Source organism: Mercenaria mercenaria, chromosome 13 (genome assembly GCF_021730395.1).
Source record: "Mercenaria mercenaria strain notata chromosome 13, MADL_Memer_1, whole genome shotgun sequence".
NCBI lineage: Eukaryota > Metazoa > Mollusca > Bivalvia > Venerida > Veneridae > Mercenaria > Mercenaria mercenaria.
The window spans coordinates 3,438,433-3,507,941 of record NC_069373.1 but is presented as its reverse complement, the minus strand read 5'-3'; the positions used below and the strand labels follow the sequence as shown (position 1 = coordinate 3,507,941).

The 69,509-nt window shown below is 36.0% G+C and overlaps 1 protein-coding gene across 1 annotated transcript; it reads right to left on the bottom strand.

Moving 5' to 3' along the window:
• Window positions 1-32,589: 32,589 nt before the first annotated feature.
• Window positions 32,590-65,739, bottom strand: LOC123530132 (proton myo-inositol cotransporter-like). The gene is made up of 3 exons (XM_053521022.1): window positions 65,469-65,739; window positions 57,893-58,045; window positions 32,590-32,816 (listed from the first exon to the last, which is right to left on the bottom strand). The coding sequence occupies exons 1-3, from the start codon at window positions 65,695-65,697 to the stop codon at window positions 32,590-32,592; spliced, it is 609 nt and encodes a 202-aa protein (XP_053376997.1). The 5' UTR covers window positions 65,698-65,739.
• Between the last annotated feature and the right edge of the window lie 3,770 nt (window positions 65,740-69,509).

Genomic DNA, 69,509 nt, shown 5'->3' with positions numbered 1-69,509 from the left:
TAATGATTTTGAGTTCCAGAGGTCAAAGGTCAGAGTGACCCAGAACATTTAAACCTTTTTCGGACAATAACTTGAGAACGCTTGGGCCAAGGATCTTGAAACTAAATAGGGAGGTTGATCATGACCAGCAAATGACCTCTATTGATTTTGAGGTCAGTAGGTCAAAGGTCAAGTAAGTTTAGCTTTGACATTGGCTTAGTTCTGTGACAAGGCCATATTGTGGGGGTATAATTCGTCACTCCTGTGACAACTCTAGTTTATGATTTGATTTTAACCAAACTTGCATACAACTTGTATCACCACACGACCTTAGTTCCTTTCTTGAAGTGGCCAGATTCCGTCATGTGGGAACTCTGGGTTCCAAAGTTATGGCCCCTGAAAGGTCCAAAATTTGCTAATTTGGCTTTTGCAGCCATATAGAGACTTCATTTATGATTTGATTTGATACAAACTTTCAAAATATCTTCAACAACAATAAATCTTGGATTCCATGACGAATTTTGCAGATCCAATCGTAGGTTCCAGAGTTATTTTATATCTGATTACCTCCCCTGATTTTAATCAAAATGGGATTTATATCAGTAGTTACTTATAGGACTTATTTGAAATGTCATTATTGTCATTAGTTGGACTGAGACAATCAGGGTAGATAACTGGACTGATTTTATGTCAAATTACCTCCCTTTATTTCAAATTAAAATGGGTATATCTCCGTAACTAATGAAGATACTGTTCTGAAATTTCATTTATGTCAACAGATGGACTTGGACAATCAGTGAAGATACATACTGACTGAATTTATGACAAATTACCTTCCTTTATTTTTTATCTAAATGAATACACCTTTGCAGCTTCTAATGAGATTGGTTTGAAACGATATTTATGTCTTCCATGGTAAGCACCTACACTGAATATACAGGAAACTGGATGCATATCTTTTATTAATTCTGGCTTGCTACTGTACACTTGTGTTTAGGGCTCCCTCTGTATCCACAAGATCTATGCATTGTGAACCTGCCTTGTTCTCTCTTGCTAGATAAGAAAATGTCTCTGATGTGGCAGAGGAACGAGAGTCATCTTCTCTGTTGATCAGATGAGGAATGAAGCAGGAAGAACCTATGTAAAACTTTTCTGGTGAATAGAGTGTGCCGTCTAAGTTTCCACCAGCAAAGAATTCCCTTCGCACAGCAAAAATCTACACTGAAAGATGCTCTGACAGACATCTACCTGGAGGAATATTGTACGTCTGATGTCTGTCTGTTAGGTTACATACACATGCCCAGATGGAGCCAGTACAGTTGCTGGGTGATTAAGAATATTATGTTTGAGAAGAAATATTACTGTCACCTCCCAATTTAAGCAAGCATGATACAGGCCCCTTTCGGCAGTCGAATAATGCTTTCAAATTGATGATGTGTAAATGTGCTCTCCAAAGGCCAAACACTTGTTGGTTACAGCTGAGTTTTAACTTTCTTCTAAACCTAAAGATATTTCAGGGTACTGTCTGATGAGCCGAAAGTAACCTGCCACGGTCTGATTTCAGTTGCTGCTGGACGGGCACTGGAAGTTTTTACCCGATTATCCCTCAAATGCTGTTTGTGACTGAGGTAAAACATAAGTAGGTTTTGTGAAGAAATACAAGCTTTGTACACTTGTTAATCATTACTAAATAGGTGTGTATGCAAACTATTATTTAGGCATTCATTTTGTCATAGTTATGGCTCTTTTTATATTTTGGAATTTCTTGGTTCAGTTTTTAGCTCGACTTTTCGAAGAAAAAGTAGAGCTATTGTACTTGCCCTGGCGTCAGCGTCAGCATCGCCGTTGGTTAAAGTTTTTGATATAGTCAAATATCTCTGTAACTATTAAAGCTTTTGACTTGAAACTTAAAATAGTTATTTACTATCAAAGTCTACACCAGGAGACACAATTCCCATAACTCTGATTTGAATTTTGACAGAGTTATGTCCCTTTTTAACTTGGATTTTTTTACTGGCAAAGCTCTAATTTAGAGTCAAGCACTGAGAAAAGTCGAGCGCGCTGTCTTACGGACAGCTCTTGTTGTTTTAGCCCCCGGCCATAAAGTCAAGGGGATATGGTAACAATATCAGTTTGTAAGTTGGTGCATCCATCTGTCTTTAACACTGTGTGTGAATCCTCACTCCAAAACTATTAGAGATTTAATCAAAACTTCACACAGAGGCCTATAGGAGGAAGTGCATTGTTCACACTTCGGGTCAAAGGTTATGTTGGAGTTCATCCGAGACATAACTTGGAGGTGAAAAGTCAACAGGATTTCTTTCCTGTCCAGAATGTATCTTATCCATTCAGCAAGTAACTTTAATGTTACTTGGCACAAATGTTCCTGAAAATGAGATGGTATACATGCTTGTAGTGCACAACTTCTGGACCCATAACTAGGTCACAGAGATCAAAATTTACGTGTTTTTAATAGGGACTGTTTCTGGTCAATAAGTCTGCCACACATCTAGGGATTTTAATTTTACTTGACACAAATGCCTTGTTGAAAAGCATCTGCCTACCAGTCTTACGGTGATGAAATAAGTATAACAAATAAAATTTGTAGATCAATATTAGAAATAGTGCTGAAGAAGTAACCTTCAATACAGTTAACAGTATTTAACATGAAGCATTACTGGAAAAGTTATATCTTTCTCAATTGTCTCATGTTTTTCTTAAACATCACTGAACCTGTAATGAATATCAGCAATAATTTGAGTGATTACATATTCTGCATGGAGAACTTCAGCATTCTCTGTTTGGTTATATTAGCAGCTGGAGAATGCTGAAGTTATATAAAAAATTATGTAACAGATTTTCATTACGGGTCCATTACCTTGAGACAAAATTTTGAATGAATCAGAGAAGGAGGAAATTCTAACTGAATACAATAATAATGACCTGATCTGACCAATACAAAACAGAGTGACTTGTCTGAACAAGCAAATGAAACATAACTGTATCTGTATTGAAACCATATAATCTTTGAGTTGCATCCCTTCCTACAGTCAAATATTTAATATATGTTGTCTCTTTTATAATATTAATATTTTTAAAAATTGTAAGTTGCTGTAAACTGTTGCATATCAAAAGTGTTTAGAGTTTAGAGTATTGTAGTATTGCCCATTTCATCTCAATGGTCATTGTGTTAATGAGTCAGTTCAAATAGGCTGAAAGTTACTGAACAGCAAGTTTAAAAAAAAAAAATAGCAGTGGTAGTATTTAACTTTATTGTGGTATTTCTATTTCTTGCAAATCTTTGAGTGATACAGCATATCCCATCAGACAGATTCATTAGAGTAAGTTGACAACATTGTGAAATATTTCTACAGAATGAGTTTTTAATTTGAGCCTATATTATTTTCTTTTTTTGTTAAGTGTATATTCCCACTTCAGTGAGTTCAAGTTTTCTTTTCTTTTGATTGAAGACCTGAGATACCGGTATTTGTTATGTCTCCCACCCATTGGCACATTAAGGTGTGTCAACAAATAACAGGACAGATGTTTTTGCCCTTACGGCATCAACATTCTAGATACACTTTTGTCTGGAACATAACTCCAAAATTTTGAAGGAATTATGTTACAGGTTCGCAGAATGACAATGGTTGTTAGGGGGAAGAGCAGCATACAAGAACTATAACTGTACTTTTTAGCTCACATGTCACAAAGTGACAATGTGAGCTTTTGTGATCGCGCAGCGTCCGTCCGTGCATCAGTGCGTCCGTCCGTAAACTTTTGCTTGTGACCACTCTAGAGGTCACATTTTTCATGGGATCTTTATGAAAGTTGGTCAGAATGTTCATCTTAATGATATCTAGGTCAAGTTCGAAACTGGGTCACGTGTGGTCCAAAACTAGGTCAGTAGGTCTAAAAATAGAAAAACCTTGTGACCTCTCTAGAGGCCATACTTTTGAATGGGTCTTCATGAAAGTTAGTCAGAATGTTCATCTTGATGATATCTAGGTCAATTTCGAAACTGGGTCACGTGCCGTCAATAACTAGGACAGTAGGTCAAATAATAAAAAAACCTTGTGACCTCTCTAGAGGCCATATTTTTCATGAGATCTGTATGAAAGTTGGTCTGAATGTTTATCTTGATGATATCTAGGTCAAGTTCGAAACTGGGTCACGTGCGGTCTAAAACTAGGTCAGTAGGTCTAAAAATAGAAAAACCTTGTGACCTCTCTAGAGGCCATACTTTTCAATGGATCTTCATGAAAGTTAGTCAGAATGTTCACCTTGATGATATCTAGGTCAGGTTCGAAACTGGGTCATGTGCCTTCAAAAACTAGGTCAGTAGGTCAAATAATAAAAAGACCTTGTGACCTCTCTAGAGGCCATATTTTTCATCTGATCTGTATGAAAGTTGGTCTGAATGTTCATCTTGATGATATCTAGGTCAGGTTTGAAACTGGGTCAACTGCGGTCAAAAACTAGGTCAGTAGGTCTAAAAATAGAAAAACCTTCTGACCTCTCTAGAGGCCATACTTTTGAATGGATCTTCATGAAAATTGGTCTGAATGTTCACCTTGATGATATCTAGGTCAAGTTGGAAACTGGGTCACGTGCGGTCAAAAACTAGGTTAGTAGGTATAAAAATAGAAAAACGTGACCTCTCTAGAGGTCATATTTTTCATGAGATCTTCATGAAAATTGGTGTGAATGTTCACCTTGATGATATCTAGGTCAAGTTCAAAACTGGGTCACGTGCCTTCAAAAACTAGGTCATTAGGTCAAATAATAGAAAAACCTTGTGACCTCTCTAGAGGCCATATTTTTCAATGGATCTTTATGAAAATTGGTCAGAATTTTTATCTTGATGATATCTAGGTCAGGTTCAAAACTGGGTCACATGAGCTCAAAAACTAGGTCACTATGTCAAATAATAGAAAAAACGACGTCATACTCAGTTCAAAACTGGGTCATGTGGGGACAGGTGAGCGATTCAGGACCATCATGGTCCTCTTGTTTAATTATCTTCCTTCTTTAATCACTCATAACACTTGATCGTAGCATAACCCCAGAGTTTACACAATGACAGATGATACTGTACAGAAGTGCAGTGTGCAGGAACTATAACACTGCCTTGCTTACTTTTTCAATTATTTGCCTTTATTATGCTCCCCGAAGTGGGGGCAGGGGGAGCATATAGTCGCCACCTTGTCCATCCGTCACACTTCTTGTCCAGAGGATAATTCAAAAAGTATTTCACACATTGATATAGCTCATTGAGGGGAAGTGCAATGATAAGGAATCATAACTCTAGGTGGTCCTGTTTTTGAATTATCTCCCTTTTTGTAAAAAGCTTGTCCAGAGCCTAAGTCCAAAACTATGAAAGGGATTGACTTGATACTTTATGTATTGATAGAGGTCAGTAAGAGGAGTGCAGTTACAAAGAACCATAAATCTAGCAGACCCCACTTATGCGAAAAAAGTTTGTCCAGACCATAAATTACCTGCCCGCTGAGCTCAGTAGGTAGAGCGTTGGTCTACAGATCGCAGGGTCGTGAGTTCGATCCTCGGGCAGGGCCTATATTCTCTGTGACTATTTGATAAACGACATTGTGTCTGAAATCATTAGTCTTCCACCTCTGATTCATGTGGGGAAGTTGGCAGTTACTTGCGGAGAACAGGTTTGTACTGGTACAGAATCCAGGAACACTGGTTAGGTTAACTGCCCGCAGTTACATGACTGAAATACTGTTGAAAAACGGCGTTAAACCCCAAAACAAACAAACAAATAAAGACCATAAATTGAAAACTATAGGTAGGAATGACTTGATACTTCAGACAAATGTAGAAATCATTTAAAGAAAGTGCAATAACCAAGACCTATAACTCTATAGCTGAGCCTAATTTTTGAGCTATTTCCATTTGTATAAAAGGTTTGTCCTAAGTCAGTCCAAAACTACAGAAGAGATTGACTTGATACTGTACATATAAGGGCTGGGACAATTTAAAGCTTTTTAAACTGGTTAATCGTTTGTATGAAATTGAAACGAACCGGTTAATCGGCTGCCATATTAAAAATGCTGTTTTCTTACCTTACAGCTTTATCGAGGTACTCCAGCAGCTGACTTCATTAGGAGCTTACAAACTTTATCATTTGCAAGCAGTTTGATATTTTGGCATATTTTATTTTAAATATATCAGGACAGGCAAATCAGAGACTTTCAACAGCTAAAAAGTGTTGACAATAATAAATGATCTTAGATCACGCAAGTTTTTGAATGAAGGTCACCTTAAGTGTCACAGAACGTAAAGAGCAGTACGAGGGAAAGTGTTCAATTAAATCACATGCTCGTTATACAGTAATGTTGTGGAGACAAAACGTTATTTTTAAAAAATATTCAGAACATTTATTTGTCATTTTTTCTTCCAATATGTTAACAAAAATTATAAAAAAACAAGTCAATATTAGATTTATATATTATTAGTTCAAATGCTGATACATGTATAACAGATGTATATGTTACACCTTTACACCCCGCGATTCTACCTGTTTATCAATTGATTTAACAAATTCAGGCACGTTGTCAAGGATATAATGTATACATGCAGTATAAATATACATTTTATTGGGGTTACAGGATGTTTACTGTTTGAGAGCGATAGCAGTTTTTGCAAAATTGAAACTGGTTTCACCTAGTAATAGAATCGGATCCGATTAACTGGGTAATCGTCTCAGTCCTAGTTCATATAGATAGCGGTCAGTTAGAGGATGTGCAGTGTCATAGAACCATAACTCAAGCTGACCCTATTTTTAGCTCACCTGTCACAAAGTGACAAGGTGAGCTTTTGTGATCGCCCAGCATCTGTCGTCCGTGCATGCGTAAACTTTTGCTTGTGACATCTCTAGAGGTCACATTTTTCATGGGATCTTTATGAAAATGGGTCAGAATGTTCATCTTGGTAAATTCTAGGTCAAGATTGAAACTGGGTCACGTGCCTTCAAAAACTAGGTCAGTAGGTCTAAAAATAGAAAAACCTTGTGACCTCTCTAGAGGCCATAATTTTCAATGGATCTTCATGAAAATTGGTCAGAATGTTCACCTTGATGATATCTAGGTCAAGTTTGAAACTGGGTCACGTGCCTTCAAAAACTAGGTCAGTAGGTCTAAAAATAGAAAAACCTTCTGACCTCTCTAGAGGCCATGTATTTCACAAGATCTTCATGAAAATTGGTCAGAACGTTCATCTTGATGATATCTAGGTCAAGTTCGAAACTGGGTCACGTGCCCTCAAAAACTAGGTCAGTAGGTCAAATAATAGAAAAACCTTATGACCTCTCTAAAGGCCATATTTTTCATGGGATCTGTATGAAAGTTGGTCTGAATGTTCATCTTGATGATATCTAGGTCAAGTTCGAAACTGGGTCACGTGCGGTCAAAAACTAGGTCAGTAGGTCTAAAAATAGAAAAACCTTGTGACCTCTCTAGAGGCCATACTTGTGAATGGATCTCCATAAAAATTGGTCAGAGTGTTCATCTTGATGATATCTAGGTCAAGTTCAAAAGTGGGTCACGTGCCTTCAAAAAGTAGGTCAGTAGGTCAAATAATGAAAAAAAACGTTGTGACCTCTCTAGAGGCCATATTTTTTCATGGGAGCTGTATGAAAGTTGGTCTGAATGTTTATCTTGATTAGATCTAGGTCAGTTTGAAACTGGGTCAACTGCGATCAAAAACTAGGTCAGTAGGTATTGAAATAGAAAAACCTTGTGACCTCTCTAGAGGCCATACCCTTGAATGGATTTTCATGAAAATTGGTCAGAATGTTCATCTTGATGATATCTAGGTCAAATTTGAAACTGGGTCACGTGCCTTAAAAAACTAGGTCAATAGGTCAGATAATAGAAAAACCTTGTGACCTCTCTAGAGACCATATTTTTCAATGGATCTTCATGAAAATTGGTCAGAATTTTTATCTTGATAATATCTAGGTCAAGTTCAAAACTGGGTCACATGAGCTCAAAAACTAGGTCAGTATGTCAAATAATAGAAAAAACGACGTCATACTCAAAACTGGATCATGTGGGAAGAGGTGAGCGATTCAGGACCATCATGGTCCTCTTGTTTGAATTATGTCCCCTTATGTAAAAAAAGCATGATAACTTTTATAAACTAAATGAGATATTAACTTAATACTTTACGTATTGATAGTAATCATTGAGAGGGAATGCATTGTCAAAGAACAATAACTCTTACCCTGTTTTTGAATTATCTCCCTTTATGTATGAAAAATTACTTGAAAAGCATATACATGATTGATTCTTCACACATTTATACACATGTAGAGGTCAGTGTGAGGAAGTGCAGTAACTAAGAACCATAACTCTGGCTGGCCTCATTTTTTAATTACATCTCTGTGTTAAAAACTTTGCCCAGAGCATCTCACCTTAACTATAAAAGATACATTCTTCAAACTTCAAACTTTAAATTCTTGTAGAACACATTGTGGGGGAGTGCAGTAACTAAGAACGATAACTCTATATGACCCTGTTTTTGAATTGCCCCCCGTTTTGGATATTTGCTTTTGGAAGCATCCATAAGTGTTACTGATTGCCTTGTTTGATTTGCTCCTAAAACTTTATATTTGGAGCATAAAAGGGATTTTGATAAAATATCATCCAATTACAGGAGCCAATGAGAGGAAATGCATTGTACAAGAACTGTAACTCTGCTTTCCTTACTTTTTAGCTTACCTGAATTTTGTTCTGAATAAGTTGTTCATCCCTTTCTTCTGCATTCTGTGTCAACATTTTTAGCTCACCTGTCACGAAGTGACAAGGTGAGCTTTTGTGATCGCGCAGCGTCCGTCGTCTGTCGTCCGTGCGTACGTGTGTCCGTGCGTAAACTTTTCCTTGTGACATCTCTAGAGGTCACAGTTTTCATGGGATCTTTATGAAAATGAGTCAGAATGTTCATCTTGGTAAATTCTAGGTCAAGTTCGAAACTGGGTCACGTGCGGCCAAAAAGTAGGTCAGTAGGTCTAAAAATAGAAAAACCTTGTGACCTCTCTAGAGGCCATATTTTTCATGAGATCTGAAAATTGGTCAGAATGTTCACCTTGATGAAATCTAGGTCAAGTTTGAAACTGGGTCACGTGGGGTCAAAAACTAGGTCAGTAGGTCTAAAAATAGAAAAACCTTGTGACCTCTCTAGAGGCCATATTTCTCAATGGATCTTCATGAAAATTGGTCAGAATGTTCACCTTGATGATATCTAGGTCAAGTTCGAAACTGGATCACGTGCGGTCAAAAACTAGGTCAGTAGGTCTGAAAATAGAAAAACTTTGTGACCTCTCTAGAGGCCATATTTTTCATGGGATCTTTATGAAAATTAGTCAGAATGTTCACCTTGATGATATCTAGGTCAAGTTCGAAACTGGATCACGTGCGGTCAATAACTAGGTCGGTAGATCTAAAAATAGAAAAACCTTGTGACCTCTCTAGAGGCCATATTTTTCAAGAGATCTTCATGAAAATTGATCAGAATGTTCATCTTGATGATATCTAGGTCAAGTTTGAAACTGGGTCATGTGCGGTCAAAAACTAGGTCAGTAGATCTAAAATTAGAAAAACCTTGTGACGTCTCTAGAGGCCATATTTCTCAATGGATCTTCATGAAAGTTGGTGAGAGTGTTCAGCTTGATGATATCTAGGTCCAGTTTATGACTGGGTCACGTGCGGTCAAAAACTAGGTCAGTAGGTATAAAAATAGAAAAACCTTGTGACCTCTCTAGAGGCCATATTTTTCAAAGATCTTCATGAAAACTGGTGAGAATGTTCACCTTGATGATATCTAGGTCAAGTTCGAAAGTGGGTCACGTGCCTTCATAAACTAGGTCAGTAGGTCTAAAAATAGAAAAACCTTGTGACCTCTCTAGAGGCCATATTTCTCAATGGATCTTCATGAAAATTGGTGAGAGTGTTCAGCATGATGATATCTAGGTCAAGTTCGAAACTGGGTCATGTGCGGTCAAAAACTAGGTCAGTAGGTCGAAAAATAGAAAAACCTTGTGACCTCTCTAGAGGCCATATTTTTCATGAGATCTTCATGAAATTTGGTGAGAATGTTCACCTTGATGATATCTAGGTCAAGTTAAAAAGTGGGTCACATGCCTTCAAAAACTAGGTCATTAGGTCAGATAATAGAAAAACCTTGTGACCTCTCTAGAGGTCATACTTTTCAATGGATCTTCATGAAAATTGGTCAGAATTTTTTATTTTGATGATATCTAGGTCACATGTGCTCAAAAATTAGGTCACTATGTCAAATAATAGAAATAACGACATCATACTCAGTTCAACACTGGGTCATGTGGGGATAGGTGAGCGATTCAGGACCATCATGGTCCTCTTGTTACTGGAACATCTTTGAAACTATTGGTCAGTAGCATATACTGTCATGGACCTCTGCCAAAAACCTTCTTCTTTATGAATCTTCATCAATCTTGACCTATAGCATCATTACGTCTTCTCCAAAACTGATTTAAATGGGAACACTTAATTGGACTCTTTTAGAGGTCTCTAGAGCTAAAGATAAAAATACTTTCAAACAACTTGAACCACTGGAGGGATCTTCATCAAACTTCGTCTGTAGCATCATTACAAGATCCTCTCCAAAATTTATTCAAATGGAAACACTTGGTTCAAGCTGAGTTGAAGTTGTAGGACTGCTAGAGCTAATAATAGAAACGCTTTTAAAGACTTCTTCTTATGAACCGCTTGATGGATCTTCACCAAATTATGCAAGCAGCATCATTGTAAAGTCCTCTCTAAGATTTGTTCAAATGTGGGTGTTTGGCTCTTTTTAGGGTTAGCTAGATCTTCATCACACTTGGTCTGTAAGCATCAATGTAAGGTCTTCTCTGAAATTTGGGCAGTTAGTCTTTTTTAGGGGCAGATAGAGATAAAAAAATAAAATAAAATAAACCCTTAAAATGACTTCTTCCCATGAACCACTTGATGGATCTTCATCAAACTTAGTCTGTAGCATCATTGTAATTGTTTGACTTGGTCCCTTTAGGAACATACGACCTAAAGAAGAAGAAAAACAACTTCTTATAAAGTTTGTTTTAGTGCTTTTGCATTTTTGTGCCGTCACAGCAAAATAAAGAAAAGAGCGATTAGAATTACTTTTTTTTTAATGAAAGGTGTAAAAGATGCTAAACAGAATAAGTCAGAAGCAAGGTCAGATTGTAAAGGTCCTCTTTAGGTTGGTGGCTTTAGCCCATTTTTGCCTCTTATTTAATTATATTTTAATAACCTTGAAGGCACTAAAGGGATTTTGTTCAAACTGCGTACAAAGATGGGGGATATCAAGGGGAAGTGCAGTGTACAAAAATCACAGTTCTAATTATTGTTTTTCGAGCCGGCTTGCAGAAGCGAAGACATAGTTGTCCAAATGGCTGTTCGGTGTATTTGAGTGTGCCATGCATAAAGCAATTTTTTTTCATTTGGCATAATGTATGCCTCAGTGAGACAGTGTCGCATGCAACTCTCAGACCCCTACCTCAAAGGTCAAGTTCAACAGGTCGAAATTTGGTGCAGTTTTCCTTGTCCGGGCTGTAACTCAGCCATGGATTGAGGCTTGCTTAAATAACTTGGCACAATTATTTGCCTCAGCGAGACAGTCTGTTAGGCATAAGTAGTTGAAAAATCAAGGTCACACTTAGGGGTCAAAGGTCATAAGTTGATGCAGTTTCTCTTGTCTGGGCTGTAACTTAGCCATGGATGGAGATGTTCTTAAATAACTTTACAGATTACATGTATACTCTTTTTGAGCAGAACTCCAAAACTATGAAATGAATTCTATTTAACATGACACAACAGAGGCCATGCATTGTACAAGAATCTTTACTTTGCTTATTTTTTTTAATTGTTTCCTTTTATTAACTTTACATGACCAAGTCATAACTCAGTTGCTGATGGGTTATTGAAACTGCATAAAAAAGTTTTGAGGACATTGTCAGAAAGTACAACGTACAAGAACTACTGTGTTTTCTTTTTGAATTATCTTCCTTTATTTTGGTAATAAACCTTTGTCAAAACCATTGATTGGCTTTGCTGAACTTTTCATAATGACAGGACATTGAGAGGAGATTCAGTGTACAAGAACCATGACTCTAATTTTCTTACTTTTATAGTTATCTCCAGTTAGTAAGTAAATACTTGAAACTTTTGAAAGTCCACAACCCTGGTTACTAGGTTCCAGATCAAGGGGACAGTTGAAAGTTCAAAGGTTATGATAACAACTTGACTCTCTGTATCAAAGCAGCTTCTGGTGCACTTCTACCTATCAGTCTCCTTTAGGGATAGCTCTATTTCACTTTAATTTTGGAAACTATCATTACTGAATATGTATGTGAACATACCCTATGTTTCCCTTTTATTATACAGTGAACACTGTGTATAAATAGGAATGTGTGTGTGTGTGTGTTCAGGTTTAACGTCTTTTTCAACAATTTTTCAGTCATATAAACGATGGTGTCTACTTGTAGCAGTCAGCACAATGCCCAACTTTATAGTGCTGCCTCACTGGAATATCACGCTGTAGACACGTGACATGATACCCCAGCCGGTCACATTATACTGACACCAGGCTGACCAGTCCTAGCACTACCCTCTTAATGCGGAGCTCCAAACGAGGAAGCTACCCTCTTAATGCGGAGCTCCAAACGAGGAAGCTACTAGTGCCATTTTTTACGTCTTTGGTATGACGTGGCCGGGGATCGAACCCACGACCTCCAGCACTTGAAGTGGGCGCTCTACCACTAGGCTACCGAGGAACGTATTACGCCTGAAAATGCATGGACTGCTTTACTATGAATGGGTATTTTGTTATTCAACATACTTTAACCCTTACCATGCTGGACATGATTTATTCTGCCTTTGCAACCAGTGTAGATCATGATCAGCGTGCACATCCATGCAGTCTGATCATGATCTGCACTGTTCACCATTCAGTCAGTATCTTTTTGGTAAGCACCTCTTTTAACAGTTAATGGTACTGTCCAAGTTGAAAGATGGACAAGTTCATTATATTATATAAGAATATTTTAGTGCCAGCTATAAATGAATCACTTGAAGGAGTGTTCCCTGACATTGCCCAAATGTTGCTGCTCTTTGCACAATAGCTAAGTACAGATAAACAGTTTTCATAATCTTAAATTTGAAACAAAAATTATCCACAACACATACCATTTATGTATCTATTTTTTGTGGAAAAAGGAAGATATAAAGTTCCTTAAGACAAGCTACAGATAAGGAACTCTGATGGTGACAGCTTCAAATATAAACAAACAAAGATTTAATCTCACAACAAGTTTATTTCCAAAAATATCACAACAACATGTCACTATTGGACATAATATATATCTCTTATTAACAATATACATTTAACAATACAAACTTTATTCTAACATATACATAGTAAAATACTATATCAATATGCACAAAGGACATCAGCTTTGGTTCCGGAATGTTGTCCATTATTTGTTAGTTAGCCGATTAGAAAAAAAAGAGGGCCATGAAGGCCCTGTATCGCTCACCTGACCTATTGACCTAAAGATCATCAAGATAGTTTCATTAAGATATGGTCAAAAATGTGGCCTCTAAAGTGTTTACTTTTTCTTTGATTTGACCCAGTGACCTAGTTTTTGACCCCACATAACCCAGATTCGAACTTGACCTAAATATCATCAAGATTAACATTCTGACCAAGTTTCATGAAGATACAGTCATAAATGTGGCCTCCAGTGTTAACAAGCTTTTCCTTTGATTTGACCTGGTGACCTAGTTTTTGACTCCACCTGACCCAGATTTGAACTTGACCTATAGATCATCAAGATTAACATTCCGACCAAGTTTCATTATGATATGGTTATAAATGTGGCCTCTAGAGTGTTAAATAGCTTTTCCTTTGATTTGACCTGGTGACCTAGTTTTTGACCCCACATGACCCAGATTGAACTTAACCTAAAGATCATCAAGATTAACATTCTGACTAAGTTTCATGAAGATACAGTTATAAATGTGGCCTCTAGAGTGTTAACAAGCTTTTCCTTTGATTTGACCTGGTGACCTAGTTTTTGACCCCACATGACCCAGATTTGAACTTGACCTATAGATTATCAAGATCAACATTCCAACCAAGTTTCATTAAGATGTGGTCATAAATGTGGCCTCTACAGTGTTAACAAGCTTTTCCTTTGATTTGACCTGGTGACCTAGTTTTTGACCCCAGATGACCCAATATCAAACTCATTTAAGATTTTATTAAGGGTAACATTCTGACCAAGTTTCATTAAGATTGGGTCAAAATTGTGACCTCTAAGTGTTAACAAGGTTTTCCTTTGATTTGACTTGGTGACCTAGTTTTTGACCCCAGATGACCCAATATCTAATTCATCCAAGATTTTATTGAGGGCAACATTCTGGCCAAGTTTCTTTAAGATTGGGCCAAAATTGTGACCTCTAGAATGTTAACAAGCTTTTCCTTTAATTTGACCTGGTGACCTACTTTTTGACCCCAGATGACCCAATATCGAATTTGTCCAAGATTTTATTAAGGGTAACATTCTGACCAAGTTTCATTAAGATTGGGTCAAAATTGCGACCTCTAGAGTGTTAACAGTCAAACTGTTGACGACGGACGGACGACTGAAGACGGACACAGGGCGACCACAAAAGCTCACCTTGAGCACTTTGTGCTCAGGGGAGCTAAAAACAAAAGCGGTCAGTGGAGACAGCCCATCAGACTATTTCACCACGGGATAGTAAAATAGAGCAAATCAGAGGAAACTAAAGATATCACTATGAATGATTAATGTGTCACGAGTAATGATGTGAAATGATGTTAAATAAGAACGTAGGTAGAAAGAAAGTGCATCAAAACTTTATTATAAAAGGGGCATAATTCATGGAATGGCCCTTGTGTCATGTGACTTAAAATGGAACAACTGTCTTAAGTTTGAAGCAAATCTAAATACAGACTTTACCAGGAATCTGGATACATGTATTTAGTTATGTCAAGCTTAAAGTGAAAATAAAAACGAGATAGGCAAAATTCCATGTATATCCATAGTGATTGGAATAACTGATAATGAAGACATACACAGAAACAATGCAGCAAAATGCAGTTATAAGGAACTTGTTAGGGGTCACAGAAAAAGTGTTGGCTATATCTGAGATACAGTTTGCTGTAAATATACTGTATAATTAACACCTGTATAGGGAACAGGACTGACAAAACTTGAACTGAGCCAGACAAATGAGTTCCATTCTGAGATTTCATTATAACCAAGTTCACTATGACACCAGTTCTCAGAATAGACACACAGTTTCATTATAATAATGTCGCCCATAGATATCCTATAGGTATGCTGCATTTATATGTCGCATTTTGTCCTGAGCTGTATAATTTATTGTGTAATAGTAAAATCATAAGCAAGTGTAGCACACATGTTTACAAAAAATAATTTTATATGCCTGAAAGAGGCTAATATCAAGAGAAAATGCCTGTCGCAACCAATAGTGCCCTCAAATAAACATAGTTCATGCAGTAGTATAGTTTTTGCCAGATAAGTTCTTTTCACATGTGATATAACACTAATGGAACTTTTATGCAACATAAATTTGATCCACCAAATACTCATTGAATTTGTTTCTGACAGGCTGAATTCATGTCGCATAATATGTAGTAATCTACGTTACAAAGTTTTACTCATAAGGTAATGCTTATATAGTTCGTAAGCAAGGCTATGTTTTATGCACCTTTAAACCAAAATGTATAACTCTATATTGTTTAAAAGTAATTTTCACATTTCTGTCTAAGATTTTCTGACATTCAACGCCCTGTTGTGCTAAGCAAGTGGTTATAGTTAAGAATGTAATCTACGTGATTGCATTAGAAATCTTACTTATGTTATTATGAAAGTTGTGGCAAGTAATAATGAAAGGTTACCTTAAGATGTTCCATTATTAAAGTCGTTGATTATCTTACTTGAAATACGACGGAGAGAACAACATTAATCTTTTCTTCTGTAATAAACGTTACCAGTAATCAACGTTACGAATCACTGAAATAGTGCCGTACAGTATTATAATACGGGATATTCTATCGCCGATGCGTTATTCCCCCTTTTTACTGATCCGCCATTTGTTTTCGTCAGCCATTTTGATCTCGTCTGCACGTTTTGACCTCTAAATTGTTATTCTGATTTGCAACTGAACGTCAGCAAAGGTAAGAATTTTAGTTACCATCAAATTAAAATTTAAACCATATACATGCTTTGCATTAGAAAATATCCATTTATAAGTCCGTATACGTAATACAAAGTAGATATTATTCATCTAACGTCTAACAAATGACATTGTTTTTGAAAGCAAAATTTAATAAATTGTTTTAGTAGTATTGCTCCATTGTTATTTTTGTCGAAGATATAATAAAAAAATATAGTTTTGACTTAGAAATATATAAATAATACTTCAGTGAAGAATAAGTGACCGTTTCCATTGTCTACAATGTATTACAAAAGCTATATATTTATCCAAACTGCCATGATAACATGGTAACGTAGATTACCAGTATTAAAAAAATTTTTTTTACATGAGGTTAGTAAGGTATAGTCCTAAAATATTATGGTTTTATTTCGTAATTCTTTCTTCTTACAAACTCTTACATCAATAAGATTACAGAAATTAGCCAATATGAGTCCTGTATAGCAGTAAACACTGTAGTAACGTATATTACAAAGTTGGTAACGTAGATTACAACATTGTTATTGTCATATTTTAGGGCTGATATGGGGAAGACAAGAGCTGAGATCCAAAAAGCTTATCGGGAGAGGAAGAAAGAACAAGATGGGAGCAAATTTCTTGAGAATGAACGAAAACGAACAAAGAAATACTACATACCAATTGATGAAAGATCAGAATCTTCTAAGAAATCTAGAAGGCAGAAAGTAAGACAATATGTCAGTAATTATCGTGCTAGAAAACTTTTAGAACAAAGGCAATCGGACCGTGAAAGTGCAGAAGGAAGAGCAGTGCAGTGTGTTGCTGAGTCGGACGAAAATGGCGTAAGTTCATGCACAAGTGGAGACATTTTGCAAATAAAACTGCCTGCTTTTGATCCAAAGAATAGGACAAGGAAACGTATCGCACGAGCGACAGTGAGGCATAGTAAAGAAAAGTATGAGAGCGGAAAATGAAGCCCTGAAAAGACGAGTGAAAACCGTCTCTAAGAGATATGAACGTTTGAAAAAGAAATGTGGCACACCTATAAGTGACAGTGCCAAAATAAAAGAAAGTGCCAAGACAGAGCACCAAAATAGTAAAACGTCAAGAACGAGAATTTTACTTGAATCACCATTTGAACATGAAAGTGTGAATAAAAATCCAAGAAGACAAAACGTTTCTGCAACTGTGACTAATACCAATACAATTCTGAGAAACGAAGTTGAACCAGAAACAGAAGCCAGTATAGAAATTGAACCTGACACAGGAGCCAGTTTAGAAATTGAACCAGAAACAGAAGCTAGTTTAGAAATTGAATCTGAAAAAGACGCTAGTTTAGAACGAGAACATCAAGTCATGGAGGACAAATTTGAAGGTAGCGAAGTTGATGAATCACAATCTAAATCCTGCACTGAACAAGAAGATACGACGTTAACACCAAGAAAAAGAGTTGCTACTGAAATTGCTGAACTTGGTCTTACGCCAAGAAAAGTCCCGAAAAAAATCAGAGATACCATGTTGTTTGCACATGTTATCAGTGACGAGATAAAAAGTGCCAGAAAATCAAATGGTCAGAAAGGTAGAGGCGTAATTGCTAGAGTACTGTCGGGCAAACTTGTAAATAAATACAGAATGAATAGTAAAATGAATAAATTAACCGGGATTCAGAGAGGAAAGAAGGTGGATAGCAAACGGTGTGACATTGTGCCCAAGATCAAAAAGCGTGTAAAAGAGAGAGAAGATACACAGAAGACAGTACGAGAATTCCTCATGAGAGATGACAATAGCCGTGTGATGCCAGGAAAGAACGACAAAGTAAAAGAAGGAACAAAAGTGAATCAAAAAAGGGTGTTGAACGACAGTATGAAATTTTTGCATTTGAAGTTCAAGACTGAAACAGACAAACAAGTTTCCTTTGCTGTGTTTTGCCGTATGCGACCGAAGAGCATAAGTCTTACAAGATACATAACAAAAAACCAATGTCTATGTCAGAAACATCAAAACATGGCTTTAACGTTAAAAGCACTGAAATCGTCTGGTGCACGTGTACCACTGAATCCCGACGAATATATCAGAAAGATTAATGAGACAACTGAAGAAGATGTAATGAAAGATGTGTCTGAAATTATACATCACCAGCAGTGGAAAAAAGTAACAATGGAAGATGGTAGAAAGAGGACCAAAACAGTCGGCAAAGATGTTTCTAAAATTGAGTTCACAAAAATTGTTCATGACCAAACCTCTGAATTCCAGGGACATGTGTCCAGAATAAAAAGTCAGTATAAGGCAATGATGAATCTTAAAGACAACCTTGGCGAAGAGCATGCGATCATACAGATGGATTTTGCTGAAAATTTCAGTTGCTCAAGTACAGACGAAGTACAAAGTGCATACTGGAATTCAAATGCTGTAACTTTACACCCTGTTGTTGTGTATTATAGAGAAAACGGTGAAATGAATCATATAAACTATGTTTTTGTATCTGATGAGCTCAGTCACAATATAGGTACTGTCTACGCAATATTGAAACATCTTATACCTGACATAAAAGCGGAAATGAACGGAAAGCTGAATAAGGTCTATTATTGGACTGACAGCCCCAGCTCTCAGTACAGAAACAAGACATCTTTTTATATTGTGTCTGATCATACACAACTACTGAAAACAGAAGCTGAATGGAACTTTTGAGAGACTGGTCACGGTAAAGGCGCATGTGATGGAATTGGAGGTACGGCAAAACGGATGGCTGATTTGAGTGTAAGGCAAGGTAAACTGAACATACAGGATGGGACAGACTTTTACGTATGGGGTAAGGAATATCACACAAGTGCAAAGTACATCTACGTCACAGAAGACGACTGTAAGAAGTCAAGAAATGAGCTGGACGAAGCTAGTAAGAGTCTTGTTCCAGTAAAAGGGACAATGAAAATTCACCAAGTGTTTAGTAGTACAAGAGTTATGATAAAAGCACGATCCACATCCTGTTATTGTGAACAGTGTCGAAATGGTACCCATCATGACTTTGATGAACACAAGATTATACGAGAAAGTAACGTACACATCAATGACAAAGCTGACGAAAGAAACGAAGAGCAGATGGAAACACATGTTGTTGAAGTTCATGCACTAGCTGAAGAGAGAAACAATGAACAGGCTGATGATACACACGTTGACGTAAATGAAACACCGGGTGATATTGATGAGGATGAATGGGTGGCGGTGCAGTATGAGAAGAAGTGGCATGTAGGACATGTCAAAGAAGTTGACAAAACAGACAAAGATTGTTTAGTTTCATTCATGAAGCGAACAGGAGCTCGTGGAAATAAAACATTAACATTTAATTGGCCATCACCACCTGATGAACTTTGGGTTACTTTTGATTCAGTTTTAATGCTTATTCAGAAGCCAGTAGGTATTGGGAGAAGTGGGCGTTCTTTCAGAATACTTGACGAAGAAGTTGAAAAACTCGAAGCGATGATCAAAAAAGCTAGATAGACTTAAACAGTGGTTCAAAAGTGGTTCAATCACTGCACATTTGATGCGAAGCAGTCATTTTTCAGTTAGAGTTATAGAGTTGTGTTAGTATTTCCAGTTGATGTTACAATACCGTAGAAAGTAATCTACGTTACAGACGTTTTAAGGGTCAAAATACATTCAAATCTTTATTATTTTTTATAAAACTAAGGCAAAAGTATTGCATCTATAAATGGTTTTTACTGGCTATGGCAAATATTGGAACACGCATATATGTAATATACGTTACCTTTATCTGTAATCTACGTTATACGATTTAGGAGAGCAGTCTTTGAACACTAATGAAAGGATTGGTTTGAGTGTTTGAATCTTTCAATATACATACCTTTTGACTTCATATTTGTTATAATACAACTAAGATTATTCTACTCTTTTAGAAATGTTAGTAGAAAGTATACGCTTGTTTGTTGGTCCTTTTCTTTTTCAGATAATTTACTAAAAGGGGTTTTCGTGATAAATTCATATAAAACTACATTTAAGATACATTGTAGCAATTATTTGACAACCTGTTATATGTACTTAAAGAATAATAGGAAAAACTGAGATTCATCATGCAAATATCTTTTATTTGAAGCAGGTTTTTGACATACCCGAATTTGTTTGAAAAGAAACTTTTTGGTCTTAGTACCTTTATTCATGATTCTATAGTTCGAGTATTAGTAGGGACTGAGTATAGACATGCTCGTTTCTTAAAGTTTATGTGTTATAGTTATTGGAAATAAATGTTAGAAACTGTTTCAGGAACTTTGACTTTTTTGCAACTTTTAATTCCTAATTGGGTGTCTATTCTGAGAACTGGTGATAAGCAAGTTTTACAGTAGTCTGTCAAGCCAAAGAAGTATAAAATAGCTCTTTGGTCAAGCTTTCAATGAATTTTCCATTTATATAAATACTTATATCTAACAGTCAAAGACTGTTATCATTCAGGCCTTTAACAAAATTACATCTTTCATTTAGAGGTTATTATACAGGGCTGGTGTGCCTAAAGGTGATACTGGTATACTAGAAGAGGTACTGGCCCAAAGGCAAATATCGGTCAAGTATGCCAATATCGCCTTAAGGCACACCACAAGGGTTCAACCAGCCCTATTTTATAACCTCGACCAGCCCTATTTTATAACCTTATTGCGTATGTTTCAATCTACTGTTAAGTGAAGTGAAAACTAGATTAAAATGTTTTACTAGTAATGTTGCACAGTGACACTGAATGTTTATGTTATGCGCAGGAAGGTCAATGCTCATATGAACACACGGCCTCACGCTGCTCATATATGTTTAAATTCAGTGCTAATTTGTTACTATATTTAGTAACATATGCAATAATATAAATTACTGCATCTCTAGTAACATCATCAGGTGAAGTAGGTACAGAATAAATAATACAGATGGAACAGCATGTCAGCTATGGTAGTTGAAAACATTTGCACAGAGTTTGATTATGACTGCCATTATCACTCTGGATATTAAAAAAGGTGCCATAAAATGATAAAACAAACATGAGTTGTAATCATAATGAACACTCTGGCATAGACGATTTAAGTTTCCATTCCAGGTTTCCTTAAGCATTCAAACTAACTATACCTGGAACACATTGAATGATTGGTATTATCTACATTTTCATAATTATGGTCTAATTTTTTGTAACTCTAATTTCTATACATTACCTTTGTTTTAGAAAATGCAAGCAGTACAACAACTAAAGCTCTGTTTGAAATTGAAATAATAAACAAAATCAACTTTACAAAATGTGATATCACTTTTCCCTGATGTTTGTATTTCTCAGATGTATTTTGTACATCAAACTTAATAAATGAAGTTCCAATATTTTACATCCACTGCACTTGTAACTGATTTCTAATGTGGTATAAAGAAGAAAGCCTATGGGTTGATTATGTTTATCTCTGATGGCACCAGTATCAGAATATAAAAATCTACCACTGTTTGTAGATGCAAATGGATATATCCTGCTCTCGGGGTAACTCTTTTGGCAGTTAACGAGGCTCTGCAGTTCCAAAACAGTTACATAGGAGCCAAATATTCCAATTTACATCTACAACTAGTGGTAGATTATTTTTCATGGATACCATCTTTTACAAATTATAAAACAAATAAAGCAAAATGAAATTCTTTCTATTACAATAGCATAAGTTAAAACAGAAATGACGTCGTGACATCATGACATTCTGATAATGTACAACAGTAAAGTTCCAGTTTAGTTTTATCATTTATAGCCTAATGTTATATGTTTCTTTAAGTGATATAGATTATTTTGTCAATGTATTGAGAAATGTACTATAAAGAATAAAGAGCAACTATCAAGATCGATGATTTTTACCATAATTCTACATCTAATCAATCCACAAATTGTTAGACAGTTAGTTGTCATTAACAGTGCGGGAATCATCTGGCATTCCAAAATATCACCATAAGCGTGCAGTTCACTGCAAAGTAAATGTTTTTGCAGATATGAATAGCCGAGACATTGTAGTTTATGAATCCGACTGATGACAAATTGTCATCTTTGGGCATTTCTCTTAAATCAAGATGGCGTCCAAGATGGCTGCCAAATTTATCAAATCTTAATTTGTATAATGTATCTAAGTTAAAATGATTATTAATCATGTTAGAATGACTTATTTATGGATTAAATTCAAATATTTTATATAATTTATCAATTATTTGATATATGAAGCAATTTAGTCAAAGAAATTATAAAGCTTACGGTAAATAGGAGAAAAAGACTAATAAAATGACGAAAATTCGTAAATTTTAAAAATTCCTTTTCTCAAGAAATTTTGTTTACGTCATAATATGGAAAAGAAACACTTTATTTTCATGAATGTTTTTTAATTCTAACTTGTTATCTTAAAACCAAGGCAAATGTAGGTTAAAAGAATAATTAGCAGTCTCGTATATGTTAATGCAAATTGTTCGTTCATATCCGTGGACAATATTTGCGGCTAAACTCAGTTTCCAAACCTTCAAAGTTCAAATGAACTATGATATAATTTAGTTTTTTCGTTACAACACACACCTATTTAGTTTTTGCGTTACAACACACGCCTTCTCCACGACATGCACAGAACACAGTACACGAGAGACGTGAACTATTACAGCGACAACGCAAACAAGGCTCTCGCTCTTACACCTTAGTCAATCTTAGTACATCCTGTGGTGCATATTGAATTTCACTTGGTAGTAAAATTGGCACCAGTGATTTCTGTTCTTCGTCTTTGTTCCGCCAAAAATCGACTGGATCAAGTGCTGGAGGATCTGGATCAACTGCAAGTTTCCACATACACGCTTGAAAGTGAGCTCTTTTCACGTTTTCCTGAAATGACTCAGTTGACCATACTTTAATCCTTGCATTTTACATTGCGTTTGACTCTTCCACACCATAACAAGATGATATGAACTTTGTTGATTCTTCAACAACATCATCTATATTTGCCCCAGCATCACCGATGGAATTTACTGTGCATTTCATCGAGTTGAGCACTTTGATTGCTTTTCCCTTTCCAATACCTTGATAGAACGACACAGTGTCACATCCAGATAGTGCATGAACAGCTGGAAGTTCAGAAACAATATCTGTATAAGCATCTACAATTGCATTTATGTCGATGACTGTCCTTCCCTGCACTGAAGACTCCATTGTAATTTGATTTATTTATTCTCTTTTTCCTGACATGATATCATATAATGAGAGGATAAACACATCTGTGTCATCAGCTATGATTGTTATCCCCTTAGTGGATTCTCTTGCGACCTGGACCACTTGTTGAGCAATTATATTATCAGCCTTTTCATGGCTTGTGCGCATGTCTTCACATCACTCTCTGTACTTTCAATAGGTGTTTCGTCTTCTCCTGTAACGACCAACTTCCGTAGAACACCTCTGACTGAGGGAGGAAATGATACGTTCTCAGAAAGATTTTCTCAAATAAGTGCTATCAACTGCCTCTTGTTCTCTGCAACTGTGAGAGCCTCACATTGTGGAGGTATCTCCAGTCCTGGGCCAAGTTTGTGTATTCGAGTCGGCACAACTGTTGTCTTTTCAGCACGATCTTTGACTGTACTAGTTTGGCCAACTGACGGTGTTTAAGACTATTTGATGAAGTTCAGAAAGTACATCGAAAGAAAGCTGACTGATTACAATGTGTACCTCATTTTCGATAGATACCATGACTTTAGCACGAAAAGTGCTACCAGATCTGATCGTGCTGAGAAGACACCAGTTGTGCCGACTTGAATACACAAACTGGACCTGGGAATGGAGATACCGCCACAAGGTGAGGTCCTCACAGTTGCAGAGAACAAGAGGCAGTTGATAGCCCTTATTTGCGAAGATCTTTTCGAGAACGTATCATTTCCACCCTCAGTCAGAGGTGTACTATGTAAGTTGGTTGTTACAGGAGAAGACGAAACACCTATTGAAACTACAGAGAATGTCAAGATACGACGTGAAGACATGTGCACAAGCCATGAAGAGGCTGATAATATAATTGTTCAACAAGTGGTCCAGGTCGCAAGAGAATCCACTAAGGGGATAACAATCGTAGCTGATGACACAGATGTGTTTATACTCACACTATATCATGTCAGGAAACAGAGAATAAAAAATCAAATTACAATGGAGTCTCCAGTGCAGGGAAGGACAGTCATCGACATAAATGCAATTGTAGATGCTCATACAGATACTGTTTCTGAACTTCCAGCTGTTCATGCACTATCTGGATGTGACACTGTGTCGTGCTATCAAGGTATTGGAAAGGGAAAAGCAATCAAAGTGCTCAACTCGATGAAATGCACAGTAAATTCCATCAGTGACACTAGGGCAAATATGATGATAATGATGATCCTATGACAAGCATAAGGAACGGTTTGGACGGCTTTTATCCAATCCTTTATAAAACTGGCGATATAGCTCCTTAAATGATACACTTTGTCATTTCATTTGTGCAAACCATTTAAAAGTTTGTTATTGGTAATATTTAAGCATATTTGAAACATATAAAACAACTTTAAAATGGCTAACTTACAGCAAGTGTAGGGTCAAACAAGGTTTCATATTTTCTAAGAGCATGTTTACAAATGACGTAACTTAACAAAAGGAAGCTACTGTTCTGCTATTAAACATTTACAAATCTTCTTCATTGAAATAGGCATAAAGTTGAGGTTAATACTTACAGGTAAAAAACATTAACTTTTATGTATTTGTTCATTTAATGGATAAAATGTGCCAGTATGATAATTATAATCTTTAGTATTTCATGTTAAGGATAACATGGTGTAATAGCCATATTTCATATTTTGTAAATGGATGGTAATATTTAAATGAAATTTGGTATTTTTAAAAATATTCAAAATTAAAAATGTTTCACCGAGAGATTTTTCAAATTTTATCATTTTTAAGGGAGATAATCGGTATTGAAGTTAACATGGAAGCCTATGGGAAATATATAATTTCTTTGATTATTTGAATCTGCACTTGAGTTCGAGAAAATTTTGCGGTAGAAAGCTGCATTATATGATTCTGATAAAAATATCAAAAAGAAATCTAAAATTCCCCGTAAGGAAAAGGAGAAAATCAATTTTTCTAGTTTTCAGGGAGATAACTCATGAAAAAAACAAAATAATCAGGGGAGGTAATGTAAAGGAAATTTTTAAGAACTTCTGTCCCTATATAACTTGTCAATATGCACCTTATTTTTATCGTTTGACATTTTCAAAGCTTACATTATCACGTTGTATGTACGCTTTTGGTGAAATTTAGGCCTATTACGGGTAGTCATCCGTAAGGTAGAACCGTGGCCTTGTTTTCAATCATTATTATATCATAATATATGACAATTTTGAGCACTGAATAATATTAAGATTGTGTATAAGCTGTTAGGTGATATAAGAAAGATAAATGAGCTTCATTTTTAGAATTTTGCCATTATTTTGTATTCATAAGTGAGGTACCAAAATAAACGGATTTCAACTTAAAGTAGTTAAGCGGTTGTACCTTAATTTAAGGTTAAATATCTCATAAATGTCTAACAATCTTAGTATTAAAGGTTTATACATGCATTTTATAAAGTTTCTGTGAAGTCTGCTGTCCTAAATGAAAACCAAAGACATTTATCACCAACTAGTATGTCCTGTAAACTGGTAATCTGAGTCGTAGCCGCCATCTTGGACGCCATCTTGAATTCTGAGAGTTGCCCAAGGATGACATTTTGTCATCAGTCGGATTATTAACATGCATACCCATACCTATCATAAACTGCAAAAACATTTACTTTGCAGTGAAATGCAACGTCCATTTGGGGTTCCTCCAGACTAAGGTGCCAAATGAGTTTTGCTGGCATGGATAAAATTACTGGAAACACCAGTCCAGTGTGAAAGAAAATATAAAACAAACCAAACAAATGCTACAATCCTAACATAAGTGTTCCTACATGTTCCTGTGATTTTTAAGTAATTATTGTTATTGTATGAAACAAAGAACAAGAGGCCCAAGTGGGCCTAAGTCGCTCACCTGAGGCAGACTTTGATATAATGCTACATACCAAGTTTGATGAAGATCCATCAAGCGGTTCATGAGAAGAAGTCATTTCAAGGTATTTCTATTTTTAGCCCTAACAGCCCCTAAAAGGGGCCAAGTGCTCCCATTTGAACAAACTTGAGAAAGGACCTTATGCTACAGACCAAGTTTGTTGAAAATACATCAAGTGGTTCATGATAAGAAGTCATTAAATGTATTTCTATTTTTAGCTCTAGCGGCCCCCTTTTGAACAAATTTGTGAGAGGACCTTATAACGATGCTACAGACCAAATTTGATGAAGATATATTCAGCGGTTCATGAGGAGAAGTCATTTAAAAGTTTTTCTATTTTTAGCTCTAGCGGCCCCTAAAATGGGCCAAGTGCCAAACTTGATAGAGGACCATATAATGATGCTAAAGACTAAGTTTCATGAAGATCAATCCAGCAGTTCATGTTAACAAGTCGTTTAAATGTATTTCTATTTTTAGCACTACAGCCCCTAAAAGGGGCCAAGTGCTCCCATTTTAACAAATTTGGGAGAGGACTGAAGATCCATCAAGCAGTTCACGAGAAGAAGTCATGTCAAGGTTCTTCTATTTTTAGCTCTATCGGCCCCTAAAAGGGGCCAAGTGCCCCTTTTTGAACAAAATTAAAAGAGGACCTTGTAATCATGCTACAGACCAAGTCTGATGAAGATCCATCAAACAGTTCATGACAAAAAGTCATTTAAAGGTTTTTCTATTTTTAGCTCTAGCGACCCCTAAAAGGGGCCAAGTGCCCCAATTTTAACAAACTTGAAAGAGGACCTTATAATGATGCTTCAAACCAAGTCTGATGAAGATCCATCAAGTAGTTCATGAGAAGAAGTCGTTTAAAGGTTTTTCTATTTCTAGCTCTAGCGGCCCTTAAAAGGGTCCAAATGCCGCCATTTGAATAAATTTGATAGAGGACCTCACCAAGTTGCTACCGACCAAATTTGGTGTAATTCTGATCAGTAGTTTCAGAGGAGAAGTAAAAATGTGCCTGCCGGACTATTCATCCTATACATATGGGATGATTGGTCACCACTGCAATCAGGGAGAAATGTTAGATTGGAGGCCATGACAATTTAACTGAATTAAGTATGATGATAATCAGTATACAACATACCTCCAATTTACAAAAATACTTGGTTGAATAAAAAGCACACATCAGCTAAATATCTAAAACAGTTTAAATATCAACTGTGACGAATTAAATCTGATGGAAAGTATCTGTTCATTGTTTGAACAGAACGTTCACTTAAAAAAAATGGCAATAACACAGAACGGTTTTGATAAAATATTTTGGCATTTAAGGAAGGCTGCTACTATGTAACTTTATAAATAGCATACACATTTTTCTTACACACAAACAATACAATTTGTTAATAGTGCACTTATACTTTCTGCTCAATTTTCATGCAGACAAACCATTTATAACATTTTTCAAAAGCAACAGCAACAATAGCCGTCACGTCCAAACTTATTCTGCATACTTCTGTTAGGAAATCTCCAAAAAAATCCATTGGGGACATTTTCTGGTACATGTACAATGTATTTGTAATAATTACATCTCTGATAATGAATTTATGTTGACATCATAAACTTGCCTGGCTGACATTTTATGAATGTATATTTTGTGTTTTGTTTCTGCAATTTAGTGTTTTCGGCAGTCTGTTGTGTACAGAAATTGGTGTTAGGGTAGATATCTCCTCACACCTGTCACTCCATATTTTTTCCAAGATTCAAGTCTCTTATTTCAAATTATGAGTTATATTCAACTCATTTAAGTTTCTACATGAATATTAATGTTTAATTTATTAAAGCAAGTAAGTATGACCAGTATATTATGACTTTTTAAAAAAAAAATTAATGTCTTCATTTTCCTAACAGTAAAATGCAGATACGGGTAAGGGACTACAGCAACAACAACAAACTACAGTTTGACAAAGTTCCAGCTAAATATCAAGGTGTCTTGTACCACTGACATTGCACACAAAATAAGGCTAGACCTTTTAACACAACTCAAAGGAAAAAAATATTCTGTTTGGTTTTAACTTGACATGAATGTTAATACTTTGTTTGATCTGGGCACTTAAGCTTTGGTTTTTATTATAAAAATATAAGAAGTTAAACTACACTGTTATGCGTGGTTCAGTACAAAAGCATGTACCATTTTTGGGGTTTTTTTTGGCAAGCCTTAATACAAAATATAAAAAGAATGCTGTCAACATTGTACAACACATTTCACCTGAAAACACTTGATAGAATAAAGTATAAATAAAAATGAGGGCAACTGAGAAAAAACAACATGATTCAACATGAAATTCCCAGTAATAATGTCCACTTCATGCTGATAAGGGACACTAAGTTTCATTTAAATTGAATGGAAACTGTGTGAGTTAAAACGCATGGTGCAGTTTTAATATGGTTACATCCGAAAACAGGCTTAACTCTAAAGATAATAATTAGACATGCAAGTCCTGAAAATATGCACATGTCCACTTCATCTTGACCAAGTATACTAAGTTTCATTTGAATCGGATGGAAACTGTAGGGCAAGGTACAGAGGTAGTTATAATATGGCTAAGTCCTATAAAGAGGCATAACTCAAAATATAACAAGAGCTCGTCGAACACGAAATGCCCCCCTTGATGCATTTAGTAATTGCACAAGGAACAGAAATTATATGCACACTGTAAATAAGTATATGTAAACCATGTGACCCACAGGGCGGAGCCATATTTGACCCTTGGGGAATAATTTGAATAATCTTAGTAGAGGATCACTAGATGATGTCATATACAAAATATCAAAGCCCTAGGCCCTGTGGTTTTGGACAAGAGGTTTTTCAAAGTTTTTTCCTATATAAGGCTATATAAACCATGTGACCCTAGGGGTGGGGCCATATTTGATGCCAGGGAAATAATCTGAACAATCTTGGTAGAGGACCACTAGATTTTGCTACATACCAAATATCAAAGCCCTAGGCCCTATGGTTTTGGACAAGAAGATCAGATACCATTGAACTGTTCCTGGCCAATGTGACCTTGACCTTTGACCTAATGACCTCAAAATCAATAGGGGTCACCTGCTGGTCATGACCAACCTCCCTATCAACTTTCGTGATCCTAGGCCTAAGCGTTCTTGAGTTATCATCTGGAAACTGTTTTACTGTTCAGGGTCACTGTGACCTTGACCTTTAACATACTGACCTCAAAATCAATAGGGGTCATCTGCTGGTCATGGCCAACCTAACTATCAATTTTCCTGACACTAGGCCCAAGTGTTCTTGAGTTATTGCCTGGAAACCATTTTACTGTTCCTGGTCACTGTGACCTTGATCTTTGACATACTGACCTCAAAATCAATAGGGGTCACCTGCTGGTCATGACCAACCTCCCTATCAACTTTCGTGATCCTAGGCCTAAGCGTTCTTGAGTTATCATCCAAAAACTGTTTTACTGTTCAGGGTCACTGTGACCTTGACCTTTAACATACTGACCTCAAAATCAATAGGGGTCATCTACTGGTGATGACCAACCTCCCTATCAACTTTCATGATCCTAGGCCCAAGCGTTCTTGAGTTATCATCCGGAAACCGTTTTACTATTCAGGGTCACTGTGACCTTGACCTTTGACATACAGACCTCAAAATCAATAGGGGTCATCTACTGGTGATGACCAACCTCCCTATCAACTTTCATGATCCTAGGCCCAAGCGTTCTTGAGTTATCATCCGGAAACGGATAGGTCTACATTACGACCGACCGACCGACCGACAGACCGACCGACATCTGCAAAACAATATACCCCTCCTTTTTCAAAGGGGGGCATAATAAGTGGACATGAAAGTTCTGATTCATTTTGATAATGTACACAAAGTCTAATTTGAATTGGAAAAAAACTGTACAGACATTCCAATGGCATATGCCTCTCTGGTCTTTGAAACTGGGGTTGTTAAAATTCTCGATTATGTGGAAGTAATATGTGACTGGCTGAAATAAGTCATTAAAAGTCCTTTAAATAATAAAAATCTTAGCAAACTCAATAAAAGGGGAACACATTAGTTTGAATACAAGAGGGCCATGATGAACCCTATATCGCTCACCTGACTCAAAAGGGAGCTTGATTTCAACAAACTTGGTAGAGGACCTCTACACAATGCTTCATGCCCATTATCTAAACTCCAGACCTTGAGGTTTTAAACAAAAAAAAATTTAAAGGCTTTTTTTTTCATATTATTCTCTGTAAATGAAGTGACCTTAAGGGCCCCAGTGTGGGAGAGGACCACTAGGCAATGCTACAGAGGACCACTAGGCAATGCTACAGAGGACCACTAGGCAATGCTACATACCCAATATCTAAGCCGTTTTTTTCAGTCATGAAGAATTTTAACAAGAGCTGTCAAAGGAGACAGCGCGCTCGACTATTTGGATGCTGGATAGTGAAACTGGGCAAATCTGAGGAAACTGGAGCTGTCACTGGAGTGTAATGACTCCAATTGTGGATGAAGATATTGCACAATTATAAGCCTGAGTCTGTGTCAAAAATATTAAGTAATAAGATAGGTAAAGATAAAGTGTATCAAAACATAGACATGTAACTGTGTAATACTTCTTAACCCTGCTTACTTGAAAAAAAAATGCTACGAAATTAAGGTGCTTGGAGACTTCTTTTTTATTCTCTACAGTTGTATATTCTAAACATTGAAAATTGTTGCGTTTCATCCTTTATTGGCTTTCAAAAGTTCTACTGTATACTAAGTTTAGAGCTAGTCTAGCTCTACTTGCTTAAACATCTTGCAACTTATTATCATTTTTATTTATATATTTTTAAGTGTTACAACTGATGTAGCTTACTCATCGTTTGTCAATGTACTTATTTGATTTTATAAAAAAATGCGAGGGTGTCCATAACTGCCTCGGCGACTTTTTGTATGTGTGGTTGTCTTATCACTTGTTGCCTTACAGCTGTTGCTATGTGGACTATTTGATGATGGGGATGAATAATTAATAACACTGAAAATTGGTTTCAACTAAGATTATCATAAGTAAACAATCAGTTATCCTATGCTAATGCTTAAGGTGTCGATAACTGCCGACATTGCTCTAACTAAGCTCAAGACTTTTAGGTTTAACAAAAGACAATTTTTTAAAGTTTTTCATACATTAGTATATGTAAAACAAGTGGACCTTGGAGCAGGGTCATTTTGACCCCATGAACATTATCTTAACAAAATTGGTGGAGATCCATTGCTACATACCAAATATCTAAGCTCAGGGCATTATGGATTCAGGCAAGAAGATTTTTAAAGGTTATTCCTATACAAGTCAATGTAAAACAAGTGAAACCTGGGGCAGACCGAGTTTAGGGGCATGATTTGTTACATATGAAATGGCTTAGCACTGGGCCTTGCCATTTTGTAGAAGATTTTTAAAGTTGTTCCTCTTGGTCGGCATGGCAACCAGAATTCTGCACAGAATGCAACTGTTTGATAAACTTTGTTAGAGGACCATCCAAGGAACATCTAGGCCAAGTTTCATCAATTTCCATCAAATTGTTTCAGGAGATGTTGTTTGAAGTGTGGACAAACAGACTGTGAATGATCAAAATAGCTCACTCCTATTGCATCATGCTCCGGTAAAGTGGATGCTTCAACCTAACTTTCAGGTATAGAAACAGCAGCTTTTCACAATTGCAAAGGTTTAACAAGAGCACCGCAAAGCAGAGCAATATATGCCCGATAGATGAACACCGGCATCATAATATAATACGCTCCTTTTGGGCATATAATGGCGTACAATAATGTAAACAAAGATTATGTCAGTCTGTAAATAGACATTCCATGGTCAAGCTGGCTGCATTTTCACAACAGGCCTATTATGTGTACATGTTAACAATAAGTCTGTGTTTCCAATGTGACAGACAGTGCCTAATTTCACATTACAATGAAGCAGTTACAGCTAATTACTTACAGATACACTAACATAAAATTTTGTTTCATTAAGACTAAGAAAAAATAGACCACATCATAGAATCTATACAAGGATTCTTTGATTACTTGGTGAGTAACAGACAATGCACACTGTAATCTAAACTAAAGGATTATCTATATTTCAGCATGACTATTCTGGTGAATCCAGTTCTGACTATTCTGGTGAATTCAGTTCCGACTATTATTCACCAGTTCGGACTATTCTGGTGAATCCAGTTCCGACTATTATTCACCAGTTTGGACTATTCTGGTGAATCCAGTTCCGACTCCAGTCCATCTCTGTTAAGACCTCGTATGTGAACATACTGTATGGTTTTTGTATTATAGTCTGAACTTGAACTGACACCACACCAGGGGCTGGCAAATAAACCCTCTACCTCCTCCAGGCTTTTCCCTTTAGTCTCTGGCAGCCATACAAACAGCAATAAGGCCCCTATAAATGACAGACCCGCATACAGTAAGAACGTCCCTGAAAATAAAATGTAACAATAATCATGAACATGAGCTTACACCCATTTTCATCAATGGCTTATTGTGACATTTATTGTTGACCTACGACAGGTTTATCATGGCAGGAAATCTTCTTATATTAAGATACAATCATTCTTTAATATTTATGTGTGACCTTGACCTCTGTGAGACCTGACCCTTACATTCTTTGGGTTCATTCACTTACTATTCAGTTAAAGGGTTGGAAGACTACCAGTTACTGATCTGACCACTGACCCACAAAATCAACTGTTAATGAACCAATAATGCAGTGTTAGGTAACATGTTTGCCCCTGTCTCGTGTGCAACTCATTGTGTCATTATTGAGAACAGAAATATCAAAATCCTGTGATGAATGGCAAAGTATGACTGGACATGTAACACTCTGACCATGTGAACTTTGCCTTTCATGTTTGGCCTTGACCATAGCACCACAGGTCCAGGTCTTGTGTGTTGCCTATCGTTTTTGTTACTGAGAACATAATGCCATATAATATTTAAATCCCTTGACTGATTGATTCCTGACATGAAACTGATTATCTAAACTTTTGACCCTCCAGTCTGACCTTGACCTTTGAGCCTGAGGCATTTACTGTAAAATCATTTAATTTCATGGGCATGAAATTTCGTGGTTTTATTCAAAACAATTTCGAGGGGATATGAATTCGTGGATTTCAAATTTTGAACATTGAATTAACGGGAATTTTACTTGTTCGTTGGGATTAAATTTTGTGGATTGACTGAACCACGAAATCCACGGAAGTTAGTCCCCCATGAATATTAATGATTTCACAGTATTCAATTCTTGCACACAGCATATGGTGTTATTATAGAGACCATTAATTTTGTACAAAACAATATCATAATCCATTAATGAATGGCAGAATTATAGACCAGACATTAAGAATCCATGTAAACCTTTAATCTCCCAAGCATAACCTTGACCTTGATTCTACAGGCCTTGGTCTTATGTGCAACACACCATCTCTTTAATGAAACATTTCTATCAAATTATATTTTAATCTTGTTACAGATGGCAGTTTTAAACCAGAAAATTAACTCTGAAATAACTACAGAGATGGACAGATGCAGACCATTCCTCTATCCATTCTGGTTTATTTTTGTCCAGAAAAGCACACTACCCTTGAAATCTTGATGAAATCTGCTGAATCTAGGAGTTTTCCAGAAGTATTTTCCTCCAAACAAGCAGAACTAATGGCTTATCTGATGGACAGTCAAGACCATAAACTGTGAAACCCCTTGTGTTTTATGGTACATAGAACAGCAATTACCAAATATACACATATAACAGAAATAAAAGTAATGTTAGAAAACAGAAATCTCTTATGTTTTACAACTGAAAGCTTTTAACTAATACAATGACAGACTATATCTTGTCTCTGAAAACTGGAGATACAATCAATTGTTTAACACATAGACATAAAATCCTATGCACTTACAAGGCTTTAACTACAAGATATTTCATGTAGAGCATTTCCTAAAGAGACATTAGAAATCCTAATGGACCTGAGAATCTCACCTGATTGATCAAAAAGGGAACTGACTTTCAGTATTTATATGTAAATATTATATAAGCATCAATAGTTAGTATAGGTTACTCAGGCTATATAATTGTATGTTAATCTATAATTTTTGTTTTAATATGATGGAATTTGCATGTGAGATATAGTCAACCTATACAAGCAGCCAGCCAAAGCTTTAAAACTTTGCATCACCTCAACAGGTTCTGTCTGAAAAAGGATTATGTTCTGTGATACATATCTGACTGAATCCAATCAATTTTATTCATTAAAGTTATGCAGCAAAAACAATTTTCTGTTTTTAGTAACAGTGACCTTGAGCTCAGTGACCCTGACATATGCCAATCAATAAGCAGGTTTTTTTTGGGGGGAAACTTGGTTAAAAATAGACCAAAATGTCAATTTGAAAAATTGAGCTGACTGGTTGTGTAAAACAAGTCTCTTTAACACAGGTGGTCACTTAGGTAGGGTCTGGAAATATTTTTCACCAAAACAACGGTTTGTATGAGGATGGAATACATCAACAATGAGTACTCTAAAGATGAAGATTTTAGCATCGCAATGCGGAGCAATATACGCCCGCAAGTATGACCTTTGACCCCTATGTTGGACCTTGAAGCGAGCCATCCGAAACATGCGCTTTGCATGTCGTCTCGATGTTGTGAACATTTGTTTCGAGTTTCTTTGAAATCAATCAAGAGTTAAAGAGCTGACACGAAATTGCTCACAGACAAACAGATGGACGGACAGACACTGGCGTCATATTATAATATGTCCCTTTGGGCGTATAAAAACTGTTCAAGCAAGAATGTTTCTGACCAAATTTGGTGAACATCTATCAAAGTGTCTGCACTTTGTCTCGATGTGGTGAACATTTGTGCCAAGATTCTTTGAAATCTTTCAAACAGTTCAAGAGTTACAGAGCGGACACAAAACAAAGTCATATGACCTTTGACTTTTAAGTGTGACCTTGACCTTGAAGCAAGCCATCCAAAAGATGCGCTCTGTACATCATCTCAATGTGGTGAATATTTGTGTCAAGTTTCTTCGAAATCATTCAAGAGTTACAGAGCAGACACAAAATTGCTAACAGATGGATGGATGGACAGTCACTGGCATCATAACAGAATATGTCCCTTTGGGCGTATAAAAACTGTTCAAGCAAGAATGTTTCTGACCAAATTTGGCGAACATCTATCAAAGTGTTTGAAAAGAAGTTGCATCTTCTATTTTTTTTTTTTCTACAATGTAGAATTTGATTAAACCCTGATTTTTCAAATGTAGAAAATTTGGCAAATAAAGCAAATAGGTAATGTGCTTGATTTTTTGCTATACTGATTTGAAAAATTTGAACCTCAAACAAGTTTTCGTAGGTATAATAGTACTAAATAGGAAATCAAGCAACACATCCCGCCTTTGAGTCGGAAAATATTTCCCAGTTAAAGTGGAATTTTGATGTTTAATGTATGCCAGTTCTCATTTTTATTTCATTGTGGACCTATATACTTGACATTTTTGTAGCATTTTCAAGGGCCTGGAGAATTTTTGCATTTATAGAAATGTAAAAAAACTTTATTACACAAGTGTTCATACCCACATTTTAGCTGTCAGTTTGGAAGATATTCCACAGTGTTGTCAGGCAAAATATCTTAAAAGATATAATCATGACCCCTACTTGCCTCAGTGTTTTTTTCTATAGGTCATTTAAGAAGATAAAGCTAGTATTTCTGAAAGTTTTACAGCTCTCAAAAGATTGTTAATTTTATATAGAACATAATAGCAAATATATTTACTACTGTATTACCTTCATTATGGGAATCCATGAGAAAATCTCATTTTGGTTACATTTTCTCCAATTCATATTAACTCTTAAGACTTGAATGAAACTTCTCACAGTCATAAATAAACAAGGTCTATAATATGATGAAATAAAATGTGTAAGTCCCGAGATTTTTGCTCATGATTAAAGCAATATGCACATTTCAAGATGATTGGAATTATTTAACATGTCACAAACATCAAATTTAACTTTAGAAAGTATTTTCACTGCAGTTTTGATTACTCACTGAGTGCCATTTATTAAAAAATTAATTTTCATTTCCAAATGCCGAGTTCAGGCTTTATTCAATGTTCTCAAGATAAATGAGGCTATGCCAGTACTTCCAGTATATCTAGGATGCAGAACTACCTTTAAGAGAATTCCTATAGGTTATTTCCTTTCATAGATTTTTTTTCAAATTCACATATGGCTGATAGGAAATTTTGTGCTGAAAACAATAAACAAATAAAAACTAGAGCTATCACTAAAGGTGATGAATGTACCCCCCGCATGCACTGACACTGTACATTACAATTTGATGCACACAAGATTGCATAATTATGTGGACTGTATGTATATAGACTGTATGTATACAGTATAGTAACAAAAAACAAAGTCCCATAACTATGCAGAATATTTATCTAAAAGAATGTAACATGCACCATGCACAACTAGGGTTGGTACTGATCACTTGTGTGAAGTTTCATTAAATTGTGTGTAAGGGTTTGGTAGATTAGGCACGCACAAGACTGCATATGCTGACTGTATGTACATAGTATGTTAATAAGAAACAAAGTCCCATAACTCTGCAATTTTTGTTGCTAAAAGAACCTAACATGCCCCATGCACAATTACTGTTGTTACTGATCACTTGTGTGAAGTTTCATTAAATTGTGTCAAGGGAATGAGGAGAGATGGTGCGCACAAGATTGTGTCTATGTATATAGTATAGTAACAAAAAAACAAAAGTCCCATAACTCTGCAAATTTTTTTTCTAAAAGAACCTAACATGCCCCATGCACAACTACTGTTGGTACTGATCACTTGTGTGAAGTTTCATTAAATTGTGTCAAGGGGATGAGGAGAGATGGTGCGCACAAGATTGTGTCTATGTATATAGTATAGTAACAAAAAAACAATGTCCCATAACTCTGCAAATTTTTTTTCTAAAAGAACCTAACATGCCCCATGCACAACTACTGTTGGTACTGATCACTTGTGTGAAGTTTCATTAAATTCTGTCAAGGGGATAAGGAGAGATGGTGCGCACAAGATTGCGTCTATGGACAGACGGCCAGACGGACAGACAGACAGACGGACAGACAGACAGACAGACAACCTGAAACCAGTATACCCCCCCTTACAACTTTGTTGTCGGGGGGTACAATAATGGGTCAATTCTTAATCCTTTCTATAACTGAATACTAAAAGATCTGAAAGGAGATATTGTCTTATCAATACAAAGTTAATTGTCTAACATTTTATGAACAATACTGTCTTTGTACTAAAATGCAGTCAAAATACAGCCACAAATAGCAAGTTGTATGATACATGTCTATGGAATGATATTTAGGTAAATATTACACAATGCCTGTTGACTGTTATAATTTACTCACTGACACTCCTATTGTGCTTACTGGTATAGTAATCATGCATGCTGGCACCTTTAAAACGCTTGTTGACAATGATACCACGCTTGTTAACAATGATACCATGCTTGCTGACAATGATACCATGCGTGTTTGAAGTTACAACTTCTTTACTGCTTAAACCCTGATGTCTATATCATAACTGACAGTGCCGTGTACCGTACTGGAATATTTCAACGTTATGGTTATACTGGTTAATCTGTAATGCATCCGAGAAAAAAAATCACGAAGTGATCAACCAGTAAGGAAAATGTAATCAGGCACTAGGCAAAATAGGAGTAAGCATAATGTCATTTCAAAAGTATATGTCACATTTTGATAACAAGGGGCGCTATGTTCAAGTGGTCGTGTTTTTCCGTACTTTGAATAATTATTTGCCGGAAAGATTATCGAGGATATCCGAATATGTATAGAGATCTAACAATAGTTACTTCCCCTTTTTGCAAATCGCCATTTGTCTTAACTTTATTATCCCCCGCCGATGAAATCGGGAGGTGGGTATTGAAATGGCGTTGTCCGTCTGTCCGCAGCCATTTCTCAGTAACTAGCAGGTAGAATTTCATGAAACTTATAATAAACATGAACCATCATACTGCGATGATGCCCGTCAAGTTTTTTTTAGATTGGTCAATTTCCCTTAGAGTTATTGCCCTTGATTTAATGAAAAATGCCCAAAAATGTCCGTCCGCAGCCATTTCTCAGTAACTATCAGGTAAAATTTCATAAAACTTGACATAAACATACACCAGCATACTGTGATGGTGCCCGTCAAATTTTTTATCGGATTGGTCAGTTTTCCTTGGAGTTATTGCTCTTTAATTGTTTAAAAATCTACAGATTTGTACATAACTAACCAACCCATTGGTAGAATTTCATTAAACTTCTTTCATTCTTTTCCATGAACATTTAGTATAAACATGTGAAGTTTTGTACTTACACCTGGTCACCACCTTGCCTTGGTCACCCCCCCCCCCGCCCCCCTCTCCACCCACAAAAAAAACATTCCTTTTTATTTTATTTTTTTTCAAACCTTCCATGAATATTTATTAGCATGCAGAGTTGTACCATTCCCCCACCTCACTCTCCACTCGGTCTTGCCCACCACCCCGATCATACGTCCCCACCCCCCACCCAGTTTTTTTTTTTTTTTTTTTTTTTTTTAATTTTCCATCAATATTTATAATCAACGGGTCAAATTTTGCACCCTCACCCGGTCACCCCCGCTACCCCCCCCCCCCCCCCACCCCCCAAAAAAAGCATTCATTTTCTGTTAAAACGATTTTGACGAAATTATTTGCTTCTTAGTTACATCCTTAACTTTTTGCCAGAAACATTTTTTTGCCATTCTTCACCTCAAGCCCTTTCGGTGGGGGATGCCAATTCATCGAAGTGCTTGTTTGTTTTTAATGTTGCGTTTACTTACAAGTGACGTGTTATATAAATGGAAGACTTACAGTTTGAAATTCCTGAGATTTCACAAATTAAACTGGCTGTTATGGACAGAATTTTGCAGATTGCTAATAATGTCAAACTGTCATTTTGAACATGTAGAATATGAACTTGAGCCAGTGATGACTGTTTTGGCACTTAGTATAGCGCTAATTAAAATCCGTTATAGGCCGGATATTCCCGTTACCTTTCGTGAAAACTGCGAACTTGCGCCCCCTGGTATCAAAATGTGACGTGCAATGTTGCGTTTTGCATTATGCTTACTTTCAACTTGCTTAGTGGCTGATTGCATCTTTCATATTGTGTGGTCACATCGTGTATTTTCTTCTGTGAGCATTGTAACTGTGCAATGTTGCTTATATACAGTCCCGGCATGTTGAAATATTCCAATACGGTACACGGCACTGTCATTTTGCCAAATGAAATTATGATATAGACATCAGGGTCTAAGCAGCAAAGAAGTTGTAACTTCAAGCACGCATGGTATCATTGTCAGCAAGCATGGTATCATTGTCAACAAGCGTGTTAAAGGTGCCAGCATGCATGATTACTATACCAGTAAGCACAATGGGAGTGTCAGTGAGTAAATTGTAACAGTCAACAGGCATTGTGTAATATTTACCTAAATATCATTCCATACATGTCAGGCATGATACATATCAATACAACATAAACAGCATCTGATTACTGATAAAACTTATTGAAAAATGTTATTTTATACAAGATTCCTCATATTTAAGCTTGTCTGTCACATGTTTCAACAAATGTTGACTTCACTTCAATTTTCCATAGGTAGTATTGGCTGTGAAGAAAGATGCACATAAAAAACTATTGGAATTTCCTTTCAATTTTCTTTTTTTGTATCATGGCAAAAACCAATTTTAATAGAAATTTGTGACTTCTTTCAAAAGTTTTTTTCTACTTCTTTTAGCCCTGCAAGGTCCTGGTTTTTGAAAACCTGCAATGGTTTTGGAGAAAAAAACAAGTGATGTTACTAATGGTGACAAATGCCCCTGCAGCACCTTGACCTTTGACCTGTTGACCCCAAAGTCAGTAGGGGTAGTGTACTCAGTAAGTACTATCAGCAAGTGAAGTTTGAAGGTCCTGGGTGCAGTGGTTCGCGAGTAAAGTGCCTTCATGCAAAAAGTTAACGTTGGCCCCTGTGACCTTGACCTTTGACATGGTGACCCCAAAGTCAGTAGGAGTGGTGTACTCAATAAGTACTATCAGCATATGAAGTTTGAAGGTCCTGGGTGCAGTGGTTCGCGAGTAAAGTGCCTTCATGCAAAAAGTTTACACTGGCCCCTGTGACCTTGACCTTTGACCTGGTGACCCCAAAGTCAGTAGGAGTGGTGTACTCAATAAGTACTATCAGCAAGCGAAGTTTGAAGGTCCTGGGTGCAGTGGTTCGCGAGTAAAGTGCCTTCATGCAAAAAAATAACATTGGCCCCTGTGACCTTGACCTTTGATCTGATGACCCCAAAGTCAGTAGGGGTGGTATACTCAATAAGTACTATCAGCAAGTGAAGTTTGAAGGTCCTGGGTGCAGTGGTTCGCGAGTAAAGTGCAAGTTAACGTTGTGATGAACGAACTAACGGACAGTTGAAAACTTATATGCCTCCCTTTGGAGGCATAAAAATATGTACTAATGATGAATACAGAATGATAAAAAAAATACCTCCATTACATTTGCACAGGTGAACTAACATAACTGAACTTGTTTAACAGCTAGATATCTCTTCATGGGGACAAACTTTAAAAAGCAGATCTAATTAGGTCTAAACAGACAATTAGATTTTCTTGAATTTTACTTTTATTGCAAATCTCCTTTAGTTTTGGAGTTAAGGCTCTGCCTTCCCTTACTTTTATTGCAAATCTGTTGCTTCACTGTGGAGTTAAGGCTCTGCCTTCCTTTACTTTTATTGCAAATCTGTTGTTTCATTTTGGATACATTCAGATTTCTATAGCAGCAAAAAACATTGTTTTAGGGCAATCTTCTAGAATGCCTTTTTGCTGGATAATCCAATAAAACAGTAATTTGTAACAAGTCTACTTCAATCAGTGAATGATAATCCTCGAGTCACTTTGTTTACAGCCTAGAGCATTTCCTTAGCTCTTCCTTCTTTATCGTCTAATCCAATTCTAGTCACGTCATAGTGACGGAGGTCTGATTATTGAGATACATAAAAGCATACAATTTTCTCATAAGGCTGATGGGTAATTTTGCTTCCATTTCAATTAGTATGTCTTGATTTATCAATGATCTTGATCAGAAACCATAGTGTATGCAGTAAACAGATTGCCTTCTTTGGTTATTATATGCAGCAATGATTCTTCCCAGAAATCTCTATTTAACAATTGAAAACAATAAAAATACTTGTTCATATTAGTTAAATATAAATTTTTCACCAGTACAGTCTGTTGGACAGTAGCTATGAAGTCTGTTTTGATTCCATACTAAAGCTACCTTGTTCTTCCAATTCATCAATGGAGGAGTATGAGTTCATTCCTGTCTTACAATGACCAAACACAAGATTCCCCACATACTGAACTTGCTCCGTTTGAAAGATGGGAAGCTAACACATCACCCTCAACACTGATTCCAGCTTCAAGTTTTTTTTTCGGCGACGCCGTCTATATTCGTTTTCGTTACATATGCCACGTGACTTCAGTTAGCAAATCAAACTACTTGATAACGCATTATAGATAATTTATCAAAATGGAAGATTTATGTAACACTCTGTTTGATTGGACAAGGGTGTCAATTTCTTTCACTCTGTTGATTGTGCTACGCTGAGTGAAATGTAGACAAAGCGTTTATCCTAAACGACGCTGTTCACAGTTTTAAAGCTAACTTTGGCTCAGTATATTTAGCAAGAATATTGATATATCTCAAAATGATAAGTAAGTTTAATAAATATGATAAAAACCTGTTCAAATACCAACATATATCAAATTAAAGAAAGAGCTGAATACGGTCTGCGTATCACATGAATAAGGGTGTGATAAGAGTCTTTTATGTAGAGAAGTGCTTTTTAAAAGATTTTTCTTGTTACAATTGTCGTCTGTATATGAAAAGGTTTCTTGCTTTTGTGACTTATTCAGATTGCATATTAAAATGAGTACTTGTTTGCTTTGAATATTTGTTATAAATTATTTAACTGATTTATTATATATGAATATTTTTCTTTAGTATGGTATGCAAATATTGAACTCAGTTGAAATCTGTTTTATTAAATATATGCTATATAATGACTGAATCTCATTACACTGAAATGAAGGTACGCTGCATACAGTTTATCTATGTGATATGACTACTGTCAAACTTTGCTTATACAACAGAAATATTGAAATAATTACAATTGTATGTTTTGCTTGACCTTCACTTTTTTATGTGTGACGTCATTGTCCAAAGATTCATGAATAGCGAATATGCATTTGTTAAAGCGGGATCAGTTGGCCTATTTTAGAAATAAATAAAAATAATAAATAAATAAATAAATCCTTTAATTGTTTTTTTCTCATGTATTCTAATCAAACTTGATTTGTAGCATCTTTATTAGGCCCGCAGCCAACTTTGTTCAGCTGGGACATTTAACCCCTTTTAGGGGCTGCTAGAGCTAAAACTAGAAATGCCTTTATACAGCGTCTCATGAACAGCTTGGTGGATCTTTGTCATACTTGGACTGGAGCATCATTATAAGGTCCTCTTCCAAATTTATTTATATAGGAACTTGGGCCCTATTAGTGACCACTATAGCTAAAAGAAGATATGCATTTCTTCGCATTAACCACTAAAATGTAATGGATTTTTATCAAACTCGATGTGTAACAATATCGTAAGGTCTCCTGCTATTTTGTTACAAATGGGGATAGGGACCAATTTAGCTAAAAATATAAACACGTTTAATGACCTCTTCTCATGAACCGCTTCATGAATCTTCATCAAACTACTGCTGTAATTATTCGTCTAAGGATAAACGAAACAAAATTGCAACCCTACGAAACCTTTGCGAAAAATTAAAAGAGAACCATTTAAATTGTTAAAGTGCGGTGTTTAGTTTTGCAGTTTGAATAATGTTAGATGAAAGATGAATGTTAGATGAAAAATTCATAAACTTCTTTCCTTATTACAATTCGCCGACCATCATTTTTAAAGATATTTCTTGTTATTTAGTATGGGCTAGAATCATTGCCAAAAGTCATATAATTTATATCAAAAACAGCATTTAATAGTGTGGTAGCTGAAAGTCTCCTTATGTTAATATATATTGTATTTTCACAGTGAAAAATATCAAAATATATTTTTCACAGGTAAAGAAAATATAAAATAAGTAAATTTAGTCAAATGAAGTACAAAGAAAACTTGTTTGTTTTACATGTAAGATAAAAATATCTTTCACTCATGAACACCATTATATCTTATAGTTTCACTTGTGGCTATACCACTCATGAGAATATTGCCTCTACCATAGAAGATATGTCAATCTTAAACTAAAACAAACAAATATTCTCCATTTATTAAAGTATTTGGTGAGATGTAAAGAATTTTCTTGTAATGTAGAGAAAATCCTGTTTATCAGTGTATTTTGAGTGGTGTAAGGAAGACCCTGTTCGTCAGTGTATTTGGATTGGTTGTAAGGAAGAACCTGTTTATCAGTGTATTTTGAGTGGTGTAAGGAAGGCCCTGTTTATCAGTGTATTTGGACTGGTGTAAGAAAGACTCTGTTTATCAGTGTATTTGGAGTGATGTAAGGAATAAACTGTTTATCAATGTATTTTAAGTGGTGTAAGAAAGTTCCTGATTATCAGTGTATTTGGAGTAATGTAATGAAGACCCTGTTTAACAGTGTATTTTGAGTGATGTAAAGAGGACCCTGTTTATCAGTGTGTTTGGACTGATGTAAGGAAGACCATGTTTATCAGTGTATTTGGAGTAATGTAATGAAGACCCTGTTTATCAGTGTTTTTGATTGGTGTAAAGAGGACCCTGTTTATCAGTGTATTTGGAGTGATGTAATGAAGACCCTGTTTATCAGTGTATTTTGAGTGGTGTAATGAAGACCCTGTTTATCAGTGTATTTTGAGTGGTGTAATGAAGACCCTGTTTATCAGTGTATTCTGAGTGGTGTAAGGAAGACCCTGTTTATCAGAGTATTTGGAGTAATGTAATGAAGACCCCGTTTATCAGTGTATTTCGAGTGGTGTACAAGAAACGCGGCAATGCCACGAAACCAGGTTTTCAACACTTTTCATAAGAATAAACAAGAGTGCCAGAATGTCACAATATACGCCCGTCACAGCAAATTTCTTTACTCTAGCACCTGTATTTGCAGATGTAATTTTAATTTTGTGGTTGTTTAGTAATCATTGTAATTCTTTTGTTTTTCTAAGTCCACAAAAAAACTCCTTACCAGGTAGTGATACCTTAAAATACACCTAAAATTAGAAAGTAACAACTATGTTGTACCACAGAAAAGTGGTCTTGGTTTTTCCCTACGGTCAATTATAAAAAAGTTACAATATAAGTTATTTATAGTAACAACTAAGGGAAGTTAATCTTTAAAAAAAAAAAAAAAAAAAAAAAAAAAATACAAAAAAAAAATTGTAAGTCCACACAGAAATCCTTACCAGGTAGAGATTGGTCAAAATACACCTCAAAATTTCAAAATTGGATGTAACATGCATGTTGTACTACAGAAAAGTGGTCTCGATTTTTCCCTACGTCTAGTAATGAAAAAGTTACAATATAAGCTATTTATAGTAACAACAAAGGGAAGTAATTCTAAAGAAGGGAACTGCGCAAGACACTTCGTCTCATGATGGTGTATAACTGTGCCAAGTTACATCAAAATCCCTCTATGCATGAAGAAGATATGCTCCGGACAAAGTTTTCATTCTTGTATCCTTTGACCTCTAAGTGTGACCTTGACCTTAGACCTAGGGACCTGGTTCTTGCGCAAGACACTCCGTCTCATGATGGTGAACAATTGTGCCAACTTTCATCAAAATCCCTCCATGCATGTAGAAGATATGCTAACCCTAACCCTAACCTAACCCTAACCCTATTTTTAGTAACAATGACCTTGACCTTGATCCCAGAAACCCCAAAATCAATCCCAAGCTACAACTTTATATAAGTTTTCTATACACCAAGTTTCATCATGATAGCTCATTCCTAAGTTAAGTTATTGACCGGAAACCCTTTTTCTATTTTAAGTAACAGTGACCTTGACCTTGACCCCAGAAACCCCAAAATCAATCCCAGCCTTTGTCTTGATATAAGCTACAAACACACCAAGTTTTATTCAAATATCTTTACCGAAACAAAAGTTATTGACCGGAAACCCTTTTTCTATTTTAAGTAACAGTGACCTTGACCTTGACCCCAGAAACCCCAAAATCAATCCCAGCCTTTGTCTTGATATAAGCTACATATATACCAAGTTTTATTCAAATATCTTTACCGAAACAAAAGTTATTGACCGGAAACACCAGTTTGACGCCGCCGCCACCGCCGCCGCCCGCCCGCCCGCCCGACCGACATCTACCCCAATCTAATAACTCAGGTTTTCGTTGAAAACCTGGTTAAAAAGAGGACCCTGTTTATCAGTGTATTTGGAGTGATGTAAGGCAGATCCTGTTTATGAGTGTTTTTGGAATAAGGTAAAGAAGAACCTGTTAATCAGTGAGTTCGGACTGCCGTAAGTTTATCAGAGTTTTTGTTGAACCTTGCAGTAAGAAAACTGACAGTGGTGAAATTTGTTGATATGCACTGTTGCCTTCTCAATACAAGTTTGAATCCTGACTCCCAGTCAAATAATTCTTTTCATGGTTATTATAAACCTATGGCTTTAACTTGACATAACATTTCTGAAATCAATTTTAACTTCTATTATGTACCAAAGAATTTTTTATACCTTATGTTTAGTATGCTGTGCTTGATTATTGGATAATCCAATAAAACAGAAATCTGTAATGTCTGCATCAATCACTCAATGTTACGCCTCAAGCGACTTTGTTTACAACCTAGATTGTGAATTATGTTCCAACTTATTTGATTCTAGTCATGTCTTAGCAGTGATGTGTGACAGTTATACATGAAAGCATACTATTTTTCTCTGAAGGTTGATAGGTAATGTTGCTTCCATTTCAATTAGTGTGTCTTGATTTGATACATCAATTGATTAGAAGAGTAACCTAGATATATAGTAGAGTATAATAGATTCCCTGTTCTGTCAATTTCAAGCCGCAATGATTGGATATATTCTTTTTCTACAAACATTGTGCCAAAGCACTTCGACTGTGGTATCTGAATTTCAGGATAAACTGCAGTCAAAACCTTTTATAACATGGCATATCCAGCATTCTACTGGCCAGAATTATCTACAGATAAAAACGTAAACTTCCTAAATTCATTTAAAAAATGAATACTGTGAAATCATTAATATTCGTGGGGGACTAATTTTCGTGGATTTCGTGGTTGAGTCAATCCACGAAATTTAATCCCAACGAACAAGTAAAATTCCCATTCATTTTATGTTCAAATGTTGAAATCCACGAATTCATATCCCCACGAAATTGCCATTTTGACCAAAACCACGAAATTTCATGCCCAGGAAATTAAATGATTTTACAGTATATAACACATACATAGAGAATCTTAAATGGGTGTCTTTTCATAAATATAAATTGAATTAAATTAACATGATGAATGAAATACAAGGCGGCTCTGCCAAGCATCTTATTATTTCATTAAACTTAAGTTCAACAAATTCAATAAAACCTGTGTTTAGATAAAACTTTTCATTACCATTTATAACCAGTCAAAGATTTATTAAATGATTATGTTTAACTCAGATGTGCTCAACATTTTAGCAAATTTTTCATTTTTCATCCTTTCTTTTGGATTTTTTTTTTAGCAACAATTATAGGTTTCTGACTATAGTAGCCTAGCAATCAATTGATGTAAGACCTATTGTAATGTATTTGCCAAAGATTTGTAATGACAATTACATATTTAGCTGAAATTCATTAGAAATGCAGTTTTGTAAAACTGTGCACCAAAGACAGATTATAAGAAAATAAATTAATTCTTAAAGCATTTGAAGAAAGTACTGAGAATGTCCTGCAGATGCTTTGTGCTGAGAAAAACACTTATTTTTGACATTTTTCGTCTTCATAATATAGTACAGAAATTATAACAAAAATGTAAGATAGATTGAGTGAATTGTACCAACTTGGGTTTGCAACCCTGATCATGGTGCTGAACAACTAATCATACATTTCATTTCTCTTGCACTGTACTGCAGTTTTCATAAAGTTTAACTACTGTTTGCGATGTACTTGAATAGAAAGGTTTTGAAAAATCAAGAATAATGAAATTAATTATATCAGCAACTGCTGCTCCCTTCATTAATTTCTATGACCATTTTCTTAGTACCTTACATATAAAAAGTATATAATGTGCACATATTAGCTCACACTTACATATACACATGCACATATAAAATGCATAATTATAAATGCACATTGATATATGTGTATACCTACATTTTTATGCAGCACAGACTTTTGGTCCAAATAGTACACCATACTTCAGGCATTGTAACACAGAACAGTTATCAAGTGGCAGTTTAAGAACCTGTTGCCTAATATGACAATGTTTACTCTTGGGATGGAACTTTTGCAAAAGAAGTTCCAAGTCCAAGGACTTGCTTAATAAAGAAATATCTGAATTTGTAAATTTTTTAACCAAGTGGAAAGTCTGCACTTTGCATGAACTTTATGAAAAAGACAAACGGCATACATCACTATATAAAATTGTAATGCCCTGAAAATGAATTAATCTCCTTCTTGGATTAGCCTTTATGACAATACTGGTTAAAATAAATATAAAGCTTGGCTAGCAGACAGTAAAATCAATCTGAATAAAAAACTTGAGCTTCCTCATAAAGTTATGCAGCATTTAATTGGATAAACTACTATATGCTAGAATTTGTTCATGGGAATTATTCAATAGCAAATGGATTTTATTTACAAAATGAAAATCTTATGGAAAGCCCAAAGGTGGCATTAAAGCAAACACAATCAACAGAAAATTTTAATTATATTTTCTTTACAAATCCTACTGACTGATTTCCAGATACAGAATCGAACAAAATAATTACAAGAAAGTGCTTCTGGGAAAAACTGAAAGCAACAACATCCAATGAACGAAATGCCAATTGTAAGATTTGAATGTTTCAGAATTCTCTTTCCTATAGATCTTAAGATCTTCTTGCATGACCTTGACCTTGGAAATAGATACCTGACTCATTACACACACTCTCATACTTTGACAGTAGATACCTGACTTATTACACACACTCTCATACTTTTGAAGTAGATACCGGACTCATTACACACACTCTCATACTTTTGAAGTAGATACCGGACTCATTACACACACTCTCATACTTTTGAAGTAGATACCGGACTCATTACAATTACACACACTCTCATACTTTTGAAGTAGATACCGGACTCATTACACACACTCTCATACTTTTGAAGTAGATACCGGACTCATTACACACACTCTCATACTTTTGAAGTAGATACCGGACTCATTACACACACTCTCATACTTTTGAAGAAGATTCCTGACTCATTACACACACTCTCATACTTTTGAAGTAGATACCGGACTCATTACACACACTCTCATACTTTTGAAGTAGATACCTGACTCATTACACACACTCTCATGCTTAGACAGTAGATACCTGACTCATTACACACACTCTCATACTTTTGGAGTAGATACCAGACTCATTACACACACTCTCATACTTTTGAAGTAGATACCGGACTCATTACACACACTATCATACTTTTGAAGTAGATACCGGACTCATTACACACACTCTCATACTTTTGAAGTAGATACCGGACTCATTACACACAATCTCATATTTTTGAAGTAGATACCCGACTCATTACACACACTCTCGTGCTTTGACAGTAGATACCTGACTCATTACACACACTCTCATACGTTTGAAGTAGATACCCGACTCATTACACACACTCTCATACTTTTGAAGTAGATACTGGACTCATTACACACACTCTCATACTTCTGAAGTAGATACCGGACTCATTACACACACTCTCATACTTCTGAAGTAGATACCGGACTCATTACACACACTCTCGTGCTTTGACAGTAGATACCAGACTTATTACACACACTCTCATAATTTTGAAGTAGATACCTGACTCATTACACACACTCTCATACTTTTGAAGTAGATACCTGACCCATTACACACACTCGTGCTTTGACAGTAGATACCTGACTCATTACACACACTCTCATACTTCTGAAGTAGATACCTGACTCATTACACACACTCTCGTGCTTTGACAGTAGATACCAGACTTATTACACACACTCTCATACTTTTGAAGTAGATACCAGACTCATTACACACACTCTCATACTTTTGAAGTAGATACCGGACTCATTACACACACTCTCATACTTTTGAAGAAGATACCTGACTCATTACACACACTCTCATACTTTTGAAGTAGATACCGGACTCATTACACACACTCTCATACTTTTGAAGTAGATACCTGACTCATTACACACACTCTCATGCTTAGACAGTAGATACCTGACTCATTACACACACTCTCATACTTTTGAAGTAGATACCGGACTCATTACACACACTCTCATACTTTTGAAGTAGATACCGGACTCATTACACACAGTCTCATACTTTTGAAGTAGATACCGGACTCATTACACACACTCTCATACTTTCGAAGTAGATACCGAACTCATTACACACAATCTCATATTTTTGAAGTAGATACCCGACTCATTACACACACTCTCGTGCTTTGACAGTATATACCTGACTCATTACACACACTCTCATACGTTTGAAGTAGATACCCGACTCATTACACACACTCTCATACTTTTGAAGTAGATACTGGACTCATTACACACACTCTCATACTTCTGAAGTAGATACCGGACTCATTACACACACTCTCATACTTCTGAAGTAGATACCAGACTCATTACACACACTCTCGTGCTTTGACAGTAGATACCAGACTTATTACACACACTCTCATAATTTTGAAGTAGATACCTGACTCATTACACACACTCTCATACTTTTGAAGTAGATACCTGACCCATTACACACACTCGTGCTTTGACAGTAGATACCTGACTCATTACACACACTCTCGTGCTTTGACAGTAGATACCTGACTCATTACACACACTTGCGTGCTTTGACAGTAGATACCTGACTCATTACACACACTCTCACACTTTTGAAGTAGATACCGGACTCATTACACACACTCTCATACTTCTGATGTAGATACTGGACTCATTACACACACTCTCATACTTCTGAAGTAGATACCGGACTCATTACACACACTCTCATACTTCTGAAGTAGATACCGGACTCATTACACACACTCTCATACTTCTGAAGCAGATACCTGACTCATTACACACACTCTCATACTTCTGAAGTAGATACCTGACTCATTACACACACTCTCATACTTCTGAAGTAGATACCAGACTCATTACACACACTCTCATACTTCTGTAGTAGATACCGGACTCATTACACACACTTTCATACTTTTGAAGTAGATACCTGACTCATTACACACACTCTCGTCTTTTGACAGTAGATACCTGACTTATTACACACACTCTCGTGCTTTGACAGTAGATACCTGACTTATTACACACACTCTCATGCTTTGACAGTAGATACCTGACTCATTACACACACTGTCAGGCTTTGACAATAGATACCTGACTCATTACACACACTTTCGTGCTTTGACAGTAGATACCTGACTCATTACACACACTCTCGTGCTTTGACAGTAGATACCTGACTTATTACACACACTTTTGTGCTTTGACAGTAGATACTCGACTTACTACACACTCTTGTGCTTTGACAGTAGATACCTGACTCATTACACACACTCTTGTGCTTTGACAGTAGATACTCAACTTACTACACACACTCTCGTGCTTTGACAGTAGATACCTGACTCATTACACACACTCTCGTGCTTTGACAGTAGATACCTGACTTATTACACACACTCTCATGCTTTGACAGTAGATACCTGACTCATTACACACACTGTCAGGCTTTGACAGTAGATACCTGACTTATTACACACACTCTCATGCTTTGACAGTAGATACCTGACTCATTACACACACTGTCAGGCTTTGACAATAGATACCTGACTCATTACACACACTCTCGTGCTTTGACAGTAGATACCTGACTCATTACACACACTCTCGTGCTTTGACAGTAGATACCTGACTTATTACACACACTCTTGTGCTTTGACAGTAGATACTCAACTTACTACACACACTCTCGTGCTTTGACAGTAGATACCTGACTCTTTACACACACTGTCAGGCTTTGACAATAGATACCTGACTCATTACACACACTCTCATACTTCTGAAGTAGATACCGGACTCATTACACACACTCTCATACTTCTGAAGTAGATACCTGACTCATTACACACACTCTCATACTTCTGAAGTAGATACCTGACTCATTACACACACTCTCATACTTCTGAAGTAGATACCAGACTCATTACACACACTCTCATACTTTTGTAGTAGATACCGGACTCATTACACACACTTTCATACTTTTGAAGTAGATACCTGACTCATTACACACACTCTCGTCTTTTGACAGTAGATACCTGACTCATTACACACACTCTCGTGCTTTGACAGTAGATACTGTGAAATCATTTAATTTCGTCGGCACGAAATTTCGTGGTTTTGACCAAAACGGCTGTTTCGTGGGGACGTAAATTCGTGGATTTTCCATTTTTGAAAAAAAAATCAAAAAGAAATCATAATTTCCACAGGAATAGATCTACTAGTACTTCTGTCCTTACATGTGAAACCTACACGTGTCAAACAGCGCTACCATGGTTACCGAATTTGCAATCAACGCCGTGGGAGATTAGCGAGTGATTATGTGCCAATTAATGACTGCGTTATCTATAATTATACGAACCCTAACTTGTAAAACTTTTGGAACTGTGAAATATTCAATGAGAAAAGTAGGCGCCAATTAAAAAGTGTCAGAACCGTAGCACCTTGCATAATTAGCATTCATAATCGAAACACATATAAAGTTGATCATTTGATCGTGTTTTAAACAAGAACTACTTATTTTACCGCAAATTGAAACATACTATTAAAGAATTAAATAATGTAGTGCTAGTATAACCATAATAATTCTTACATAAACTATTATAAACTGGTCCGACTTTTTTTTGGCAAAAGGAATGCGCGTCTGCATCTAAAATGACAAGCTGTTGCACTTGTGCATGTGTTATTTCCTGCCGAGAAACGTGTAATCTGAATTAGGTATAAATGCATCGGATACAAATCTTACAATTAATATGTAATATTTAATAGTTCCAAAGTCGTAGTATTTTACTACATGTCATTAAAATAAAGGCTAGTGTATAAACATAGCATAGCGGGGCCTTACAAAATCATGTAACAGCCGTATTATAGTGTAGTTGGCACGTGACGCTACGTCAAACTTCTTTATTTAGTATCTACTTTCACTTCGACAAACATGTCATAAACAAACCACGGGTACATTTCTAAATGAAATAGTCGGTTTTGTTTCCACGCATACTTATGTTTATCGTTGATGGAGATTCCATAAACTACACGAAAACTGCACGTTAGTACTGCCGCATGCATACAACTATGAATCAGATCGAACGGCTATTATGTCAATTTTGGCGACTTTGCGTACAATTAAAAATTATCGTGTGCATAATTTCTTCGTTGGGACTTAAATTCGTGGTTGAGCTCAACCACGAAGTCCACGAAAATTAATCCCCCACGAATAATAATGATTTCACAGTACCTGACTTATTACACACACTCTCGTGCTTTGACAGTAGATACCTGACTCATTACACACACTCTCAGGCTTTGACAATAGATACCTGACTCATTACACACACTGTCAGGCTTTGACAATAGATACCTGACTCATTACACACACTCTTGTGCTTTGACAGTAGATACCTGACTCATTACACACACTCTCGTGCTTTGACAGTAGATACCTGACTTACTACACACACTTTTGTGCTTTGACAGTAGATACTCGACTTACTACACACACTCTTGTGCTTTGACAGTAGATACCTGACTCATTACACACACTCTCGTGCTTTGACAGTAGATACCAGACTTATTACACACACTCTCATACTTTTGACAGTAGATACCTGACTCTTTACACACTCTCATGCTTTGACAGTAGATACCTGACTCATTACACACACTCTCATACTTCTGAAGTAGATACCTGACTTATTACACACACTCTCGTGCTTTGACAGTAGATACCTGACTTATTACACACACTCTCATGCTTTGACAGTAGATACCTGACTCATTACACACACTGTCAGGCTTTGACAATAGATACCTGACTCATTACACACACTCTCGTGCTTTGACAGTAGATACCTGACTCATTACACACACTCTCGTGCTTTGACAGTAGATACCTGACTTATTACACACACTCCTGTGCTTTGACAGTAGATACTCAACTTACTACACACACTCTCGTGCTTTGACAGTAGATACCTGACTCATTACACACACTCTCGTGCTTTGACAGTAGATACCTGACTTATTACACACACTCCTGTGCTTTGACAGTAGATACTCAACTTACTACACACACTCTCGTGCTTTGACAGTAGATACCTGACTCATTACACACACTCTCATGCTTTGACAGTAGATACCTGACTTATTACACACACTCTCATGCTTTGACAGTAGATACCTGACTCATTACACACACTGTCAGGCTTTGACAATAGATACCTGACTCATTACACACACTCTCGTGCTTTGACAGTAGATACCTGACTCATTACACACACTCTCGTGCTTTGACAGTAGATACCTGACTTATTACACACACTCTCATGCTTTGACAGTAGATACCTGACTTATTACACACACTCTCATGCTTTGACAGTAGATACCCGACTCATTACACACACTCTCATGCTTTGACAGTAGATATCCGACTCATTACACACACTCTCATGCTTTGACAGTAGATACCCGACTTATAACGAAGGTTGTTCAAAAATAATGTGGACTTTTTCTCTAGCTTTTATATACTTCAATAAAACAAAAGAAAAATACACCATCATGATTCACAATCTTTCTGCTCACAGCACTGCAAATTTGAGGTGATTCTGATCATACAGCCAGGAGTTACACCACTTTGAAAACAGTCATTTACACGAATATGGTACACGGTGATCATATTTTACGACGTTAACGATTTTGTGTCTTCATGGAGATGCTTTCATCAGGTTTGCATTATTCAATATTTGTAGAAATCTTTTACTGATTTTGATGAACAACATCTAAGTCATAATGAGTTATTTGGTTAGAATACTGAAAAGTATGAACACTTATGCCAAGCACCTCAGACTGGTGCTAAACGGGAGTACTTGGTCTTTATCCAAGGCATCACATATAGACAACGCGGAATCACAGATTTTTTGTTTTCTCCCTTTACCTCCACTGTCTTTAAGCTAGTATGGGACATTTGCGAATCGTCTAGACCACTTGAAAATCAAGACACACCACTTGAAATGACCGAACATTGCTGTGGCGTCTGCTTCACTAGTTTATAAATTTCAGTTGCTTTTCCCCACAATTTCTACATAACTAAACAACTGCCTGATTATCTATGCAAGTTGATGACACCATAACATGCATTATAAACAGTGATACTCACTTAGTTTGAATGTTGTTTACTTTCCCCTCCTATGTCCCAATGATGGCATACTCTCGGTGCATGTCGCCCTGATGTGTTGCTACACTTTGACGTATTTTCTGGTGAACAAGTGTTTTATCAGTGCGAATATATATTAGCGATAAAATTCAAATCATGACAGGTGAAAAGCGACTGCACTGGTAATGTGTAGCTATGGTAATTAAAACGTTCCACGCGCTTCGCCTATCAGCAAAAATGTTACAAAAAATGTATGACCAAATAAGAGAATGATTGCGAATTACAATGATATATTTCACATTGCTATTTACACAATATACGTCTTCTGACACCAAAAGTCTATGTTATTTTTTAACTGCCCTAGTACACACACTTTCATGCTTTGTAAGTAGATACCCGACACAATACACACACTCGTGCTTTGACAGTAGATACCTGAATCATTGCACACACTCTCATACTTTTGAAGTAGATACCCGACACATTACACACACTGATGCTTTGGAAGTAGATACCTGACACATTACACACACTGATGCTTTGGAAGTAGATACCTGACTCATTGCACACACTCTCATACTTTTGAAGTAGATACCCGACACATTACACACACTGATGCTTTGAAAGTAGATACCTGACTCATTGCACACATTCTCATGCCTTGAAGGTACATTACACACTCTCATGCTTTGGAAGTAGATACCTGACCCACTACATACACATTCTCATGCTTTGGAAGTACATACCTGACACATTGCACACATTCTCATGCCTTGAAGGTACATTACATACTCTCATGCTTTCAAAGTAGATACCTGACTTACTACACACACTATCATGTTAAACATGTGAATTTTCACTGGAATCCTTAAAAAAACACCAAAGACCTCCACACATCTGCCTGTGGTCTCCTTGCTGTAAAATGCAGAGACAGAAATATTCTGAAATATGATGTCATTCAAAGCTTTCCTTTCAGGGTTGAGTAACCTGTCACTTATAAATATATCCCAAGGGAAAGTATTAATTGGAAGATGGAGAATGGAATTCATGGAAAACTCAAGAGAGCCTCTGTCAATCAAACAAACTACATCAAAACCTATTTTATCACTGTCTGCAGATTCTGCTGCTTGGCAAACCTGAAAGACTTTCCAGCACTTGGGAAATGTTTTAAGATTATCTGCTAGATTAGGTAATAACATTAATGGTTGATAGTACTACTTAACAGCATTTTAAAAGTTTTTTCTCCATGAGAGTTACAACTGACAGACACTGTATTATAATTTAGCAAATCGCATACATCAGCTTACTTAAGAAATATCTTCAAAATTAATTATGAAGAAAGACCATTAAATGGACCATCTAAGGTTTACAATGAGAGTATGAATTCACACTGAGATTGGAACTCTATAAGTTAGAAATGAGGAAGGTGTTTCACTAAATTACTTATCAAGCCTTTTAAGGTTTTCCGTAAGTTAGAAATGACACAGTAAAACAAACTATTCATTGCACATGTAAGTTTTTCAGTGAATTAAAAATGATGCAGATGGTAAAACTACTCATTAAGCTTTAAAAGGTTTTCTAGAATTAGCACAGATGTTTAACAAACTTCTCATCTAACCTTGTAAGGTTTTTCCAAGAGTTAGTAGTTAGAAATGGCACAGATGTTTAACAAACCTCTCATCTAACCTTTTAAGGTTTCTCCATGAGTTAGAAAGCACAGATGTTTAACAATCTTCTATTCAAACCTTTCAAGATTTTCCACAAAAAGAAATGACTCAGATGGTTAACAAAATGTCCACGAGTTAGAATGACTGAGATGTTTAACAAACTATTAATTAAGCCTTGGTACAGATGTTTAACAAACCAACTTTGTAAGGTTTTCCATGTGTTAGAAATGGCACAGATGTTTAACAAACCTCTCATTTAACCTTGTAAGGTTTTCCATGAGTTAGAAATGGCACAGATGTTTAACAAACCACTCATCAAACCTTGTGACGTTTTCCATGAGTTAGATATTGCACAGATGTTTAAAAAACTTTTTATCAAACCTTCAGGCTTGAAAGGTTTTCCAGAAGTAAAATATGACTCTGATGTATAACAAACTTTTCAGCAAACTTTGAATAATTTCCATGAGTAAGAAATGACTCAGATGTTTAACAAACCACTCATCAAACCTTGTGACGTTTTCCATGAGTTAGAAATGCCACAGATGTTTAACAAACCACTGATCAAACCTTGTGACGTTTTCCATGAGTTAGATATTGCACAGATGTTTAAAAAACTTTTTATCAAACCTTCAGGCTTGAAAGGTTTTCCATAAGTAAAATATGACTCTGATGTATAACAAACTTTTCATCAAGCTTTGAATAATTTCCATGAGAAAGAAATCACTCAGATGTTTAACAAACTTCTCAGATTTTCCATGTGTTGGAAATGACTCCGATGGTTAACGAAATGTCCACGAGTTAGAACAACTGAGATGTTTAACAAACTATTAATTAAGCTTTGTAAGGTATACCTTGAGTAAGAAATGATTCAGATGGATGACAAATTTATCTGATATCATCAAACGTTGAAAGGTTTTCATAACAGGCTGGAGTAGAACTTTTGCTTTTTAAAACACTGACTGTCCAAACTTTCTAAGACTGTCCATGAACATTACAGACAAAACAGATTGTATACAAAATACTCACCAAACCTTGTAAGGTTTTCCATGAGAGTCAGAAATGACATTGACACCACCAGATTGAAAACCCAATTAGTAAAGGTAGATATAGAAATTGCAGTACTTCTTGCCCATAATGGGTATATTTCTGAATTTATAGTCCATGGCATCGGTCCCATTCCTGAAACAAAAAGGTAAATACTTTTATCATAATAACTTATATTCGATCTGCATCTTTTACAAAAAGATGTCTAGATAACATATCTGTTTATTATAGCATAACAAAATTTTCAATAATGTTTATTGAACACCCAATATAATCTTATACCTATTAAAGGTATTAGGTTTATGTCAAAAAATAACAATTGTTGAACGACGACAAGCTAAACTATTCATCAGCCTTAACATATAAGTAAGCTGATTGAATGAAAAAAAAAATTGAAAAAGGGCATATTCTTTAATGCATATCAGATTTATGGAACCTGTACAATGCATGTCAGATCATCTCAGTGGAAAACTGTTATTCCCATTAGTGGGTATTGAGATTTTAACTTACATACAAAATCTTAACCAAAGTCAGAAAAGCATTAATTTGTAACAAGAGGGCCATGATGGCCCTAAATTGCTGACAGCTTGCCTGAACAAACTTGGTAGAAAATACCAGTGAAATAATTTTGAAATTGGGTTTTTTGACAACAAATATTTTAAAGTATCCACTCTATGCATATAGCAAATACTCTATACATGTATGAAAAAGCAACTACCCACTCTGGTAGCCATGTTGACAAACTGGAATAATTAGAACTAACTTGGGATAGGGCCACTGAAGGAATCTTTATGTGATATTCCGTTTAGTAGATTTAATAGAGACAAGCATTTCTTGCAAAGCAGGCAGACCATCAACTAAGTTTTTTCAATGTTTTGACAAAAAAAATTTTCTGACCAGGTATCAGGTAGGAAATGTGGTGTTTTTAGTATCAAAGTTACAAATTTATCCCAGATTTGAAACCGAGAATGACCAAGTTTAAGACCTTAGGTAATCAAGTTTTTGAAGCTGTCTTATGTTTTATTAAGACAAACATTCTGACATTTTTATGAAGATCAAATGGGAAATGAGGGATCATGAGCGATTAATCAATAATAAATGTGTTTGTTTTTTCTAGGATTTAACCTGGTGAGTTAAGTTTTTGACCTCCAGTAAACAAATTCTGATCTTGACCTAGACTTCATAGAGACAAACATTCTAACAAATATAATGAAGATCAAGTCAAAGTGTGGTCTCTATAGTGTTAACAAGTTTTTTTCCAATATTTGACACAGTGGCCATGTAATCCAAGTTTTATTTTCTCCTATATTTCATGAAAACAAAAATTCTGACAAAATTTTATGATAATCAAGTAGAAATGTGGCCGGCAAGGTTTTTCAATGATCTGATGTAGTGTCCTAGTTAAAGACCTTGGATAACCAAGCCTTAAATTTGTCCTAGCTTTCAAGAAGGCAAACATTCTGACAAAGTTTTCTGAAGATGAGGTAGCAAGGTTTAATCAAATTCATTTGGTAATAATAGTGATGGAGTGAAAGTGCATCATTTGAGATTTTATGTCAAAAGGGGGATAATTCATGAAATGTTGCCAAAGTTGTGGCCCTTATGTCAAATGATGTAAGTGATGTTTTGAGCTTGAATCAAATCCATCTAGTAATAAACGAGATAGAGTGAAAAGAGCACTAAAACTGTAACCTAAAATTCTAAATAACAAGAGGGCCAAGATGGCCCTAGGTCACTCACATGAGAAACACACCATAACAGTGTAAACATGTTTGACCTAGTGATTTCATGGAAACAAATATTATGGCCAATTTTCATTAGGATTGGACCAAAAATGTGGTCTCTTGAGGTTAAACAAGTATTTTCTTTGATATGACCTAGTGACCTACCTTTTGACCCCAGATGACCCATATTCGAACTTGACCGAGATTTCATCAAGGCAATCACACTGAGCAAACTTCATGAAGATTAACTGAACAAGAGGGCCATGAAGGCCCTGTATCGCTCACCTGACCTATTGACCTAAAGATCATAAAGATTAACTCCCTGAGGCCGATATCATAATAGACATGCTGCGGCGAGATAAGAATGACCACTTGACGTCGAAGAACATTATCTGATTTTATCATAATCACACTCGCAGGCAGTCAATTGAAATCATGCATGGAAATATTATTAACAACTATACTTATAAAATCTTCCAAGTTTAAACAAATATTTATATATATCCACTTTCGTCCGTAACTTATATCCAAATAGAATAATAATTTCACTTCGAAACATTCACCATTTTTACACACCTACTGCGTTTAATAAATATTTGAAAATTTCCGATTTTATTACTTTTTTTTTTCTCATGTAGGCACATTAAATTTCAATAAATAGAAATACATTATCACAATATTTACATCAGCATTACTCAAAATTAACACCCATTTTTGAGTGAATATCGATGGTTTATTTTGATGTATAATTAATTTCTAAACATGTACACAAACGTTGTGTGACGCGCGCTGAGACAGTTAAGTTGTAATATTTACACCCATCTTTGAAGAACTATTAAATTTACAAAAAGCGTTTATTTACACACATTTTCATCTGTGAAACATGTTTTGTTGACTGTGTTATTTTTATCCATTTGCATTTAATGCGATGCAAGTGTACGAAATTTTCAGCTTTCTAAAACTTAACATTTTCCGACCATTCATTTCTCTGATCATGAAATTTCTTCGTCGGAATCATCATCCGACGGAATTGATACGTCAAATTCTGCATGATAATGAATATTTTCTTCAATATAAGAAAAATCTCTGGCAGTCGACATTATTTTAATCTTTTGAAATACATATGAACGAAACACAGTGGAGTTTTTTTTATTTCCTTTACCGCATATTTACAAAAAATCATTTTAACAAGGAAACTAATTATTAGCATAATTAATAATTATAACATCTAAGAAATAATAGCCGTATGCAAAATAGTTTTGCTTTTATCAAGATTATCAAAAATTAACAAGTACGTGACGCCATCAGCATGATCTCGGTGCCGCGACTATACTCGTCAATCGCCGTCCTGGGTAGTCCTGATAACGCGCGTATAGTCGGATATCGACGCTACAGGGGTAGAATATATAGCGCCTTTAGTCGCATTTCGGCCCCAAGGAGTTAACATTCTGACCAGGTTTCATTAAGATATGGTCATAAATGTTGTCTCTAAAGTGTTAACTAGCTTTTCCTCTGATTTGACCTGGTGACCTAGTTTTTGATCCCACATGACCCAGTTTCGAACTTAACCTAAAGATCATCAAGATAAATATTCTGACCAAGTTTCATGAAGATACAGTCATAAATGTGGCCTCTACTGTGTTAACAAGCTTTTCCTTTGTTTTTACCTGGTGACCTAGTTTTTGACCCCAGATGACCCAAAATCAAATTCATCCAAGATTTTATTGAGGATAACATTCTAAGTTTCATCAAGATTGGGCCAAAATTGTGACCTCTAGAGTGTTAACAAGCTTTTCCTTTGATCTGACCTGGTGACCTAGTTTTTGACCTCAGATGACCCAATATTGAACTCGTCCAAGATTTTATTAACCCTTTCCCACATCGATATGTTTATCACCGTATCTATCGATTACCAAACAGAAACGTATTGACCCGTGTCTATCGGTTACCCGATAGAAACGTATAATACCGATTAACGGCCCGTGTCTCATAATCAATCGCTTTATTTTCGTTCTTTTCCTAAAGAAACAAATTCCGGATGTTTACTAACTCAAAATATGGGATTTCGTCATCATTATTTACGTACAAGATCATGTGGTTACTATTTAAATTTATCGAGTACTTTGCAAAGAAAGACACCGGGGTTTTTTCCTACATGTGCACGACGCTACGTCATGGAAAATTACTGAGAAAACTGCTTGCAACTGGCCGGTTCGCGGGACTTTCCTCGTTCTAAAAATAACAACCATTTAACATCTAAGTATTTTTAAATGTGTTAGGTCATGAAGGTCACGCGTGATACATGCAGATTTCCCCTAAACAACAATTTGTGTATACGATGGCTTGGAATTTATGGCCTTACATACTGGGAAGTGTTAATCAAAACAGAAGGACCGCGGCTTCCAAATATTTTATAACACCCCAAGAGTTAATTGCAGTGGAAGTCACCCGTGATGTACCGACGTTCGATCATCAAAATATTACGTAATATTATCTAAAAATATTTTAATTTTTAGCACAAGAATACTGTAGTCGGTTACGAGTCTCAATCTCAGCGATCTTTTTGCACTTCAGAAATTTTACGATCCGTTATTTTTGTAGTGTTATTCAGTTTGATGGTTGTTTTTTTATATAAATACTTACCGATTCCGATTCGGAAGATGAGTCCATTAACTATAAATCAAACTTTCAAACATCAAAATGAAATTGTATATGAATTTCAATGTGAAAGTAATCCAAAACAGAATTTTATGCCTAAAAATATAATTCCCTTACTTTAACACTTTATATCTTCGAAACTCAAAGAGAAACTACAATAAATTTTGTATCATCAGAAAGAGAATTTAAATTGCTACAAACTTTATATTGACAAAAATAATGTCAAACTTACAGAAAATATTAAAATAATGACATATTTAACATAAGTGTGTGTAATCACAAAATAATGCCAACACCTCTGTTCAGATATGACAGTCACCTTTATCAGCCATATACCGATTATTGATTATTGATTATCACTTATCAGTGTTATGTAAAAGAGGTTACTTTGGCTTCTGTTCTGTGTGGTAAAGGGTTAAGAGTAACATTTTGACCAAGTTTCATTAAGATTGGGCCAAAATTGTGACCTCTGGAGTGTTAACAAGCTTTTCCTTTGATTTGACCTGGTGACCTATTTTTGAACCCAGATGACCCAATATTGAACTCATCCAAGATTTTATTAAGGGTAACATTCTGACCAAGTTTCATAAAGATTGGGCCAAAATTGTGACCTCTAGAGTGTTTGTTTGTTTGTTTGTTTGTTTTGGGTTTACCACCGTTTTTCAACAGTATTTCAGTCATGTAACGGCGGGCAGTTAACCTAACCAGTGTTCCTGGATTCTGTACCAGTACAAACCTGTTCTCCGCAAGTAACTGCCAACTTCCCCACATGTATCATCAGAGGTGGAGGACTAATGATTTCAGACACAATGTCGTTTATCAAATAGTCAAGGAGAACATACACCCCGCCCAAGGACTGAACTCACGACCCCGCGATTCGTAGACCAACGCTCTACCTACTGAGCTAAGCCCTCTAGAGTGTAAACAGTCAAATTGTTGACGACGGACGACTGACGACGGACGCCGCCGGACACAGGGCGATCACAAAAGCTCACCTTTGAGCACTTCGTGCTTAGGTGAGCTAAAAATACAGCCTACATCGCATACACAATGTTTTTCTTTGATTTGACCTAGTGACCTACTTTTTGACCCCAGATGACCCATATTCACCTAGATTTCATCAAGGCAATCATTCTGACAAAATGTCATGAAGATCAATTGAAAAATACAGTTTCTATTGCATACACAAGGTTTTTTTCTTTGATTTTACCTAGTGACCTAGTTTTTAGTCCCAGGTGACCCATATTCAAACATGATCTAGAATTCATCAAGGTAATCATTCTGACAAAATGTCATGAAGATCAATTGAAAAATATAGCCTCTATCGCATACACAAGGTTTTTCATTGACTTGACCTAGTGACTTAGTTTTTTACCCCAGATGACCCATTTTGAATATGGCCTAGATTATTATTCTGACAAAGTTTCATGAAGATCAATTGGAAAATACAGCCTCTATCGCATACGCAAGGTTTTTGTTTGATTTGACCTAGTGACCTAGTTTTTGATCCCAGATGACTCATTTTCAAACTTATCCTAGATTTCATCAAGGGTATCATTCTGACCAAATTTCATAAAGATCAGTTGAAAAATACAGCCTCTATCGCATACACAAGGTTTTTCTTTGATTTGACCTAGTGACCTTTTTTTTGAACCCAGATGACCCATTTTCCAACCTGGTCTAGATTTGATCAAAGTAATCAATCTGACCAAATTTCATGAAGATCAGTTGAAAAATACAGCCTTTATCACATACACAAGCTAAATGTAGACAGACGACAGACAACAGACAGACGCCGGACATTGAGCAGTCACAAAAACTCAGGTGAGCTAAAAATGGGGGAAAATTCATGAAATATTGGTGCAAGAGTAATGGCCATTGTGTCATATGATGCTGAACCACTATTTTTAAGTTTGAATCAAATCCTCTCTGTAATAACAGAGATATAGTGAAAATGCATCAGAATTAACCTTAAATTCTTAGTAAAAAGGGGGAATAATTCATGAAAAATTTGTGCTAGAGTTATGGAGTTTATGTTATATGATGTGGGTGATGATGTGGAACAGCTATTTTAAGTTTGAATCAAATCCATTTAGTTATAACTGAGATAGAGTGAAAGTGCACCAAAACTTTAACCTGAAATTCTAAGTAAAAAGTGGATAATTCATGAAATATTGGTGTAACAGTTATGACCCTTAATATGATGTGGGTGATGATGAAGAATAACTTATTTAAGTTTGAAAGAAATACATGAAGTAATTACAAAGGTAAAAAAAAGTGCATCAAAATTTTAACCAACTGGTGCTGACGCGGAAGGTCACCGACACCGGGTTCTCCCCCGCCCCAATTTGTTTCATATTTCATTAGACTTCAAACTACTGTAATGATTATAATTGTTGAGATGTATTTTAAATCATGTCAGTCTTCATAATGCGTATTTCTATACTGTAGTTTAATTTCCACTTCAGGAAAAATTCAATATTACGGTCCTGGCATGTATAAACAAAGACCAACTATTGGTGCTATGCTTGCGCAAAGAAACAGTTCCATCATATTTGATATATTTTTTCAATAAAGAACATATTAGAATCAAAATAATTTATAGCAAAACAGTGCTTTATCACTATTTATACACTAGGACAGTTTATATTTAAAAATAAAATGAACTTACCCGAAAAAAAAAACAAAAAAAACTAGAGGGTCATGATGACCCTAAATCGCTCACCTGAGTAATATGAGCCACATGTTTAAAATGGCAAACTGATGCTAAAATATTGAGCGGTCACAAAAGCTCACCATGAGCCTTTGGCTTAGGTGAGCTAAAAACCCCAAACAAACCTCCCTTTTATTCTGTCCTGTGACCAAAGTTGAAATTTGGCAAAAACAGCTAGGGGTCAAGATGCAGGCAATATTTCTTAAAATTGTAGATGTATTTGTGACATTCCTTGACAAATGAGAACTATGCAGAGCACTAGGATACACCAAGCACTGGAATAAGTCTAGCACTGTTTCCCCTTCTCTACATTTTGGTAACATTTAAGGCAGTTAATGAAACATGGTTAACTGACAATTATCAAAAAAGTGTAATAGAATCACCAAAATGCTTGGAGTAATTTACAATTTTTTTTTCTCAGTCCTGTTTGGCCAAACCACCTGACATTTACACTCCCACATACCTGGAGCAAAGGTCATTAGGTATAAAATAAGGCCAACCATCGGCATCCACGAATAAGCTGATGGACAATAATCATACGCCCATGTCAATTTTCCTGGTAGAGCATGTACATTACACCTTCCTGACGATGACACCCATGGATTATCACGACCTGCTGGCAAGCAGGAACCATTTGATATTCTAGAGCTTTGACCATCCACAAAACAAAATCCACACAATAAATCCATCATACAGTCATTACATGTACTGAAAAAAAATAAAATGAAGACAGTCATTAGATAAAATTCTAACAAGACCAGCAAATAATCTATATACACATAGGAGAAAATCAATCAATGGTTATTTTGCAATAACCAATGCGTGTGCAAAGTAGTGACGTCATCCTCTATGTATAGAATTATTCAGGTGCCTAGCAGGAAGTGTAGTTCATATCGTAAATTTTCTTATACTGTTGATACTAGAATCGAAATAACAAGTTCCAAAGTTTAATTTATACCTATGGCCTTCGTGATATATTCTTACGCATAAGAACTCAAAACACCGGTTATTCTACGATAAACCACGCTTGGGAACTTATTTCTTAAATAAAATGTTTGCAGTGCATTTCAACCTGTGAGTGTGTCCCACCTACAAATACAGACCAAGTTCTGCCTCAACAAAGTGAGGCCTTTTGTACATGTTAGATTGTAATTACTAAATAAATGCCTCAGTCTATAAATTGTGATTATATGGAGTACAAATATTAAAGAAGAATCAATAAAATTTCATAACTTGTCTACTTAAAACAACCCAAATGTAAACAATTGTAATATGTTATCATCTGGATTTGTCAGCAGCTTGCTATTAGTCTAGATTTATTACCAGAAAGCTGGAAGACTTTTGACTACAACAAGTGTAAGTCTGGTGGTAGCTAGATTCTCGGATATTTCAAGAAATGAATATTTCAAGTAAATTGTTTTAATTCTATAACTTATTTTTCTCTTCCAATCAAAGACTTGCATTTGCAACATGTGACCACACGATATAAATAATAGCTTGATTTGCAACGATGTATTTGACTTGAATGGATTTTGTCACACTGAACTGCACAAAGTGTGCACTGAGTATGATCTGGCCTGCCATCCAAACTCTTGCTGTTGCAGTGATAATTTTAGAAAAAATTCCTTGGGAACAACTTTCAAATCTATGGGTCCCAAGAGGGAAACTATGGGCCCTATAAAACACTGACAAAACATTCAAGTACAGTTAAATAAACTGCCTGGTCGGTTATCCTGTATATAGAATATGGCCTATGGACAAGTGACTTTCCTCAGGCCTGGAGCCTGCAGACACCGGACGTGATCAGGCAACTTGGTGTGTCTTGCAAGGGGCTCCAGACTGGGGTTTTTTCTGTGTCTGTCAAATACGAGTTTTTCTCGATTTTCGCGGGTCAAAACCCATAACCTCTAGTCTACCAAATACACTTCTGTAATTTCTGTAATTAACGCATTTTGGTTCAATGATGCATCATGTAGGACGCTCATACTTCAAGACTTTGCCCCTGGCAAATTTTATGCGTATATGATGAAGGATGCAGACCTAAAATTATCACTGCTGTTATAATGCCCTTTAATCATATACTCAATGTTATTGTATGTTGTTTTAAAATTGAATGAAATCAATGTTCAAGAGAACTAAGTGGGGTTTTGTGTGCGCTATTTATAGAACCATATTTATTAGGTAATGAATATTTAATTAATGATTAAACTCAATAACAAGAGCACAGCAGCTCTGAGTGAGTGTTCAATAAAAAACAGGAGTGAATTACAGTATCTATCTCACCTCTTAGATCATGCAGTTACCATGACCACTGACAAAGAAACCTCCAAATCAAGAGTGGTCATTGGTTAATGTACCTTTAAGTTCAACTAATAGAAGAATAGGTAGAACTATTGCACTCACTCACTCACTCACTCACTCATTGACATCACAATCTGACTAAAGTTCTCGATCTTCCTAAAAGTTAGATCTGATGACAGCCCTTCTGTATAATCGGATTTCCAATATTGCTATTTTTATTTCCACCAATCTAATTTCTGTTTGAACCAATCAGATGACTTGTTTCAACAAGCATATGGCTAAAAGGGACTGGACTCGGATTTTGGCTAAATAACTTGTCTTTAGAATAAAAGTTTTGTCATATTATGGGCATAAAAACAGGAGATTTTGTTTCTAAACTATCTTCAAGCTTTCTTATTAGAATTACAAACCCCTACATGATAATCACATATCAAAAACTGGAATCCTAGGTTAAATAAAGTTTTTTTGAAATTTCTTCTTTTACTTTCAAAATATTGAAAGCAAGGAATGGGAGTCTCAACAGCCTGTCCTCAGACCCATTGCATAACATTAATAGGAGATGATTCTAATTATTATTATCATTATTATACAACATTTATATAGCACTCTTTTCATGCACATGTACACGTTCAAAAGTGCTTTACAGAATAAATTGCATAAATACAAACAAATACGCATACAAAAAATATTGCTTTCCACATTAACAAAAATCATGATGTAAAACATTAGATTAAACAAGATAAAATACATACATATTTAAAAGTATTTAAGTGACCCTAGGATAAAATACTGTTCTACGCTGGTTTTACGTTTAAAGAAAAAAAAGCATCAATGAAACGGTCAGTTAAACAAAATATTGTACAATAAGTGGGTTTTTAGCAGGCTTTGAAAAGAGCTAGCGTGTCGTTTCCCCTGATCTTTACGGGAAGGGAGTTCTTAAGCTTTGGAGCGGTGCACGAAAAGCTGCGATTGCCATACATCATGGTTTTAGTTTTTGGCATAACCAGTGACAGCATGTCTTCCCTTAGCAAAAAGAAAGGCATTTAACTTCCAGTTTTTAGCATTGTTTTTCTGAGCACTTTAGCAGTTTTTCCCATTTAGTTAGCAGTTTTTGGCTATGAATTGGTATTTTATTGAAAGCAGTTAAAATGCATTTAAAACACAGTTAAATGCAAGTGAAAAAGCATTGAAATCAGCCGAAATATGTAAATGAGATGACATCATAAAATTGCTTCCATATTTGGAGATAGCATTTCAAACCATTTATATGGCCTCATGAAAAACTACAAGAAAAGCTGCCACAGCATTATAAACCATTTATATGACCTCATAAAAAACTGCAAAAAAACTGTCCACTACTGGAAATACTCAAAGCAGTTATATGACATCACAAAAAACTTTGTGTTTCATCACATTTTTAACTCACCTGAGCACAAAGACTTAGTGCTCATGGTGAGCTATTGTGATCACAATGTGTCCGGCATCCGACGTCCGTCTTGTGTGCATGCATGCGTCAAGTTGTCCGTCTGTCGTTATCATTCGTGTTTAAATGACATCTCCTCCAAAACCAATGACTGGATTTTGATGAAACTTGGCCATGATGTTCCTTGGGTGGTCCTCTAACAAAGTTGTTCAAACTGTTCTGCTTGGTTGCACACAGGGGCTGCCAGAGCTAAAAATAGAAAAAACTTCAAACGACATCTCCTAAATCGATGGTCCAATTTTGAAATTATTTCACACAAATGGTCTTTATGTCACCTTCTACAAAGATTGTTCAAATTATACAGATTCGTCAAAAATCATGGCCGCCAGAGGGCATGGTCACTTTTCCCTGTATGTATAATAGTGGAAGCTTTAAAATCTTCTTGTATGAAACTGCTTGCTCGATTTTAGAGTAATTTTACACAAATGGCCCTTGTGTGACCCTCTACCATGATTGTTCAAATTATTCTGATTTGTCAAAAAACATGGCCACCAGAGGGCCTGGTCACTTTTCCCTATTATATATGTATATAGTGGAAACTTTAGAAAACTTCTTGTGTGAAACCGCTAGCCCGATTTTAGAATAATTTTACAGATATTGTTCTTGCGTGGCCCTCTGCCAAGATTGTTCAAATTATTTTGATTCCTCAAAAAACATGGCCGCCAGAGGGCGTGGTCACTTTTCCCTATATGTATATAGTGAAAACTTTAAAAATCTTCT

Bases quoted from the DNA above. Each gene is read 5' to 3' on its own strand.
- LOC123530132 (XM_053521022.1), bottom strand. From the start codon at position 65,697: ATGATGGATTTATTGTGTGGATTTTGTTTTGTGGATGGTCAAAGCTCT. The intron at 58,046-65,468 runs GTATGTGGGAGT...TTTTTGTTTCAG, and splicing joins CCTAATGACCTTTGCTCCAG to GAATGGGACCGATGCCATGG. The intron at 32,817-57,892 runs GTGAGTATTTTG...TTTTATTTTCAG, and splicing joins GGAAAACCTTACAAGGTTTG to GGACGTTCTTACTGTATGCG.